Source organism: Elaeis guineensis, chromosome 10, assembly GCF_000442705.2.
Source record: "Elaeis guineensis isolate ETL-2024a chromosome 10, EG11, whole genome shotgun sequence".
Classification (NCBI taxonomy): domain Eukaryota; kingdom Viridiplantae; phylum Streptophyta; class Magnoliopsida; order Arecales; family Arecaceae; genus Elaeis; species Elaeis guineensis.
The window spans coordinates 32,398,129-32,456,963 of NC_026002.2; the positions used below are offsets into that span (position 1 = coordinate 32,398,129).

A 58,835-nucleotide genomic window follows, 5' to 3' on the forward strand; every position below is an offset into this window, starting at 1 on the left:
CAGAATTTAAGGAAAAATATACCGAAAAAAATAAGTTTTAAACTTTAAAATAATGGGCATCATGACATCCTAATTTTGAATTTAAAAAATGCAGCCTACGTGACAAGAGACAAGATCAAATTAACTTCAAGAATGGTAGTTTTCTTAGGATAGATTTGGTTGCTTAGAAAAGGTTTTGCGAAAATAAAAAAAAAAAATTTTTTTTTTTTTCCCTGATAGGAAAGGATAGCCATTTTATTCAAGTGCAGGCAATGTAATGTATAAACAACAGGAGGATATTCATTGATCCAAACTCTCATCTGCTATAAATCTGCTACACTAAATACATGCATTTAGTTTGGTTCTTAATAAAAATATAATGAGAGATAATACACTGGGGAACCAAAAAACAAAAAAGGGGAAATTTCTAACGATGAAATCATAGCCTTCTATATTTCCTTAGATGTGCTGCATGTGCGAGAGCTGGCGTGTGTGATAGCATGGCCCATACGGTCAAACAATTGGGACTCAACTCAGGCTCCTAAAAATGGCGTCAGGTAGGGAGGAAACTGATGCAGCGACCTTGATGGTCTGCCTGCCGCTCTTTCCCACTCTCCTCCATTTTATGCTCTCCCCTTTTTCTGGTTTTTGCTAGTAGTAGAACCATGTCTTGCGGGGTTTGTTCTCTATTCTGGTGCCGAGGGCGGGTGGGCGACGGTTTCAAGTGCAAGGAAGCGCGGCTCCCAGGCGCGGCGGGAGCCACCTCCCGTGGCCTCTTCCCGTTTGTTTGTTGCCGCTCCAGGCACGACGGATGCGAGGCAAAAAAATTGTTTCCTTCTCATTCTCCTCCCATCTCCTTCCCAATTTTGAATCATTTAGTCCAAAAACTGTTATTGTTAATATATATATATATATATATTGATAGATTGTAGGCAAGAAGGATATATTCGTTTCCATTATCTTTTATCTTATATACAAAATTGCAAAGATCGCCAACTTCCCTCTCCTCCTCCTCCTCCTCCTCCTCCTCCTCCTTCTAGTATTGACATCAAGTAAATTGGCTTTAAGGATTATAAGCCAAAGGATTGCAGCTTACGACCCTCCTCTCAAGCCAATCTTCGATGTCAACCCGCTTCGAAGATGGGCTGAAGCTAACCACCATTCCTCCGAGCACCTCCAATCCAGAGAAAAACAAAAGAATTTTAATCTAAGGAGGAGGAGGAGAGCCATGCATCCTGCAATCATCCGTCGTCCCCAGTCCACACCTATATCATTCATTGGTCGCCAATGTTTTCAGGTGAGCAGTGACCTTGACGCTTTGTCCTATATGAGTGTTGCACTCTTGAAATTAATCCTGGTTGAAGTATATTACAAGAATGGGAACCAAAAAATATGTTCATGACTGGAAACTACCATCTGTTGTCCAGGAAGAAAAGGTTTTCGAGCATTCATGGTCGCAGAAGGGATTAGCAGGTCTGGCAGTCAACAATGCATGCGAACAAGAGGGTGACATGCTGCTAAAAGAGGCTTTGAGGGACAAGATTCTCAGCTTCAGGGATGTCCTTAATTTGCCTTCTCAGGATAAGCACACCACATTGCATGAGGTACTAATCATCTATTTCTTGTGTCCATCCACTTGACATCTTTCCTTGCATCCATAAATACTTCTTCATTCAAGGAAAGGTCTTGTGTTGGTCACGTGGATACAACATGAAAATCTTTTATCTACTATAAATAAGCAGATTTAAACCTGATTGGTTACTTTATTTCTTTTGTATTGATCTTTTCGATCAATTGCAAAGATGGCTATCATTATTCAGATAGTTGGCTGAACACTTTGCTTGTATATTTATAAAATCTTTTTCTAAAATTAGACGCTAGAAAGATATGAACTTCAATAAAACCTCGAAGCTTGCTTGCAAATTTATGATCAAGCTATCATCCAAGTTAGAAAACTATAATTTTCTTGAACTTTAGTTATTTTCTATGTTTGTGGGTAGCCTTTTCAATTAAATCCCTGACTATATTTAATATTTTCATTTTATATTATGTCCTCATTATTTTTTTTGTTTATATTTTAAGATTTAATTAAATTACAAATTTAAACAGACTTAGATTTTTTTTTTAAAGTATTATTGTTTAGTTGCTATACTTTATCTATATAATATTTATCACAGCATGTATGATTTATCATTATAATACTAAATATAATTAATAGATCCTTCTAACTATTTTTTTATCTATAATTACTTACATTAAAAGTGACCTCCTTTTACAAGAGTTTTTCTTCTTTTTTTTTTGGTAGTTTATAATGTCTCCCTACTCGGTTATTTTAAGTGTGTCCATTTTTTTCTAAAGAATATCTATAATTAAGTATACAGGCTAGACCAATTCGTAATATGGTAAATTAGAGGTTCTATACAATTTAAAAAAAGGTAGGCTCATTAACATTCAATCAATTGATATACATTATTGATGGTACGTAATTTCTCTATAACAAACCATCCTTATACATAGTGAATAAATGTATGTAATTTTATATTATCCATCTATATTTCTTTTTCATAATTTTCTTTATTAAACTAGTTTTAATAATTTATTATAATTTGAACCATTTAAATTATAGAAAACAGTAATAGTTACATAAAATAATTGATAATATTTCAAATTAATTTGTAAAATAGAAAAGCTAAATTGTTCATCTAAAAGGTTATTTTGTCCTCACATGCAATTGTTGCTTCACTATTTCTAAACAAAATTCAGCTTACTTCACCTGCATCTAAGACAGTAAGTGAAAGTAAAATACGATAGTATCATGTTATAATATGAGCTGCTCATTTTAAAAGATTTACTACCCCAAAAAAAGCAAAGAAAATAGTAAGTCTTTAGCTTATTGTTTTATTACTCCAAGATCCAAAACAATATCATGGGGATGATATTTGAATAATGAAGGAAAAAATTGCTTTAAAAAATTAATGAAATGCTAATATTTACTAATTAATCTTTGTTTACTAACAAAATCTCTTTCTAGCTTGATTTTTAGTTCTAAAAAGCTTGATATAGATATGCTTTTATTTCCTATAGTCTTTTATAAGTATAGCTTAAAAATTCTTTCACAGCTGACCTTTTATTGCTCACATTCACCATGCTTCATTGCTTTGACATTGTTTTGATTACTTACCCATCTCCACTCTTCAAAAGATTGTGGACTAATGTATTCTTTTTTTTTTTCCTTTTTAATTGTAGGTATTGCTGGAAACTTTGGAGGACCTACAGAAATTGTATCCCAAGTGCATGTCATGCATTTGTATCTCTGAAGTTGATCGCGAATCTATAAATCAGGTTTAGTGAAGTGTCAACCTACTGGTTTATCCTATAGCGCATTCAAGTAAGGCTTAAAAGAAACACACATGCATCAATGTTCTTTGCACATAAGAAATTAATTTTTTATAATATATAATTTCTTGCCACATGTATAACCATTTAACTTCATATCTATATATATATATATATATATATATATATATATATATATATATATGCTTGCTGATTTGCAATGTCGCAAGTATTCACGATTAACTGTTTTAATTATTATCAATTAAGTTTGCCCTAGAAGTTTTTTAAGTTGGTGTTTTATTTCTTACAAAATGATAATTAACTTTGAAGCAAAAAATATTACAGATATTACTACATCTCTACAAAGCCCTCAAATTTGCTGGAAATTATTGGTCGGAAAAATACAATCAGTCAGAGAAATTTGGATTCAAGGAGGTAGACCTGAAAAATTTTAGTTTCGAACAACTTGGTATGCAGTTTTTCTATTTAGTTTTAGATGGCTACAGACACGACTAAGTGTTATGAACAAGCACTTTCGCCTTTAATGACAAATCTTATCCTATTATAGGTCAAGAAGTCCTTAAGAGACTGGATTCCATGAGCTCACAAGCAAAAGAAGTGTTTGATCTCATGGAAAAGAGCTCCATTAATATCTCTATGATTGAGGGTGGGCAAGGCAAGTTATACCATTGTAACAATCCAGTCACACCAACGTCAGTGCTCTCCCAACCGTCAATATGCAACTCAAGTCCCAAGGAATTCTCAAACACTGCCTACGTACCACCTCTACTTCGCCCTTTAAGACTTCAAGCACTGACAAAATTGAAGCCATTAGATGTCAAGAATCTTTCCTTCCACATGTTCCCTCTCACATCTGATCAGAGCTCCAAACCTTCACACCAAGCAGAAAAGATAGACAATGACCTTGAACTGGACTCCCCAGAGACACCAATGATTATAAATCCATTTCCTTGTGTTGAGATAGGGGATGATAGTCCTGTTTATGGAGGCAAAACTCCACATTTCACCACACCTGTCTCAACACCAACATCTAAGCATCTGTCAATGAACTTGGGATCAATTTCAAATGACCTTGACAAACACAGCGAGGAAGATGGCAACAAGACTTCTGAAGCTACAATACCAATTCTACAAAACATACCTTTCTTGCATTTGAAAGCTCCACTTCCATCACCAACTCCTACACCACCATCATCACCTATGATCCTAACTGGAGTACCCATGTTCTTTCGATCACATAGCCATCGACAAATGGAATTAGAACCTGTTGCATATGCCATGACCATAGATGATGATGATCAAGCTGATAGCCATAAACCTTCTGAAGCAACCATGTTGATCTCACAACCATCCGCTGCTTCACCACCATCATCCATTGCTTCGACAGAAGAAACCATGTCACCAGCACCAACTATCTTTCTACTAGAAGGCTCTGCACAACCATCATCTACTCCAACTCCATGCAATATATTTGCACCAACTCCTCCACTAGCTTCTCAACCAAAAAGCTTTGCATCATTAACAACCCCGGCACCACCCCCAACTCCCGTTGCATTATCAACTCAACCGCCACCTTTGCCATCTCTAAAAGAATCTGCAACCCCACCACCTCCTCCTTTGAGTGCAACAAAAGTAGGATCCATATGCCCACCATCTCCTCTAGGTATACCAAACGCAGCTGGAGTCACACCCCCACCGCCTCCACCCTTGGGTGCAGCAAAACCAGGATCTGCACCCCCACCACCTCCTTCCCTTGGTGCAGCAAAGGCACTACGTGCCAGAAATGATACCAAATTGAAAAGATCATCTCAAATGGGAAATTTATATAGACTTCTGAAGGGAAAGGTGGAGGGGTCTAGTTTAAATAGTCAAACATCTGATGGAAGGAAGAGTCAAGTTGCAAGTGGCTCTAGTGGTGATCACAAGGCTCAAGGAATGGCCGATGCATTAGCTGAGATGACAAAAAGGTCTGTGTATCCAAGACATAAGTCTTTGGTATAAAAGGAGGGGCATCTTTATTTTAATGATTTGGTTAATGCTTTAATTTGACATCTTATAATGTTGTCTTGTACTATCAGATCAGCTTACTTTCAGCAAATTGAAGAAGATGTTCGAAAGTATGCAACAACAATTATGGAGACAAAATCTGCCATTAATTCTTTTAGAACAAAGGACATGAAAGAGCTATTAAAATTTCATCAGCATATTGAGCAGCATCTTGAAAATTTGACTGATGAAACACAGGTAGTGCAACATGCAAATTAATGTAACATTTGATGAATACTGGCAGTATAGATTCATGGTTTGCCTTGTAAATTCTTCTGGCTTACCTAGTTGATATCTTTGGCTGTTGCAGGTGTTAGCTAGATTTGAAGACTTCCCTTCAAAAAAATTGGAGAACATAAGAATGGCAGCAGCATTATATGTAAAGTTGGATGCAATAGCCACAACACTGAAGGGCTGGAAGTCAACATCTCCTATTGCCCAACAACTTGACAAGGTTGAATCATATTTCAATAAGGTAATTTCATAAAATGCTAATGAATGATACCAATTGATCACGCATCAGTATAATTTTAATATGCTAGTTTACTTGTTTCTTATAGATAAAGAAAGAAGTGGACGTGATAGAACGTACCAAAGATGAAGAATCCAAGCGATTCCAAATCCATAATATCATTTTCGACTTTGGTGTTCTTTTACGGATTAAAGAATCTATGGTTGACTTGTCATCAAATTGCATAGAAATGGCACTTAAGGTATGGTTCAATGCATTCATATCTATATGACTAATATTACTTGTATTTATTAGGACAATTTTTCACCTATATTATTAACCTCCCAGTTCAACGCTTATCAATCAAATTGCTTCCAATATCGAGAATAAAAATTCAACAAGCATGAATATTCTCAATTACAAGAAACAATATTTTTTTGTCTTCTTATCATGGCAAGAGAAGGTTGTGATGTGCTTTAACTAATCTTTAGTGACTTGGGCTGCCATTATAGGAGAGCAGAGAAGCAAAGGAAACCACTAAAGAAGCCAAATCCAAACCAAATGACCTGTCAAAGATGCTGTGGAGGGCCTTTCAATTGGCTTTTCGAGTGTATAACTTTGCTGGTGGACAAGATGATCGAGCAGATAGATTGACAAGTGAATTAGCTAAGGAAATAGAGACTTGTCCTTAATTTTGGTATTTGTGCTCCTTGGAAATAAGCTGGTAAATAGTTTGGATCTTGTTCTACTATACATGCATGCAATGGTGGAAACATCATTCGTAATTATTATTTTGAGCTGGGGAATAAAAAAAAATATCTATATGTGTATGCACTAATATTTTTTGGAATAGTAACTTTATTCCTCAAGAATAATGTACGCATAAAGTGAATAGATTCGTTAAATCTACCTATACTTTGATATTTGGTTTTTATTTGATATATTTGTCGATTATGATTTTCATAAAATATTGATCTTGAAGAAGAGAATATTATGCTTTTTGATATTTGATATTATAAACATTTCTTAGATCTATGAAGCATATACTGTCAAATTGCCTATTTTTCCAAGGGAAGTAATTTAAATTAAGTTATTTCTTAAATCTTAAATAGTCAGATTACTTGGACATGGACATTCTGAGTGGGAACTACATGAGTCAATACTAAACATAACAACAATAGCTTCATGTCTAGCTATATATGTGTAAAACATCTGGTTTGTACTTCTTAAGCCTTCTCTTCTTACAATTAGGACCCACATGCCCCTCCAAAAAAACTCTACATTTTGTGCATTATTTTTTTTTATTTATTTTTTCTCAAGCCATTGTATTACTATGAATTCATTTTACTTTTTATTTTGATATATATTCTGAAATTGAGAATTTGTCATCACAAATAATACGAAAATGGTCTAACTTTTCCTTTTTACTTCTTACCACTCACTAAACCAACACATCTATTTAAGCATCTAGGGTACTTCTTTTCTAATTAAAATAAAAAAAGAACCAAAAAGACAACTAATAAATCTAAAATAATGTGTACACAAAAGCAATAAGTTTATAGTATGCAAAATGTTATAAGCCCTACAAAGCAACCAAATCCTAAGTGAACTCCAACATATCCAAGGGTATCCCATCAATAAGCCAATTGGATACAAGTGTGGCCAGATGCATGCTAATCTACATGAGTAAAATTAAGGTGTAAGTTTATACTTGTTATGGCAAGGTAGTTGGGTACACTTATTCGATGAAATTGGGCACCCTATGGGATAGGTTTGGTTCTACTTAGTTGATTATACTTAATAGACAACTAGGATGAGCTTAAGATAGACCAAAAGATCTCTAAAACTTGCAAATGAGAATAATGAGAGGTAGGAGAATAAGAAATGATACATATTTGTTAGAGATTTGGCAAAGATTATATTTATAGAGCATAGGACAAGATGTTGCATTTAGATAAAGGGGAAAGATAATGATCCAAGAGGGTCACAAGATCTGTCATGGACCAGACTAGCCACTTAGGATAGGTCTAGATCAGGTTTAGGAATGAGATCTGCCATTTTCAAAACTGGATCATGAAGTTTTGGCAAATAACTCATTTATCAAATGGGTTGGATTCTAAGTTGGAGCTTTGGCCTACTCTCAATCCATTCTTAACCATGTTGATTTGAAATGTCCAAGACCCAAACATGAAGCGACACATCATCAACTCTCTTTACTGCACACAAATAAAATTACGTGGTGTCATGTCAACATGTTGGTTAAACACAAAATCAATTAATTGATATTGGTTAATATATTAGTCAATTAGTATCAAATTAGTCATGTTATATGTAGGTTTAAGAATGGGGAATCAAGTCAGCATGTTAATCATACCATCTTCTAAAACAACCAACTTAAGATGCTTATTAAACTAGTTGCATGGTTCTTTATCTATTTCATAAACAAGTCATATAGGCCTGGTTTTAAATTGTTGGCACATTTATTTAGACCAATTGAATTCTATTGGGCACCTATGTTTCAACTTGACGTGAACCTAACAGGCTTGACATACCGCAATTCTTAATTCTAATAACTAAACCTGTGCTTTAAAAACACAAACAACTTCTAAACTCAATAAAATAAGAGCTCGAATAAAAATTTAAATAATATATTATGTCGTTGGGATAGACTCCCGCCAAAATCATTATTGACCGTTACAATAACTATTATGATACTATCGTAACAAAAAAATCATACAAAATAAGAATGTTATTTTCCTTTCACCTTTTAGTAAATTAAAAATAGTATTGTTTTAGATTGTGCAATCACCTTTGGAGGAAATTTTGATCTCAAAACTTCAAAATTTTGAAACTAACATATATCTTGTTCAAAGAATTTACATGCAAAAATAACAATTATAATTTAATTTTATAAAATATAAAATCATATATTATAATGATCATTACTTGTTTTCCCTGGTCGCCAAAACGGTGACTCTAAGATTTGGCTGGAATCATGGAGAAGGCGACACGATTGCAAATGTGCCAGAAATGTTAGAGCTCCGCAAGGTAGATGGTCTCATTTTGAAAGCGGGGGACGACCATGATGGAATTCTCGCTAATCATAACCGAGGAGTGGGGGAATCATACTTGCGCTGAAGGGTATGATGAGGTGATGGATATTTATGTACATATATATTATATATGCGGATACACGTGGAATGATGCTGGGTCGCACGGGCAACGAGAGGGATTTGGACGCACGGGGAATGATGTGGGGCGGGGCGCAACCAGAGGACGATTCGCCGAGGTTGATACGGCTCCCAAACCCACCGATTCTGTACTCCTCTTTCTCCCCAAGCTTTTTAGGCCATCGATGAGGCCAGGACGAGTCCATGATGAACCATGGTAACATGTTCCGCGGGGCACGAACAGGATGTGTCCATATCCCTCCTTAAGGGGACAAGTGTCAGTGGAGCTGATCCTGGCCGCTTTGGGAATGGACGGGTCTTGCGTTAACGGTGCGAGGGAAGGGGTACGAACTAAAGATTCTCGTCCTTCCGGCTTGTTCCTCGCGCTGGTCAACTTGGCTCAAAAGATGTTGATCTTTATTAAAAAATATGAGTTACAAACGAGGTTTCTAGAATTCAGAAAATAAATAGTATGTCATATAATTAGTGTTTAAAAAGTTTTTTAATTCTTCTTTTCAAGAAATCTGGGGTTCCATGCATCAGCGTTGAGATTTTTTTTTTTATCAAAAAATTTATTAAAAATATGAGGAGTGCAAGAAAAAAAAGTATTCGGGTAACATATTGTTTGTCTAGATACTTGGTTCACATCACTTTGCCAACAAAAGAGGGTGTAGAGTTTGTTGGATATTGTTCTGAAAATATTTAGTTATCGATATAATTTTTATTTTTACATATAAATTATATGAGACAATACTTACAGCAAAAGTAGAGAATAGTTGATCTTTTTGAATTATGAGATGTGGTGCGTCTTGATCATGAAAAATATGCTACAATCATATGGTAAGCGATGCATTTTTAAAATACCTAAAAAATCTAAAATTATATTGCATGCTAGTCCGTAATCAAGATTGAGCTAGCTATTCTAAAATTTGTAGATGAGCATAAATATTAAGAAATATCTGTATAATGCAAGCATGACACTGTTTCATTTCTTTTGGACATAATGTGTAACGAATATCGACAAAATCATGGGATATGGTGCACTCAAATCATAAATAACATGCTGCTGTCATGTGATAAAGTGAAAGCATCCTAAAAATATATAGAAAGTATCAAATAATATTGCAGACTGGTTGGCAATCACGAGAGGACTAGCTTTTAACAAATTTATCGACAAGCATAAATACCAAAAAATATTTGGAGAGCACATGCTTATCAATATTTCATTTCTCCTAGGTATGATGTGTCAGAACAGTAAAAAAATCATGAGATATGGTGCACCCAAATCCTACGTAACATGCTACTATAATGTGACAAGTGAAACATTCTTAAATATGCCCGGAAAGCACAAAAGAATATTGCCTTTCAATTGGCAATTATGAGAGGGCTAGCTCTTATAATTTTTATTGACGAGTGTAAATACAAAGAAATATCTGCATAATGCATGCTTGTCACTGTTTTATTTCTCTTAGGTATGATGTGTAAGAATAGTAAAAAAATCATGAGATATGGTGCACCCAAATCATGTGTAACATGCTGCCATAATGTGAGATATTCTTAAAACATGCATTTAGAAAGTACAAAATAATATTGCATACTAGTTGCTAATCACTAGATTGCTACCTCTTATAAAATTCATCAACAAGTATAAATACAAAGGAATATTGGCATAACACATGCTTGTCACTGTTTTGTTTCTCTTGGGTATAATGTGTAAAGGATATTCAGAAAAAAAGATGAGATATTGTGCATCCAAGTCATGCATAACATGTTGCTATCATGTGACAAGTATTCTTAAAACATTTAAAAAGTAAAAAATGATATTGACAATCACAAGAGGACTAGCTCTTGTAAAATTCATGTGTAAACACAAAGAAATATTTTCATAACACATACTTGTTACTATTTCATTTCTCTTAGAATAAATATAAAGGAATATCTATATAATGGATGCTTGTCACTATTTTATCTCTTCGAGATATAATGTATAAAGAATACCAAAAAAATCATAAGATATGCTACATCTAGATGATCATGCGTAACATGCTGCTATCATGTGACGAGTGAAATATCCTTAAAACATATAGAAAGTGCAAAATAAGATTGTATATGAGTTGGTGGTCGTGATTGCGACAAGCATAAATACAAACAACTATATATATGTAACGCATGTTTGTTATTATTTTATTTTTTTGAAGAATAACTTATAAAGAATGTGAAAAACTTAAGTACCAAAGAAAAGGCACAGACAATAGTTAAAACATACTAAGAGCAATCCAATGCTGAGTTAAAAATATTTTTATTTTTATTTTCTTAATAAAAAGCAAGCTTCCTACTCGTTTCTCAAAGTAAAATGCAGCAAAAAAAAGTCGCTAGATTTTTAGATAGCTCCAAGTTGTAGCCCACACTAGAATTTGACCTGCAAGTGTCATGACTCTCCCTATTCAATCACTACTCCCAAGGATGATCGATGCGCGCGTGCACGGACCCGTTCTCCGCGGTGCACCACCCACCCTGGCGCCATAAAGTATACACACCGCCACCCGTCGCCTCCAGGCGTACCGATTCGTACGCCCGAGGCGGTGGTCCCCACGGCGTGTGCTCGGAGAGTCTCATGCGCAGTGCGTTTGTGGGTCCCTCTCCAATGCGCGTGCTGGACGGTATGGCGGCTGAAGGCCTCCCGGTCCCTCGCCATGGTGTCTCGCCCTATGACGAGGGACCCACATGTCGGGCCTAGCCCAAGTAGGGCCCACCAGGTGTCAAGACGCTATGGGGCGAGAAATTATTGCATGCACCAGGTGGGCAAATCCCGGAGCATATGCACGGTGCAGAGCGAATCGGTGAAATACGAGGGTCGCGTGGCATGTTATGCACCGTGGGATTTGCGCGGTCCAATTGCACCAGGTGCATGGGCAAGGCAGGGATGGGTTGGGCCCACCGGAGTTGTCGGGGTATGATGGGATAGGTGGAGCCCCTTCAATTATAACTGGAGCTGAACGGAAACGATAGGAAGTGGGACCAAGCTAGGGTTAGGATGGACACTAGGCAATCTACAGGCTTCCAATTTATGCCTGGTTTTGGTAGCTGGGTCAGCACTAGGGTTCGGCAAAGCCGGGACCTAAGTACAAAAAGACCATGAAAATGAAGCATAACAGAAGCAGGGCTTCCTTGAGTAGAATATGTTAACTATTCATGTTTGCAACAAAAGAATCATGTTCATATATACACATTTGGCGCTCTTTTATATTTTTTTTTCTTTTCTTTCTTTTTTACTGTTGCCGTCGAGATCTCCAACGATGGACGGTAGGGTCAAAAGAGAGATCATTGTCTTTTATAGGATGATGTGAAAGGTGTTGAATATGGTTTACTTGTTTCAATGTGAATTTTCGTATCACATTGTAAATTTTTTTATAGCAATATTTTTTAAAAAATATTTCGAGAAAAATATGGATATCTCATAGAATTAGGAGCTGTTTGGATACTTGAACATGCTATGCATGGATAACTTACCATAAATTAGACTTTATAGAGCAAAATAGCTGAAGAGAAGAAAGGGGTTCACATTGGGGCATATCTTATTCCTATATCTCAAGTTGTCAAGGATAAGGCAAGTCACCATTCTCAATAGATTATATTATCCCCAGAAATCAAGATTCTAGATTCCAGTTGCCTCCCTGATCTCTTGTTTATATGCCTATCTCTTTCCTTTTTATAGTGGAATTTTTATCTAGCAACAAGTTATCACATAGATAAATAAAAACTGCATTCAGATTGGTCCTTTACTAAGCTAATAACTATATTAAAAACTCTCTCTCTTGGTAGCTATCATGTAGGCATTAGTGAGTGGAGCAGTCAAACAGTTATCTACTAATCAAACAAACAAGATTTTCTTATTGGAGCATCTGTTTATTGAAGGCTCTGATTATTCTATGTATTAGAATATCATGAGTTAATTAAGATTTGGTACGTATGAGATGTTCAAATAGGAACTTTTAATCCACGGTACGAAGATAGGGCATCACATCTACCGATTAAGGCTCAACTAGGTTATTTGGCACTAAACTGAAGAAGGAGCCTCTTTTATGTGTATATGATTTTTTGAATGTATAATAGGTGAAATCACTAGATTTGATGCTAGGCAAGACGAAGAAAAAGATAAAATCTAAGATAGAGTATTAGAGAAATTGGATATTGAACATGCACATATTAGGTTAGCCACATGGCTTATGGGACTCATTTACACCATATTCTTAATTTTTGTCTCTTTTCTCCTTTGATAATTAATTAAGGTTTGGCCAATCGACTCTCGGATGGTCCCCTGCTAACCTCCAAGATTAGTAACAGTCAACTTGGTCATTAGTATTGAGACTAGTAGAAGGTTAACCAGTCTTGCCATGACCACGCCCCTATACATGATGGTGTCCAATAGTATTTTGGGGTTTATAAACTAAGTGATCAAAAATAATTTGAAGTATTTGAAGAGACGAATGAGAGTTATAAAGTCAATAAAATAGTCTGAATGGTAACACCAAGACTTGCCAAATATTTGTACTATGTTATTGGCAAAAATACGTACGTCATGTCCACATATATAGCTGGACTGGAAAAAAAAAAAATAAGAGCATGGATTCTCTATGATGCATGGGCCACACTGCAGCAGGGTGCTATAACCTCAGTTGCCTCAGAATGCCGTACGCGGTGTGTGTTATTCGATGGCATCCAAGAGTGCATGCCATGTTATTGTTTGATGATCGTTTATCTCTCAATGACAGTCATCATCGAGGGCTGCACGACATTTTACGATGCAGCGTGCACATCATAGAGGATGATATCGCATGTGTACACCTTTGCAGATGTCCAGCCCATAAACCATTGATTCCTTGACATCTCCACCGCAGTGCCTCGCCTGGTGCTTGGCGTGAGCCACCTGCAGGACAAGCCTGGGCCAAGCCTCATCCCACCTTTTGATTGGTTTCACTCATCGGATGAAAGCCTTAGTACTCATAGAAAAGCTGGCACTCCACCTCCCAATGCACGCACCGCTTTCTAGATATGATCTCTTCACTCCACTGTGGAAGACTCACGTAAATTCTCACCATTGGATCGACACCAAGTCCATCTGATAAGTTCAATCGGATCCATCAAATAGATTCTATGTAGATCTGGGCCTTCATAGTGGTCACCAAAAGATTTTGATCAGATCAGGGTTTCTGACAACACAGTCCGTTCAACACAGGGGTGGTCGTATTCCCACTAGAGGCTATAGATGCATCCACGCTTCTACCTTTTTTTCTTTTTTTTTTTTTTTCCCGTTTTTGGCTGGTGACAGTAGTAAAAATCATTGCCCTTTCTGTCTTCATGAGGTTAAACATAGCAGGGAATGATAAAATTCCAACCCACCGGTTAAAAGCAAAGACTTAAAAAATAAAGGTGACCGTGAGGATAGAATAAAAAGGTCTAAAAAAGAAGAATTAAAGTTATAATGAGAGGCCAACAGCATTTCAGTACATTTCAGCAGATAAGCCATTGTTCATGAGCACTTGTGTAGCAGCAGCTCTAGCAATTACTACATGGCTTTTTGCAGATAGCCTTTCTGTATACTCCGATAACCCAACAGTAGATTAATGAATGGTGGTTAACTGGCTCCAATTGGCAGAGACCAAACTCCACTTTGTGCTTCTCCCAAGAAAGAACTCGACCAAACATGACACTCCAATCTCTCTCTCTCTCTCTCTCTCTTTTGTATAGACTCCAGCCATATTGGATAAAGAGTATATACATGGCATAAATAAAGCATTTTTTGGATTTGGATATGAGCTTCCTCCACTAGATCCTGCGCGTGGGCTGAATTCCCGTTTCCGTTCGCTGGCTCCCTCTTATGAAGATCTCCACCAATATAATCTCTCGCTCGCCTCATTATGCTCGCAATCATTATTCTCGGTTGCCTCGCGCATGCCGTTCCCTCCCCACCTCACTCTCCCGTTCTATAAATTTCCCCCTCCCTCCCCATTCCCCCACCTCCCACGCATCTCACCTTCTTCACCCTCCAGTCTTTCCACTATTCCCACTATTCCCATTTTATTCCAACTATATTCCCACTATTCCTACTCTATTCCTACCACTTCCTACTAGCTCGACATGGCTGTCTCCGGCTTCGAGGGCTTTGAGAAGCGCCTAGAGCTTCACTTCTCTGGAGACAACCCCCTCGGCCTCCGCTACCTATCGATCGATGATCTCCAGCAAGTGCTCGACGCCGTGCAGTGCAGCATCGTCTCCGCCGCCGGTAATCACTCTTTCGATGCCTACGTGCTATCCGAATCCAGCCTCTTCCTCTACCCCCACAAGATCATCCTCAAGACCTGCGGCACCACCCAGCTCCTCCGCTCCATCCCGTCCCTCCTCCACCACGCCGCCGACCTCGGCCTCCGCCTCCACTCCTGCCGCTACTCCCGCGGCAGCTTCATCTTCCCCGCCGCCCAGCCATTCCCCCACACCAGCTTCTCCGACGAGGTCCGCTTCCTCGACGCCCGCCTCCCCCCACCCTTCGCTTCAGAAAAGCCTCGGTGATGCCCTCCGCCACTTCCCCGCATTCTTGGCACGTCTACTCCGCCGCCGACGACGAGTTCTCGGTGCTGCCACCCTGCGGTCCCACGATAGAAGTGTGCATGACGGAGTTGGACCGCTCACTGGCACGGCGGTTTCATCGTCGGAAGGGCGACGACCGCTCGGGCGACGAAGCCGGGGCGGAGATGACCGAGTTGACCGGGATCGGCGGCATCAACCGGCGGGCTCTCGTCTGCGGCTTCGCCTTCGACCCATGCGGTTACTCGATGAACGGCCTCGACCGCGACCGCTACTCGACGATCCACGTCACGCCGGAGGACGGCCACAGCTACGCCAGCTTCGAATGCGTCGGTGGAGGGGATATGATGGATTATTTAAGGAAGGTCGTGAACGTATTCCGGCCAGTTGCGGTGTCGGTGTCGGTCTCCGGCGGCGGCGGCGACGAGGGCGGGGTGTGTTCGGCGGTGGCGAATGCGTTGGAACCGCTCGGGCTGAGCTGCAGGAACCGAGCGGCCGAGGATTTTCCCGGGGCGGGGACGGTCACGTACCAGACGTTTACGGCTCGCCGGAAGTAATCAAATTGTGGAGGTGGTCAAACGCAAGGAAGTGGTTGTTGAGAAATTGTTGCTATTTGCCAGCCTTAGAGGAAACAAGAGGGAGAGTTTTGCTCCATGGGGAGTTGGAGGCTTTTTCTTGTGGGGGATGATGATGGAATGCAACAAGAGAGTGTAGCTGACACTGGAAAGGAGGGTGGGAGGAAAAGGTTTTAATTAAGGGTTGGATGGATGGGAGCAGTATAATATAGTACTCCACTTTAGAGTGTCACGCCTGATGGATACTTGGGACATTGTAGTGGGTGGGGGAAGGAAGTAGAATTGAGGCTTAGTACTGCTGAGGGAATTGTCCACCACCTTTCTTCTTATCTCTTTTTGTTGTGTCTAAGATGAGAAAGTACACCTTTTCTGTTTACTTGAAACTTTTGTTATGTTGTTCCTGGAACCTGGATTATTGCTCTCTCCTCTTCCTTTTTTTTTTTTTTTTTTTTTTGTTCATTGGATTCTTCTCTCCTTTCGAAAACATCATTAACTTTGAGAACCCAGAACCACCATTATCGATGCGCTTATCTGTCCATGATGATCGAGTGTTAAGATTAATAGAAGTGATTATAAGCCGATGGCTGCGTTATTTGTGAGATCTGGCGACAAGTTAATGACAATCACTGTCAGCGAAAGTGTTTTTATTTGAGTATTGTCGATGGGCCGCCATGATGGACATCATGTGCATTTTTCTACGAACGAAATGAGATCAATTCACGGCACGGTTGTTGAGGGAATCTTAGGTGGCTGCAATAAGTGGGTGCTAACTCTATCATGTTACTTTGATTCAAAGTGCCTCAAAGAATGGTGTTTAATGGAGCAATGCTAACTTGTGAACAATTCTTACACCTAACATACTTGAAAATTGCGTATTCTCGTTCGAAGTTTTTGCCTCTAAGTGGCTGCCACTTGGGCTGATGTGGCTTTACCGTGTACTGCGGTTAATCAAAGGCTAGTTGCATTTCTCCGGGGTAATGATCCACGAGGGTTGTTCATTGTTAGCATTTCTCACGACAACTCTACTCTTTATCAAACATTATATATATATATATATATATATATGAAGCGTATCAAATCAGAGGAATGACTTAATGTGAGAAGTGAGAAGACATAATAATAACTTTTGGATCCACATCAACTGTGATGAGGTTGCGGTTGTCCAAACTATCCAAATATTCTTAAGATTTATCTATTCTTTTTTATTTTAATTTTTTTAACACGCATGTATGAACGCGTGGCACTCATCTGAACCATTGATGCAGATTCAAAGATTATTATTATATCCTCTCATCTCTCACATTAAGCCACTCTTCTCACTTAATACGCTATATATATATAGTTATCATTTTTTTTTGTAAAAATATTGATTTTAATTAATCTATATTTGATTTTTATGGTACATTCACAAGCCACTGATATATTAATGAAGGGCTTTCCAAGCTTGGTCTTATTTCCAGAAAATTTTCCACGGGATCACACTTAATTTGATGTGGTTGAGAAGGGCTGAAAAGATGTGCAAATATATTTGTGGGAGTTTGTGGATGGTCAGTGAATAGAAACTTGATCAAGTTACGTCACCGTTCTAGGACAGACTTCAACAAGTTTTCAAATTGAGGTACTAAATTTTAAGTTGGATTGAGGGACTAAAAATTATTTGCAAAACATAAAGGAATTATAATCTAAATGCTCTAAATCAAGCAATCCCCGAGCTGAATCGCTGGGTTGTAATTTATATAGTTTAATTTCTTGAAGAATAGGGGCTTGCAACTTCTGTACTGGGAGTTGTTTATGTGCTTCTTGTAATGAATATTAGTTTAAAAAAAGGAACTCTGATTTATACTAGAATCCCACATTGCCAATCCCCTTGTGTCACTTGGCGTAAATGTTTTTATTTTTGAAAAATGCTTCAGAGCCCAAATCTAGCACCAAGAAAAGCTTCAATGCTCCATGACACAAGGAGATAGGGGCTTCCACCAAGATTGCCCTATATATTTATTTCTCAAGGGATTACCGAGTTGCAAAATGTTTGTACTTGGTACCGGGTTTGAACCCATAGCATTACTCAGTTGCCCTATAGCATTACCCATGTTGCAAGCTTTGAGAAGTCTTTATTTAAAAAGCATAACATTTTGAAAAATGAACAGTAGGCTCAAATTAACTTGCATCAGCATTATTACATCAACACATCATCTGCATTACATCAGCCAATTATCTGCCTCCTTGCCTCATAAGCATGCATACATGTTTATATGCATGTCATGTGATAGTGGCAATAGAATGCATCCTAACCTATATATTATTACACCACCACATCATGGTATAAGAAAGGTGGGTCCGGGAGATTCATCATCTCATTTGCTCCACTTTATGGTGCCTTGACATTGTCAGGCACGGATACGAGCATATGGAGGCCATCATGTCCCCTCTGCCCCGGACTCTCTATTAAGCATGGATTATTTTTGTTTAAAGGGAACCTTTCCCCTCTCAAGCCTCCCTCTAGGCTTGGTAAGACTTTTAGCTACAAAACCCCAAGAAGAGGGACTACCCTCATTATAAAACGCCCCCAACAGCATCCAGGTTGCCTAACCTAGTATAACCAGATTTCCTGGCCTTTTTCTCTAGGGAAAGGCAACAAGGAGGTTGCATTGCCAACATCATGGAACTACCATCACGGGGGGCCTTAAATAAAGTGCTTAAGGCCAATCCAAAGGATGATCAAAAAGATATAGACAGCTTTTTAATTTGGGACCATTGGGTTCCACACGTCTGAGTGGGTCACAAGACAAGGCTTTGCACATGTGTTCACATGTATTGATGGATGCATGGCCGTAGATGTGCGCGGAGGATGACATGTATGGTAGCTTATGTGCCATTAATTTTCATGCAAGTGTGCATGTCTTCATACACTTGTCATCTTGTGTGGAAAGCTCAGTGGACCTGTGAGACAATGAGGGGGACCATACATGGTGCACCACAGGTTTCTGTATTCTCTGTCAGCCAAGAAATTTGGAGATCTTGGTTTTACCTCAATGTCTATGCTCTTTCAAGATAATTGAAATGCCTTGTTTTAAGAACCTTGACTAACATCGAAATCTGGGTGGTCTAAAAAAATATCGGGCGAATTGGGCTTTGGGCAAAAATTTCCCAAATTTGAGTTCAGTTTTTTCTAAAGAGCAATTTTTTGTGCACCGCGTGCAGTGCCATAAAATTGATGTAGAGCGAACCATCTAATTACATTGGAGCATGTAGAATACTTAATGATAGGTAGACATTTAACTTCGCTCAGTTTTTTCTTTCTCTAATTTTCAGTAACAATAATAATCTTTCTTTCGTAAAAATAAAAAAAAATATTATTATTATTTTTTGATATCTTATATGACTTTCTGTGAATATATATAATATTCTAAATAATATATATGACTTTCTATATCTTTATAACTTCTCAAATAATATATATGATTTTTTGATATTTTATATGAGTTTCTGTGAATATATATGGCATCCTGAATAATATATATAACTTTTTTATGAATATATATGTCATTCTGAACAATATATATAGCTTCCTAATGCCTTATATGATTTTTTATCAATATATATATGACATCTTAAATAATATATATGACTTCCTATGAATATATATGATATCGTGAACAATATATATGACTTCCTAATACTTTATATGACTTCTTAATATCTTATATGATTTTCTATCAATATATATGACATCTTGAATAATATATATGCTTTCTATAAATATATATGGCATCCTGAACAATGTAATAAACAGTAAATCATATAAGGCATCAAAAAATTATATATATTATTCAAGATGTTATATATATTGACATAAAGTTATATAAAGCACCAGGAAGCTATATATATTGTTAAAAATATCATATATATTTACAGAAAATCATATAAAGTATTAAAAAACTATATATATATTATTCAAGATATCATATATATTCACAAAAATCATATATATTGTTCAAGATGTTATGTTTATATATTATTAAAGATGTAATATATATTCACAGAAAGTCATATATATTATTCAGAATATCATATATATTTATGAAAAGTCATATAAAGTATTAGAAAGCCATATATATTATTTAAGATATCATATATATTGATGGAAAGTTATATATACTATTCAGGATGTCATATATATTCACATGAAGTCATACAAGGCATAAGGAAATCATATATATTGTTCAAGATATTATAAAGATATAAAAAATTATATATATTATTCAAAACATCATATATATTCACAAAAATTATACAAGACATCAAGAAGTCATAATACTATTTTTTCTTTGTTCTGCAAAGAAAAGGATATTTTCGTCACTAAAAATTGGAGAAAGAAAAAGTTGAATGGCATTAAATATCTATCCCATCATTAAGTATGCCATCTAATGTGATTGGGTAGTGTGCTTCATGTCAATTTATTACACTACATGTGATGCAAAGACTTTTTCTCTTTCTAATACAGACCTATATGTGGGTCCACATGAGGTTAACATTATGAGTTTTGTGTCCAATGAATGGGCCATTAAATACGTTGATGCGGCCCAGTCTGAAATAGGGCTTTCAACCGAAACGAATGGCTCGATCTTGGATCGGGCTCGCTCTGGAACGGGCCCGGTTTGAAGCTAAATAGACCGAGCCTGAGCCTGAGCCTGAGCCTGAGCTGGCGACTGGGGCTCTCTCCCGGATTCTCCCCGCTTCCAGTTCCTTCCTAGACTCCCAGCCTTCTCCTCTTCTCGCCGGGCCCAGCTGCTACAGACTCTCCGGTCTCTCCGCCGGCTTCCGCTACCTCGACAACCTCCCCTCTTCTCTCCGTCCTCTGTCTCATTTCCACGACCTCCTATGACCGCCATACCATCCCCACCGCGGCGTCCAACATCACGGTATCCGGTGAGCCTCTCTCTCTCTCTCTCTCTCTCTCTTTAATATTTTGTTGATTCTTTGACCCTGGGTCTCTCTCTTTAATATTTTGTTGATTCTTTGACCCTGGGCCTCTCTTATCTAATACCCTAATTTGTACCAAGTTTCCACCACATTCTGAGCTCACCACCACCTCTGAGGCCAGGTCGGCTTTGGTTTCCCTGGATATCTGAAGCGAAGATTGGTTATTTTTTATCAGAAATTGCTTCTAGCTTTAGAATTCTCGTTTTGGATTAGTTTGATTAATGCAAAATCTCTTCTTTCTGTTGTTGAATGCATTTGGTTTCCTCTTCTTCTGCTACGATGTTACAATTATATCATAACCATTCACCAAATACTAGTTTATGTTTTCTATGATGAAACAATGACTAGAAGACAATGATGATTAATTACTTTCCCGTTCCTCTTGCAGTCTTGCGGAGTCGCGTAAAACCCGCATTCCAGAAGTCATCAAGCAGCAAAATGAGCGGTCCTGCACATGCCAGCTACGTTCTTCCCTTACTCTTCCTCTTCTCTGCACTGGGAGCAGCCGATGCCTCCTCTCGCTGCTCTAATAACCAAGGTCCCTCGGCACTCTCTGTTCATTCCCTGACCGCTATCTTATCGCTGATTTTGTTGTACACAATTTCTGATGCTCCTCGCATACGGTTTCGTAATTGTCCACTTCGTTCTGCAGTAATTCTGGGTTTTATTAGTATCGGTGCTGGTCGAACTTGTGTTTCTGTAACATTCCTAATGAGCTTTGTTCGATTCCTTTTCTGTATTCGATATATGTCGAATGGAGAAACTTCTGAAGTTGGATATTGGAAGCGTAGGCCAAAATCATGTCTCTGGAAGCTTCTTGACATGAAATTGATGACCAGAATCACGAATTGAGGAATGGCTTGAAATTGAAATACTCTTCAGTAATGTTAATCCATACATTGATGGAATTGTTTCTTATCATGCCATTACAAAAAACAAAAAAAAAAACAAAAAAACAGAATCTTAGATCTAATATGGTTGATCAATTAAGACTCGTTAGTTATGTTCACATCTGCATTTAGGCATGTATCTGATAATTTATGTGGTTTTTTATGTGCATAGCATGTCCCCTTGGTCAATACTTAAAAAACTGGGTGATGCCTGGCATGGCATGCATTGGTCAGTGGTTCAGATGTAAAAGGAACCTAGGTTGGTGCCCGTTGTAGCACTAACTTGCATAGGTTTATGAAAGTGCTTTTGAACCTCATCGAATTATCTTTTCATCTTCGATATGTGGTTGATGTTTTCTTTTATTTTTTTTCATTTTCTGTAACCAGATATCCAAGATATTAAAAATAACTGCTTTTCATTATTTTTTGGTTACTGCTATTGACTGGTACCTCAATTTCCTTGTGGTGTCTAAATTTGCTTTCCTTACATACAATTACAGCTGAACCATATTTTGGACTCTCCAAAACTTAATTCTATTGTCTTCTTTTAGTGTTGTATTCACAAATGATATTGTCTCACTAAATTACATAATGCAAAGAACGAAAACTAAGAAATCCACTATATCATCTAGTGACTCTTTTACAAGAAGTGTGAAAATCTTGGGATAGAGCCAAAACTACAGCCACACCCATCTTACCTCAATTACTTGAACTAGCAGCCCTTTCCTCATATTGCTTGAATATAATTATAAATCTTTAATTTGCCCCCATTTGTATACTCCTTTTAATAGTACTAGAGTTTTATCTAAACTGATAGGACTCTCTCCTCTTTGGATCTCTGTGTAATGCATAGATGCAAAAGGGCATCAGTTATCGAACTTAATGGCTTAATCCAATTAATACTAGAATGTTCCTTGCCAAATTATATTCATTCTAGAGTTGAATAAAATTTGATTTTGTTGTCCATTATTATTATTATTATTGTTTGTCTTTAATGTGGATTGCTCCCTATTTTTCCTATGCTAGGTTCCTCATTGGTCAGAAATATAGGTGATATGCCTCAAAGTAACTTTGGGAGAGGGGGTTTGGCACACATAACCATTGCAGGTGCTCTTTCACATGGAATGAAAGAGGTAAACTGTGGAGTTCAATGGTCAACTTCATTATTCAATCTTGTTGTTAAATTTCTCGATGAGTTGTTGTTATTAACCTATTTTAGTGATGAAACACCTGTTGCCTGTTGCTAGTAATCATTTTTCTTGTCTTTCTTAATGGTTAAGTTTGGCAAAACATGTTGCAAAGAACATGCAGTATTTGTCTGATACAATCTTCTAGATGCTCAAGTTGAGGTTCAGGAGATTGATTATAGATTAAAGTGTTGCAAATTCCTTGTAGAATTTTGTTTTCAAGATTGTAGCAGATTATTTAATTACATTGCATAGGCAAAGTGCAATTATAGGGCAAATTGAAATATTTAAAAGGTGAAATAGTAATCTCTTGATCTGCCTATGACAAAGGCTCTTTATGTATGGCTATCACAACTTATAAGATAGGTTTTGAACCATCATTTGGACATCATAAGATATTCCTAAAATAGGATAACCATAAGCATAATGAACTCTCCTTGTCCTATCTATTTTTTTGCTCTATTTGTCCTACTTCTCTATCTGTCTGTCTAAGTATAGAATTCTGGGGTACAAAGTTAACTAGATGATTTATTTTTGCCAACAATTTTTTTTTGAGATGCGATCATGATTCTACTTTAATATATAAAGCTTTTGCATCTTCTGCTTTAAAATATGAAATATATAAAATATTTAGGTTCATTCCCCATGATATTTATGTTCTTTCCAGGTGGAGATTTGGCTTCAGACTTTTGCTCCAGGCACACGGACACCAATCCACAGACACTCCTGTGAAGAGGTATTTGTTATCTTAAAAGGGAGAGGCACTCTTTTGCTTGGCTCAAGCTCTCTTAACTATCCAGGAAAGCCTCAGGAGTTTGCTATCTATTCAAATAGCACATTCTCTATACCCATGAATGATCCGCATCAGGTATTGCAGTCCATGATCTACAATTGTACTAGTCTGATCAGTTTAAACCTAATTGTGTATAGCATATCTCTTGTTTATGTAAATAAAATATAACTTGAAGTGTTTAATCATACAAATAGATTGGTTTGTTGTAACTTAAAGTGTTTAATCATATAAATAGATTGGTTAGTTTCAGTAATTTATGTGTCACACTTCTTGGTTTATGAAGTTTAATGCAATACTTTCCGGAAAGTTCTTGGAACCGCTTGTCTACCATAGAATGCTTGACCAGAAATTTAGTGTGGACTCGAGGCTACTGATACAACCATTTCATCTCAATTGCAGGCCATATGGAACTCATAAAATATGCCCTTACCTCCATTTCTTTTATTGTATTGCCTGAATGCTTTCCCAGTATCTTTCAAGCCAATTGAAAAAGTTAATGGTTGCCTGCAAAAAAATTCATGTGGATGGGCTCTTCAAACAAGATAGGCGAAATTCCAAGAAGCTTGGTAAAATCCATCTGTGAAGGCTGTTTTCGTGAACTATCCAAACAACAAAAAAAGGTAGAAGCCTATTTGATATGTGCAAATGCATAATGAAGATGCGTAGATGCTTTGGTTGAATGATGGGTTGAATGATGGTTCCATGATGACCAGATGTTTTCCAATCTTCAGTGGTATTGAAGGGCAAAACCAATAGATCTATTACTGTCTGGAGAATGTGATTTTTAACCATATTTATGTCAAAGCCAAAAATCTGAGGCTTTATGGTTTCACCTGATTTAGGTGATATTTGTGAAATTGAGATGCTGATCAGATAATAAGAATTGTAAAGTGCAACATCCACTTATGGGAATATTAGATATGTATATGATCAAAAGGTGGTAAGTTAAAATGTAATGGTAGGCATCTGACAGAACAATGAGTATGCATCATGCAGAATAAACAGATCATTTATGGTGCATTGGTCAATGCACACTTAGCAATGATGTTAGATTAATTTCTGCAAGCTTTTCATATTATACCCTTAGAGGCACCAATTAGATGGCTTTAAATCTCATAATTATGTATATTACCTAGATAGGGCATTTTGGCTAAGTCTATATACCACATTCAAAGATTGAATGCTACATGTTTTGTCTGGTTTTCTTTATGTGAGAGATTGCTCTTTTTTTCTCCCTTTTACCTCAGCCACAGCCAACACATTTTGCTATACTTTTTGAATTATGACCAAGGATGCAAGGCATGCCAAGTGGGCCCATATTTCTCTGAATTGATTATCCTAGATAGACTACATGGCATTGATATGTTCACATAGAACATATGTTGCAATGCATTTTTTTTCTGCATTTTTTTAGTGAATTTTACAAGTAAAGACCTAAAGGCAATACAGATGGAGGTTATGAGAAGACAACATGGAAAATCTCAAAATAACATCCTAGATGGCCATCGATATGAATCGTTGGTGAACAAGGATCTATATAGCTGACTACAGATGGTAGGGATAAGCCAGGATAGTTATCGTTATGGTTATGCTGGTAAGACTTATACCTGAAAGGTTGTTTCTGGTTGTAGTAACAGAGGGGCGCTCTACGGAAAGGAAAAAGAAAGTTTATAAATGGTAAAACTGCAAATACATTATCATGTCTGTTTATTTATTTTGTCCAAGAAAGTATTTTAAATGGTGTGTCTTCACATATTTGACATCATATCTACTCTCTTAGTGCAAGATATTAAGTTCCTGGATAATGTGTCATGCACTTAAATATTGTCGATGGTCAATACAGCTTAGATATTATGGCTGTTGTAATATGGGAGCAAGTTGTGTGTGAATAAGAAACTCTAGAAACTCTACTTTGTTTTCTATATATCTTTCTAGTGAATAAGAAAGCAAAAGCATTTTCATAGCTAAGAGTTGTTTGGGGGCTTATACCATGTTTGAAACTCTAAGAGTCCAGATATAAAGGGGTGTCATTATATGAAAAGGTTGGATATAAACTTCTCCAAGTTCTCTTCTATTATCTTGTCTAAGAAAATCTTTAAATCAAATGGCTAAAATCTCCACATTGATAATAACTACTCATACCAAAATTTATGCATCGTATTTTCTATCCCTTTAAGGTGCAACTCTCTTGTTGGTAATTTGTAATGCAAGCAATGATGTAAGAATTCTGATCGCTTGTACAAATAAAATATCAAATTCATTTTTCTTTTTCATTTTTTTCCAAGATACTTTACATTTTAATGGTTGTTCTTGAGTTAAGATCTATTATAACATGCAGGTTTGGAATACTGATGAGAATGAAGATTTGCAGATGCTAGTTGTAATATCACGTCCACCTGTCAAAGTGTTAGTACTTAAGCTCATATTTTTATTCTATTGAATAGATTTATTGTGCATGACCTTGAAAATTATAATATGATGTTTTGCAGACTGCATCATATGGTTGAATATTTCACAATGGTCATTTATCAGCTTTAGGGAACAAAGGTCAATTTCTACACATACTTGCATGGATGGAAGAAAGTCTTTAAAGGCCTAGATGATCTCATAATTTTTGACAGGGCAAACCAACATCCTTAACATATCAATCCTTTTGTAGCAAGGTTTCAAGAACCAGTACCGGTTCTCGTATCAGTTTCTGACCGGTACAGTATAGTATCGGGTATCGTACCTACCGAGTGTCAGTACGATATGGTGTTCTGATTGCATACCGGCACGTAATTTTTTTTATTTTTTCAGATTTTTTTATTTCACTATTTTTTATTAATTTTTAAACTACTTTAGATCCAAATTAATGTTTATATATATTACATAATAATTCTAACATCCTAAAATAAAATAAAAGAAGTCTAACATCCGGAAATAAAATAAAGGAAGTCTAAAATTATTTTAATAATGATTTTAAATCTCAATAATGCAGAAAAATGTGTTATGTATTCCAAATAATACTTTTGAATTAGCTAAAATATATTACTAATTTTATATTTTTTTTAAATTAATTACATATTTTTATTATTTAAGTAATCAAAAAATATTTTTTAATTTTGAAATTTTTAAAAAATTATTTGAGCTTAGATCCAAGTAGAAACATGTCACGGATGCTATATATATTTTTCTAAGCCTATTAACATGGGTTAGGTACTATCTAATTTTTTATTTTATTCAAAAGTAAGTCTAGATTACTATACACATCATGCATCAAAATCTTCACAATCGAACATAAAATTTATACTGAAAGTAGCTTGAATCGTTCTAATCAATATTATGATTTTACAGTTTTTTGAATTTTACTTTTTTAATGATTTTTATTCCAAATAGATATATTTTTTAAATATATATATAATTAATAAAAATTAATGATTTTAGCGTTATCATGTAGATTATCCAAAGATGTACTATATATAATGAAATCATACCAAAATCATAAATTTTGGCATAATTTTCTCTTATTTTTTTACTTTTTGCCGTTCTTCGATCAAAAAAATATGAAAAAAAATATTTAGCGAGAGAATGGAGGATTATCTTACTTTCGGTTAAAATATGTCTGAGTCACGGTTCGTTGTCGTCGTCATCGTAGGGCTAGAGAATGATTTTTTTTTCAATTGATGTTCGTCATCAGAGTCAGAAAGAAGAAAACTTCTCTATGACTCATGAGGCTCTGCCTTTCAAGGCGGAGCTACAGACTACTGACGTGCCTACCTCACACCCCACCCACCCAACACACCCACATGAAAACCAGTACAGCTCCGTTCGGATCCGAACCCAGCCAAACCACTTCGTACCACCCAGTTTTGGACGGTTCGGACTTGAACTGTACCGAACCAACCGATTCAGTGCAGTTCGGACTATTTTTTGAAAATCTAGTCTGAACTGGATCGGTTTCCTGCTGGTATGATTCGGTATGGAGGGTACCGGCCGGTTCAGACTGGTACGGATTACCGTGTTTTGTAGTGCTTTTAACGAAAACCTGCCTATCTTGTTGTTAATGATACATGTGACGAGCAAAAGTGAATGACTGTTTTTACCACTTTTTGTGTGAAAGATGGTGTTGGCTGTTATTCAGTGGCTAGTTCTATTTTCTTTAGATCTGGCATTTTTCTACTAAAGTTTCATTCAGGTTGCAGTCAACATTGGTATGCCTGAATTCTTGGACCTTGCGAGTTGAATTTCAGTTTTTATTTTTGTTCTATAAAATCTTCACTCATGATCATCTTGATATTTTTTACAAGGTGCCCCACAGTAGTGTTAAAGTTAGAAAGCCATCCATGCAGAAGATATTTATAGCTGCAACTCTGTTAGAGGTTCATAATGAGCCTAGGCTGGCTTGATGACTGTAGTGCCTACTGTCAAATTTTTTGGGCTTGGCCTGATCAATTTTGGCTTGGGGACTGGATGGTTTGAAAATGTTAGGCTCAGATCACATGCTAGCCAGCTTCAGCAAAACTGGAAGGCTGATTAAAACATATTTATTTGTACAAGAATTATTCCTATGTCCATAAATTCCGAGATCCTTTTCCTCTTTCTGTTTTTTTTTCTCGTTTTCTTCTCCTTTTACTCCTCCCTTCCCCATGTTTTCTCCTTCCTCATCATGCTTTTCTCAGTTTCCACCAAACATTTTTCTGGCTTCTTTGACTTTTGTTGTTCTGTCCTCCCTAGATGACTGGTATTGCTTCAGGCTTCCGCCTTGTCTTGGTCTCTTCGATCTCTGCCGTTCCACTCCCAACCATGATGAAATGGCCTTCCTGATTGTTGTGGGCCCACTCAATGCCCTAGGTCCATATGAACTTGCCTTACTAGTCCTGTGCCCGTCCTTAAACCTAAGACCGATTGGCTCATCCCAGGCTCAAGTTTTAATAGCATAAAGCTAGGCCAGACCCCAAAAAATCAATCTGAACCTGGCCTTGGCAGAGGGATGGCCTGATTGATTCTGCTCTGGTCAGGCATGGGCTTAGGAGTGGTTTGGGTCAGCTTGTTATCAGTTAGTGCTTTAGTCTTGCTTTGGCTCCTTGAAAAGGACCATCCAGCAAAATCCGATTGAATTCATCAGTCTTTCATGGATGCACAAGAGTAGCTCACTCTTTTGCATTACCCTCAGTTCTTTATGTTCAAAGTTCCTATGTCATACATGCCCTCAGGCATGGAACTTTCTTTTACACATGTAGCTAGACAATGCGTAATTGTTATGGGGTTTGTGGCTTTAGATTCTGTTAAATTTCTTAATATATCTCAAATCACTTCTCTTTTATGTAAGGCATTGCAATAACTTATTAATGCACTCCAACTGTCTTTGAAGCTGACAAAAAGATGTAAATTCAATCCACAATAAGATTCAATGTACTCAACTTATATCCCTTCTTTTTTCTGGTTGTGTTAGCCAAATTTTCCCTGGACTCATCAACCCAATTACCACAATGGATATGGTTCAGAACTTTGGATCTTCCAAACGGATTACCTCATGCAGCTAATTTATGCTTGGCATTAGTTTTGTCCTTTGCAGTGTTAATAGACCATCTAAAATGCTCCTTACAAAAAACTCTTGAAATGAAGTTTTGTAGACATATTGGTGAGTAGGAATAACTATAAGCGCATTCTTCACCATGCCTTCTACAATTTATTAAGCAAGATTTAATCAAATGCAAACAACAGATCTATTTTTTTGCCCTTTTCTCTTTGAATAAATTGTGTGTATATGGAAGCAACTTATGCTGTTTCTATAATTTAAAAGAATAGGGCAATCCCTAGGCATCACAGCTGATGCTCTTTTGCCATTTCAATCTCCTTTTATAATTTTTCTTTTTAAAAGACATTAGAAATGTTGGCAACATAAATTGCAAACAATATAGACGAAAGAAACTTCATATTGAACTTGTAGGAGAAAAAGGATAATTTTTTTCCTTTTTTCCACCCTTTAAGTGTTCTTAATTCTTTTAAATGTTGATCGTTATAGTTCAGGCGAGGATACACTTAAGTTATGTTGGAATATGTATTAGGATCAAGTTTTTAATAATTTTTCTTTGTGCAGGTTCATCTACAATGACTGGAGCATGCCCCATACTGCAGCCAAATTGAAATTTCCTTACTATTGGGATGAGGAATGTTTTTATGAACCCAAGGATGAGCTGTGATTTCCACGCATGATGTCCTTTCTTGCAGTCACCTTGGTCTACTTGTTTGGTTCTCGACCTTTCACTTCTGTATGATGGTGTAATGATTTCAATAAAATTGATTACATGTGATCATTTTGGGCTTGAAACAATGGTTGTAACAGATTTACCTAACAGATTTCAGGTTATAAGGTGGTCCTTCTATGGCATATTTCTGCTTTGTCTCATTATGATCATATCTAATTGAATGATCGTCCTCATCATAAGGTTTCTAACAATGATGAACAAAAACTGTGTTTCTTACAAGCAATCGTTTCCCAATTTAAGTCCATGAACGACCGTCCGATCCTCACATGGATGCAAGGTTTTTTTTTTGGTGGGGGGTATATATAATTAGTAATTGCGAATGGAACGTGAGAGGTGTTTCAAAGTGAACCATTCTTTTCATGCATAGATGGAGTAATTTCAGTAGCAGCCAGCGTAGAACAAATTATTATATTGACGTAGTTACTAATTGATCCACTTACTGTTTTTGTACGTATGTATCAGGCTACTTCATGTATCATTTGCTGCTGCATCTCTTTTTCTCAATGACAAGACACCGTAATTTCGGTTACCATGCTAAGCGTGGAAAATGCGAGGTTACGCATAACCAGTATCATGCATCTACCTCCCATGACTTGCACATTACCGTTTCTGGATCAGCTTTGATCACCAAAATCCATACCAGCAAAATTCAAAAAGGCCAGCTTTCATTCGCTCAAATTATGTGTCAGTGATCAGCAATGACATGGTTGGAGGGAGTGGGGGCTGGAATGCCTAATCTCGCAAAAACCCAATCTCAACTCTTCCCCAAAAATTTAAATCTCCATTCCAGCTCCAATTCCGATCACAAACCAAATAGTTTGAGAAATATAGCTATTCCAATTCTCATTTTAATCCATTCTCATTCCAATTCGGATCCCAAACCAAACACCTCCCAATAGTATTCGGATTTCAAAAGCATCATCATCCACAGACAATATAGCTAGAGCAAGAGAACCATGGAGAAAATTGTTGAAGTTTTCCATTTCAAATGTTCACTGTGATTGGATTTTCTACACTTCCTTCCGATCCCTTACCCTGAAAATATTTCTGATCTGGAAGGAAATTCGAGGATACAAGTGGAAAAATATTAAATACATGCCAAGAGGTATCAATCGGCCAGCAACCAAAACGCATGGTCTCGTCAGCATCCTGCCCTTCTTTAATATTATAGAATTTCTATGCTGCACCTTTCCTGTCAGTGCAAGCATAAGAATTATACCAAAAATGAGTCTGATTTTGTTTCATTAGATGAAGTTCTGCAAGATATATTTTACTCGAGGATGCCATCTGGCTGAGAAGGATGGTGTCAGTAACGATGACAGACATGAAGGACTAAACTAAATCTAACTTTGTGCTATTGGGTGATCTTCACTCATGAGGTTGAAAAAGGGAGAAATCACGAAGAATGTGTGCAGCAATCAAATGACAAATGCAGCATCTACTATCAAGAAATGACATAAACACAACCATAGAATTGGCTCAGAATTGTTTAATTTCCACAATAGCTGTTGGACATTGCCAATAGACAACACTTGCATCACAATTGTTAGTACACAACATAACCTTGTGTGTCCGAGAGATGGTTATATAAATATTTTGCTCCACACAATCTCTGATAGAGCATATACCAATGCATTTTCTTTTGAAGGAAATCAAGAGAAAAAACAAAGTGTTTCTGTAAGAATTAAACGTTGTACGTTATGCATAGATGATAAATAATTCCTTCTCGTTACTTTTAGATCCTGAAATGTCCAAGGAACCGTCTACCACCCCCCAGGCAATAATAACCTGCAGCAGCTGACCATTAAATTTAGCTGTAAGACTTTTCTCACCCTCTGAAAATTCAACAAGTACATTTCACCAAAACAGGTTAAAATGCTAGCGATGAAAACTTATGGAACCAGTTCTTCCCATATTTTCAAAATATCAACAGTTTTTTCTTATAAAGTCAAAAGCTAACATTTTCCATTGAATAAATTTTAGGAGACGTGCCAATCAAAGGACAGAAGACATGCTGCAAGAAAGGCTGTTTTTCGTCTGGATTAGTCATATCACTAACTAAAGAAACATAGAAAGATTAATCAAAAACAGGAAATAATACAAAAGATTTTCAAATTTTGTTGGCAAAACAATTGTTTTTTTCCCATAACCTTGTGAAATTTTACTGTGGTTTGATCCTTTGTGAATGACTGGTAGAGTTGATGATGGCTCCACATCCAGAATAGAATTGAGAATCATATTTAATTGTGTTCTGGGTTATCCAGGAGACAAGGGACTAATGTAACTCGGTCATTACCGCAAGCTTCTAAGTAACACAAGAAAGAATGAAATCACCGAGTAAATTAGCCCTTACAATTTGTATCAGATGCTAAAGAAGATTTGTAAACAAAAAAAAATGATAGTCCCAAGTCAATATCTCAACCAAAATGCTCTCTACTCGAAACTTTGGTCTTAAACCATGCAACAGCAAATTGTTTGGTGGTTGGTTACCTCAGTAGAAATGCTTTGTCAAGTTAGATAGATGCTATCCAAGACTGCAAAACCAGCAGCAACCCCACCTTCATTTGATGAAGAAACCTTGGTCCGCATCAGGTAACCACATTGATCATTCATGATCGCCTTATCTTTGTTTCTATTAATTGAAAGCCAGAGTGTCTAACAGTATGTTCTTCAGCATCAAATAGTAAACAACATGGAATTGTATACAGAGATGTTAAGATGTCCATTACCGTAAATAGGCACCGTATATTCCAAGTTCTGATATGGCATGGTCCTGACGACAAATACCTTTCCGGACCAGATAAGCAAGAGAAGCTTTTGGAAAGATCCTTTGCATCAGAATATATGCAGCAGCTTGTTCACTCCCATCCTGCTGCAGCCTAATCAGTGTTTCCCTTATATTGTCACCATAAATGTTGTTCCCTGGAGATGAATGATATCATAAACCACAATGTCAGGACAATCAGGTAATAGGAACAGGAAGATGACTGGAAAAGATTGCTGAAACTTGAAAAACTAAACCTCCGCCTTCTCGTTGGGGTTTGAGCACAAAGAACTCAGGTCTTTCCATAGCAGACTTCACAGCATCTGCATTTTCCAAATTCCACAACCCTGCAAAACATTTCCGCAGTTTTGCAATATCATCTTCATTCTCAAGAAACCTGCAAGGCAAGAAGAATAACAATGAACAAATGCAAGATTATAATTTAAATAGAGATGATACCTAAACAAAAGCAAGTGATCCATCCAACAGTATCAGAATAAAAAAATTTTAACTGTAAAAAAGCTTTATATGTTCACCAGGAGACAAAACTCTAGTCCATTACATTAAGGTGCAGCTTGTTATGGTAAAGCTCTAGCACTATCCAAAATTAAGTTCAGAAACCACAACATAATTTCGCAGCACAACATTCCCCATTCTGGATGTGAGTTCATTTTGACAAAGCAATATTCCATAGCAAATTATTCTTTAGCTTGCCTCAAACAACATAATGAATATAAGCAATATTTGACATTATAAGACTAGAATTATGTAAATCAAAGGCTAGTCATGATTTTGATTTTCATCATAAGAAACAATAACTGATTCTGAAGATCGTCTTACTTTTTGCAGAAGATACTCAAATCAGGTCCGCTATCTTCTTATCTCACATTTCAGAGTGTTCTTGCATCATAGTGATGAAGGCAGATATAGATTATGATAAAACCAACATTATCAGATACCTAAAGTTGGTCGATATTAAGGAACACATTTATATGGACTCTGTTTTTCTTGGTTATCAGCATCAAAAGCAAACAATAAGCCTGACTAGGCTAGCTTGATCTTAACTTTTACAAAGAGATCAAAAATATGATGTTTCAGATCTTAAGTTCTTAGTAGGGTGAAAGAGCTAAGCAAAATTATTACATCTTTCAAAAAATAGCTTGAAAGTCCAAAAGAATTACAAATGAGAAAGAACAATGGGCATCTCTCATTCTGCTAATCTAAAAACACTACACTGAGAAGAAGATTAAAAAAAAGAGAAAGCGAAGGAACTTGATAATCGCACAAAAAAATGGTGCTCTAATAGCAACAGTTATGCTTTAATAAATTTAAAGTAAAAGTTCCTCTTAAAATTTGATAATTCAAATGGACCATTTATGCTGGTGCTTTAATAAATTTATAGTAAATGTTCCTCTTAAAATTTGATAATTCAAATGTACCACTTTATGCCTTAAAAACACTAAAAGAAAAAAACATTCTCGTGATGCTAAAAGCTCCAAGTAGTTTAGGAATTCCATCATATAAAAGCACAGGAAATATGTAGGCACACGGAAAAATAGTTGGTAGATGAAACCTTTGTCTTAAGCATAAAATTCTATTTGAACACAAAATGTTGATATGTATGGGTAGATGAAACAAATGTGAATGTACAGATGGATTTCTTTCTTTTCAAAAAACAAACATAAGATAACCAGTGAAATTTTACACTATGTAAGCCATTAAATGTGCAATAACAATCACTACAAATTTTTTTCTTAGAGGAAGAATAATTTATTCAAAGTAGCAATGACTGCCTTGAAAGTCAATATAAATTCATGTATTGTGATCAGAAAAATGTTACCATGTTATAGAACAAAATAATTATAAACATTCTTTCTCCAGTGCATTTAAATCTCGAACTCTCTGCTTGCACTTATGCTTTCATATATGCTAGGCTCCGACATGCCTAATCAAGTCTGTACTAGGACATGTTCAACTTACTTCTCACTGAAGTTTGATTTATTATTTGCTTACACTACAAAGTTCATGACACCTATAATGAAGAATGACAAGAACCTTGTGCCTTGCCATGATTGGTTCAAACTCCATATTGGATTGGGTTTCGGCCAGGCCTGATGAGTTTCAGTTTTGGCAATTTTCACAATTTATGTGGTTGCAAAGTCCATTTTCATCAGATTTAGCCAAAATTAAAAATCCAAAAATTATCAATAAAATATGTAAAGAACAAATAAGGTGTGAAAAAACATTATGTATGATGCACTGTATTGTTTGAGACATTTCAATGCACTATTTTCATAGTTTACCAATGACTTGAGAATATAAAATATAAGCTTGATTAGAAATCATCTCAAAACTTGCAGAATCCAAGTACTATTTATAAATATGCTTTTTGAGATTCAAACAAATCAAGAAAATATATAAAAATTAGCACAAATTGTCAATATCTACATTTTCTTTTTTTTTTTGCCAATTTAGTAAGTTTTGTCCACAACTGTGAAACTGGCCATGGTTTCTGATTGGTTCCAACTGACACTGAAAAAACTTAGTTTTCGTTTCAAGGCCTTGATTGAAACTTAAAATGATCATAATCAATATCAAGACTTGAGAGATATGATATAATTTATACATCAAGATTATGCAAAGCTGCTACTAGTCTTTTTAAAAATCCCATATACACTAACAATCAAAATAGTCCCATACGATGTTATATCAGCCACTGAGATGTACTGCTGTTTGAGCAACTGACACAGGACTCACACTATAGCTCAACCATGATATGAAGGGAAACTAAGAAGCTAGGGAAGAAATTTGAGTTCACTGAAAGTGCTGCAGTCACCACCACCAGATAAACTCAATGAGACTCTCTATTTTGATTGGAGGTCAACTCCTAAAATCAGATACAATGCTATGCTTAAGAGGTGCCCACTGTGCATTATCATGTGAGAGTTCATATTGTTTCGAGAGGCAGAAGCTATCTAAGAGAACCAAATTTCTCTAAGAGTTCAGAGCATCCTCCAGCTCTACTTTAAATAGAAAAGCGAAGCCCCCAGAGTATTGGGCAATGCCACACAATAATTGAAGCTCATCTTTAAAGAGAAGTTTTTAAATGGCTAAATCCTAGCTGATAACTTATTTATTTGTTTATTTATTTCTCTCGTTCTCTAGATCTAGAGGCTATACACCCATTTTGGTCAACTGTCTACAGCCTTTCCTTTGTTTTCCTCAATTTGAGAATACAAACTCCTTTTTTAAAAAATAATCACACTAAAAGTTTATACCATATGAGCAATCAATACATCATATATAAAGATTCCATCAGTAAACAATAAACTCGCATGACACCAAAGACCATTAAATAATATAGCCAATAAGATTTCAATAGAAGTAAAAATAATGAAGTCACCTTTCAAGCACATTTGGTTTTGCCAGTTCTTGTTGGATCTTCTTGGTCCCCACCAAATGGTAGGATATTGATGGGCACTTAATGGCATTAGATTGTTCCATCAAAAGCCTTGCTCTCCATTCCTGGATATAAGAAATTAAGCATGGCCAATGTGACAGAGATATAAATATATAATTATCTATGAAAAAGTCCAAGAGAATTATTGCTAAATATATTCATAAACTGCATGTTGACCTTCATTAGTTGTTGCATGGTATACCAAATAGAGGGTTATAATCAGAAATGACAAAATGATATTTCTTACTGATTGCGAAGGATAATCATTCGGTGAATAGCCAGCCCTGAAATAGACCACAGCAACTGTTTGGCCACCTCTGCATTTATAGACCGCTGAATTTAAACAGTTGAAATTGAAATCCCAAAAATTCAGAAGATCATAATGCAAATGAAATATGCCCTCCATTTCTAACTTCCAGAAATGAGAGTGAATTTTGGGAGGAAGTGCCATACACAAGGAGATTTCCATCAGGTAGAACCTGCCCTTCTGCATCTATTTCTGCCAAAGTTTTGCGAACACTAGCCACACCATGAGTGTTAGAAAGTTAAGAAAATAACTTTGGTGAGTATGCCATGATTATATTGATAAGAAAAATGATCCAGTGATTCCAAGGACCCACAAAGATTTTACAATGATAAGCCAGTTGCTCGTTAAAAAGTGATTAAACAATCGAACATGATCTGAAGAAGCAAGAAACCAAACTGATGAAGCAGCCCTGTTTGGTAGAATAAATATGTAAAAAATAAAAGATGGATGATCTGATAACTTCAGTTTAATCCAATAGAACAGGCCCATTAGATTATTGAAGATGGTCTATTTTTTTATCTGATATCAAAAGATTGCCCTCACAAAAAGGTTAGTGCAGAGTTTTTTTTTTTTTTTTTCAGCCAACAAATGTATAGACTGGTTGAGTATCATGTTCTTTGGCCTCAAAAATCACAGGATTGTGTACAAGATTTGCTGAAAAAGGTTCTGCAAGATTCTGATGTCTGGTAATGCTCTCATTTGAGGAAACAAAAATCTAGCAGTACAAGATGTAAGGATATATCTCCCTCAACAGCGTGCAGAGCCAATGTTGGTCATACATATTGTGCTCTTCAGTTTGAACGACAACCATTACTACAGCACTGGACAGCAACAAAAGTTTGAAAGGGTTAGTGAATATTCATCAGGTCTTCTCTAGATCTAAACAAAAACTTATGCATACACACGTGACCTGCTATTGTTATACTCATTCCATGCTTTAGCTAATGCCTCTGCATATCGACTAACGGCTGTATTTCCAGGAACTCTTCTTGAATCTAATTCTAGGTCTTTCCCATAGTGGTTAATTAAATTCCTGCAAGACAGCAGATTATGATTAATTTTATGTACATCAGAGATGCAAGCACACCATAAAATTCTGCATGCAAATGGAAAATATTAAGACATGGTAGAGCTTTACAACCTTGTACAGAGGGAGTTAGAGGAGGGAGTCTCTAGTAAGTAACAATACTAAGAGAAAAAATTCTGTAAGAAGCATGTTCTGCTATTTCTTCAATTAGATACATTTATCTATACGTATTTATTCATGCCTTATGTGTGTTTTCTATATTATGGCCCTCGTAACAATCAAGAAGTTAAGGCATTCATCCTTTAAATATCATGTTAAGGATAATCTGTTGCCTTTAAATTTACCTCAGAGACCTGACAAATCTATAATGATGGCTCATTTCCACAAACTGATAGGAAGCTTCAAGCATGCACTTCCCTAAATCTAATCACCACTAACACTCCTCTCCATGATAGCCAGAAAATTTTACTAAAGGTGGCATACCCACTTTGAAACTTGTCCCTACACCCGTTTCCTAAGCATTTCCTTGTTCAAATTTTTTTCAAGAGATTGCTTCCCCATGCCCACACCCAAATCAACACCTGCACATGCTCCCACTTCCAGCAACTAAGCTCCTTCCCATGGAGGTATTTGTTAGTCTTTGAACCAACAATGAGATCATTGCTCAAATAGTGATGATTGATTGATGCAGTTATCTGTAAATTAGGTTCAAAATCTTAGTTTTGCTGTCAGTTTGAGCTGTTCTGAATGAGTTTCAACTTTCGTAGACAGTTTCCCAAGTTTTGAATGAAAAAAAGGCTAGAACTAAAAAAGATATTTAAAATCTAAAAAGTATCAAAAAGGATAAACAAAATTAGCAGAAAAGCAAATATATCATGTTGTTAACAGTGTACAGTTTTGGTATGTTTATGTTGCAACCATCTAAACATCATGATTTTGTTTGGATTCTGGTAATTACCAGTACAGGGCATACCATTTAGGATGTACTGCTCATACCAACCACCAAAAAAGATTTTTTTTTTTAAATAATGAAAAAAGAGAGAACAAATAAACCATCTAAGAAATTAATTACACTACTTGACCTGTGAAGCTCGCTTACTAAGCAACTAAGACCAGGAAATGAGGATGAAATGGTATTTAGCTCTATTTGAAAAAGTAGGTTAGCTTCGGCATCCAGCATATAATCTGACCGGTGCAATCCCAAACGAATGTCCTGATAATTTCATTGAAATGCAATTAATAGAAAGAAACAATAATAAAAGAAAAGAAAAAATATAGCCAGCAATATTTCATTCTGTCCAAATATATTCACAAACTTCTTTTCCTACATTACTGGGTAGAACCTAAAGAACAGGTATACAACAAACTAAAGGTCAAGTTTAGAGAAATACCTCTGTTTTATTTGTTTCAAGAATCTTTGAATGGATATCTAAGAGTCTACTAGTAAAGGCATCCACCTCCTTTGTTCTGCAATATCAGTATGACAAAGAATGAGTTATTGAAATTAGAGGCACTCTCTAATCCATGCAATAGCCAAAATAGCATACTGAAGGTCACCAGTAATTATACCATGGATTCGCATCCTAATGCTCCTCACACATCCCACTGATACTGTATCATTTCAACAAGACTCCAGACAACATCGAGACATTGGTTTACTCATAACCGAGATGTCCCAACCATCCTGGTTGGTACTAGCCGAGACTGATCGGGATGGTTGTGTCCCAACACCAGGAACAACATTTTTTTTATATTTTTTCTCTTCATTCTTGTTGTTAATGGTTGTTTTGGTCCATCCCAATTTGTCCCAACCTTGCTCGATACCTTACCAACCTAAGAGAATAACAAGATAGGTATCCGCACCGAGACTGTAATAGTTGAATTATACATTACACTATCATGATTAAATTTATAAATATGAGAATATGTTCCTAAAACATGAGTTTTTAATTGCTGAAATCACACAATCTCATGCCAAACATGATAAACTTCTAAGAACCAAAAAAAAGGAAGGCTTAATATCTTAGAGAGACATTACAGTTTATCATGCATGCACAATATATTAATGCATCATTGTTTAGAGCATAAAGAATATGAAAATCTTCCTAACAAAACATCAAACAAATTCATAATATCTGGAGATGATGAATAATTAAATCAGCCTTGACATCTCCTCCAGGATCAAGTCAAAATCCCCACGGTCTAGCAACCAGCTAAAAAAATAGATGCCAAAATACTGGCAATCATCCAACGAAGAAGCCAATTTGATGGGTACCAAAAAAAGTCAGCTAGATAGTACTATCAAATTGTGGAGGTTGATGCAATGAGCACAGGAATTGGTAAGTTGAGAAATTGGTTATGATCTTCAACATATGAAATGTATTATACAGTTGTTAGGTGGATGTGCACAGCATGATACATACATCGACATATGAACAAAGCACGACCAAAACAACTAACAAGCTCTAATGGATGTCTTTGGAACACCATATTCTAAATGCATATGTTACATTGGGTGCATGATGTAACTCATCTGAAACTGTCAGCATCTTTGCCACTAGAAAAGAGATAGTACCATCACTATTACTAAAATTTAATATTCCATATAATATCTCGAGTGAAAAGAACAAATAAGAAATCATTGAGCAATATGTATGAAAAAAAAACAAATGAGTTATGAAGAAAATTGTATACTATGCCAGATGTGTTGATCAAACACTGAGTCATTAAAACATGTTAAAGATCACCAAATATGAAATTACCACCATCTATAACTAAACCAGTATATCATCTAACTCATGAGTTAAATAAAGGTCTGATCATCATGAGATTAGGAACAACCTTGATAAAGAATCTTGCAAAAATTTTCCATCCAAGCTCACACGATCTACAAGCTCATTGAAAATGGGAGCTAACTCACATGCTTGCCTCCAGTGACCTTTTGGAAATGGCATGGGCAATAGGGCAAATGGGGCATGAACCAGACCAATGCCAGGATCTGTTCCTGATCTCTGCAAGTTCCATGCTTAATTTAATTTGCGCATTCGACAATTGCTAGCATAAGGCCATGCAATTTGTGGCAGGTGAATATATCTACATTATAATTCTATTTCCTATATCAGCAAGAGGCATTTGAAGCATGTAAGACAAAAAAAAATGATGCACATTTATAATGTTAAAGCAGTCCAAATCGAAAATCTTTGTTTACAGCATCTACTAGTCAAAAGAATCAACAGAACAAGACTTTTCATTCTATTAACGAATCTGAGAGAGAACTTTTGTGGGTAAATTATTTGATGCCATAGGCAAGATTAACTGAAACCGCACCTGAAACTATAATTTTATGATCATGCTCTATGCCAAAAGGAAAAGAACAAGGTAAACATCTTTAAATCTTTTGAAATCTGTCACAACTGCCATATGATCATCCCCACATTGACATGTTATCTTGCCTTTTTCAGTGAAAGGCTCCCACTCTGACAGTTAGATGCACAAAACGATCATAGTTCGTAAGTGGGTCATATAGATATCATGGAACTAGAAGCATAGAAAATTACAAGCACTTCATGAAGCATTCATCGCAATTTCAGAAGCTTTTCTTTTATTTTAATATGCATATATTTGCTAGCAAATCTTTTGAATTTGCAGATGGAGAAGAAATATCTTTATCAGCCCAGCATCTTCAAGGACAAAACCAAGAGTAATTCTCTACATTGTTCTTTTGTGGAAGACTTCATCACTATATATATCTCCATTGATGCTTTGATATCAAACCAACTCTCCCGGAAAAAAGTTTCAACCACATTGAGTAAGATATCTTCAGCCATAGCATTGTTATTAATGCAACACTTACCAATGCACTCATGCTTTTGATTCTTCTTTGGAACGTGTTCCCTTATCAAACATTCAAAAACCTATCGGCATGAGATCATACCAATCACATCAAATTAGCTTTATAGTAGAAGCTAAACATTACATGTATGATCAAAACCCAAAAAAAAAAAGAAAAAAATAGAATTCCCTCTAGGCCAGAATGCTACCAGTTCTAGGCCACATAGCTGTGCTTAAGTTGCCAATTTTTACAGGTTTATACTAAGTGAAAAGGCATGATTGTTGTTACATATAAACCTCTCCATGTAACCCTCCATGTAGAAATGCACCCCTTTTACATAGAGCCCATAAAGTGGCTAATTTCTACTTTAACTTGAATACGACTTGTTTAAGCAACAATTGCAAAAATCTTGAAGATTAACAACAGAAGCTGGTAAGTATACTTTCGTTCATGCCTTTGAGCTTTTGGTTATATATTATCTGACAAATTCCCACCTATGACTGTAGTCATGCTTGTTAGAGACAAATTCAATGACTTGCTCATAAAGCCTAAGAAAACTTCGAAACTTGTTTGCGTTTTCCTAACCAGGAACTGGGCAAGTCTTTGAACAAGTTTGCAATGCGAATAGATGTAGGCCAAAGAACAAATTTTGTCAGAGAAGCCCATGGTTCATGAGTCCAGTGCTTTCCTAACCAAAATAAAGGTCCAGTTAGAGCCTCATTTCCAGCATCATGTTCCTGAACTTCGATGAATCAGATATGGGGTTATGCTAGGTGTATGAGATGGTAATGCAATTATCCAGAGATTGTATTGTAGGTTTTGACTTGAGAACTTAGTAAGACAAAGGTCAGCAGAACAACCTAGAACTGAAAGCTCATACACTTGGTCCAATAGTCTGTTCAAGAAAACTTAGGTTTGATGAAATAAGCTTAAAAAAACAAGTAGGTATCATTAACCCAAGCTCCGCAATCTTCAACCTTACTGTTGTGATCCAGGTGGTGTGCCCAAGGCCCAGGGGACCAAGGCTAAGGCCAAGGTCCATCATTCATGAGGGCTTCATGGAGGCTCTAGGGCTAGTTAGGCCCTAGGTTGAAAGGCTGTGGACCTTTCGGGTTCTTGAGGTCTAGGTTATGTGGGCCTCAAGGGACCAACTCTTTATGGGCCAGATCTGAGCCCAGGATAGGTGAGATTAGGTCGAGTCATGGATGTACATGGGCTTGGGTTAACCTAATCTCCCATAGAGTTGGTCAAGGGAGTTTTGGGTTTGGGTCACTTGACCCTGTGTTTATATATACATGCACTGTATAGGTTTGATTAAGCCAAAGAATACAAAACTCTTTCTCCCAAGTCTCTCTCTCTCTCTTCTCCCTCTCTCTCCAGCTACTCTCCACACCCCAGGAGCAAGAAACCCTAGGGTTTCTTGCCGCCAGGTCCCAAAAAGGCAGGAGAAGCAAGGGGAGGCGCTAGCCCCTCCCCCTTTGTGCCGCCATCCCTTTTGTCTCTCCCTCTCTTGCAGCCGCCCAAACATCAGGTCCAGGACCTGAAATCTCTTGCGAAGAGGTTGGTACAAGTTCCTCTCAGATCTGGAGTTGATCTGAGGTCGTTTGAGGCACGGATGAGATCTCCATCAACAGATCTACAGGAAAGGCTGCAGCAGGACAGATCTGCAAGGTCTGGTTCTATCTACCTTCTTCCCTATTTAGAACGCCCCGATTCGAGATCTACGAATTGGAAGACCTCGATCCAGGCCTGATCTGGTTGGGTACCAGATCTTGGATTTTTTAGAGGTGATCTTAGAGGCGTTCTTCATCTGGAACGAAAGGCTGACGAAGAAGACAGCAACCAGGCTGATTTCGTCAAGGGCCTTCGATCGAGTCCAGAAGTCTCCAGATTTGTTCGTTGCTGGTTCCGCTGCACCCAAGGTCCGTGGGAGGAGCCGGGATCGTGCTCCAACAGTTGGTATCAGAGCCACGGTGGTGAGGAAGCGGTTCCAAGTGCGAGAAGTTGAAGATCCCAAGTGCTGAAAATTTTCAGCAAGGTACCATCAAGATATATTCTACATTTCTTGATTTTATATTGCTTGTTTGGCTTGGATCCAGTCCTGGGCAGCAATATGAAGGTCGATTTCGAGAAGTTTGATGGCAAAGAAAATTTTTTCATGTGGAAAATCCGAATGGAGGATCTTCTGGTGCAAGCAGATCTGGATCAGGCTTTGGATGAGAAGCCTGAGGGAATGACAGATAGACAGTGGGCATCATTGGAGAAGAAAGCATGCTCGGTGATCAGAGGATGTTTGGCGGATGCGGCGTTGTATTCGGTGCTGGAAGAAAAGACCCCGAAGGGCCTTTGGTCGAAGTTGCACACCATATATATGGGGAAGAATATGTGCAACAAGCTAATGCTGAAGAAGAGGTTGTACAGTCTTCGGATGCAGGAGGGATCTGATGTGATTGGCCACATTCAGAGGTTCGACCAGTTGTGCACGGAGTTGATGAATATCGGGGTGAAGCTGGATGAGGAGGACAAGTCCCTGTTGCTTTTGTGTTCGCTGCCAGGATCATATGACTCTTTGGTGACTACACTGCTCTACGGCAAGGAGACTGTGGAATATGAGGACATGATCTCGATGCTGAGGACTAATGAGCAAAGGAAAAAGTTGACCAGAGATTGAGCTCCCCAGGAGGGTTTGGCAGTAGGGGAGAGGACAGGTAGAGGCAGAGGCAGAAGCAAGTCCAAGGGGCGGTCCAAGTCCAGGAAGGGAAAGAAAGAGATGAAATGCTTCAAGTGCAACGAGTTCGAGCACTTCAAGTGAGAATGTCCACTATGGAAGAGCAAGAAGGGAGAAAGAAGTGGCTCAGAATCAGTGAGTGCAGTTGCTGGGCAGCAGGTGGAGGATGATCTACTTGTGGTATCAGATGGTCACAGGCATTACACAAAGGAGTGGACACTAGACTCTGCGTGCTCACATCACTACACACCACACAGGTCTTAGTTTGCGACATACACCAAGATAGATGAGGGATCAGTGACTCTAGGCGACAATCATCCTTGCAAGGTGGCTGGGATAGGGACAGTCAAGGTGAGGATGTTTGATAGGATTGTGAGGACATTGACAAATGTAAAGCACGTCCCGGAGCTGGAAAAGAATCTGATGTCACTAGGCTACTTGGAGCGCAGTGGATACAGCTTTAGCAGTAGGGCTAGAAGCAGAGTACTGAACATCTCCAATGGAGCTATGATAATGATGAGAGGCAGGAGGTTGGACAATAACCTGTATCGCATGGAGGGATCTATGGTGACCGGAGAGTCTGATGCAGCAGCTGCAACACAGGACCAGCAGGAGGCTTACAGGATGTGGCACTACCGCCTAGGCCACATGGGTGACAAGGGGCTGAGGGAGTTGAGCAGGAGAGGACTCATCTCTGATCTGGAGGATGGTGCTATAAGGGAGATCTGTGAGCCTTGCCAGATGGAAAAGCAGAGGAGAGTTCAGTTCAACATCAGTACAGCCCGCAGTGCAGCCCCTCTGGAGTTAGTACACACGGATGTGTGGGGACCAGTCCCAGTTTCAGCTAGGAATGGGGCCAGATACTTCATGACCCTGATTGATGATTTCTCAAGAAAACTCTGGATTTACTTCATGAGAGAGAAGTCTGAGGTCTTCACCAAGTTCAAAATCTGGAGAGCTGAAGTGGAGAAGGAGCAGGGGAGAAGCATGAAGTGTCTGAGGTCAGACAATGGCGGGGAGTACACCAGCAGAAAGTTCCAGGACTACTGTGAGGAGTGTGGGATCAGGAGACACTTCTCAGTTAAGGAGACTCCGCAGCAGAATGGGGTGGCCGAGAGGATGAACAGAACACTTCTGGAAAAGGCACGATGCATGAGGCTGCAGGCAGGGCTTCCAAAGGCGTTCTGGGTTGACACAGTTGACACAGCGGGTTACTTGGTCAATCGGTCACCTCACACCAGGTTGGATGGCAGGCTTCCAGAGGAGGTGTGGTCTGGGAGGACAGTTGGGCTGGGCCATCTACGGGTATTTGGGTGCACGGCCTATGTGCACATTGGAGCTGGTGAGCGGAGCAAGCTAAACGTCAGATCATGCAAGACGGTGTTTCTAGGCTATCCACGAGGAGTTAAGGAATACAGGCTGTGGGATCCCTTGGAAAAGAAGGTCATCATTAGTCGGGATGTGACTTTTGATGAGGAGTCAGTCCTACGGAGGCGAACAGGCATGGAGGAGCAGCAGGAGCAGGAGGAGGTCCAGCAGGACGCTGCTGGACAGCTTACCTCTTTGATTTTGCCTCTTGCAGGTACTACGGAAGGACATGACATTCAGGTGGAGAACCTACCTAAGATGTCTCCACAGGTGGAGAGGACTCGGACGGATGATCGAGGCGGAGAGGTCCAGCAAGAGCGAGCTGGACCGAGGACTGATATCAGTGTTGCCCTACACAAGCCCAAGAGGACCATCAGGCAACCGGACCGATATGGCTTCGAGGAGACGCTATCATATGCCCTAGTGACAGCGAATGGAGACCCATATACGTATCAGGAGACTATTGAGAGCCAGGACAGAGAGCGGTGGATCCAGACGATGTCCGAGGAGATGCAGTCTCTCCACCAGAACCAGACGTGGCGATTGGTACAGTTGCCACAGGGGAAGAGGCCCATTGGCTGCAAATGGGTCTACAGTCGCAAGGAAGGGCCTTCAGAGCAGGGAGGTATCAGATTCAAGGCGAGGTTAGTGGCCAAGGGATACTCTCAGAAGGAAGGCATCGACTTCAGCGAGGTCTTTTCTCCCGTCGTCAGACATACTTCCATCAGAGTGTTGCTGAGCATTGTAGCAGCTCAGGATTTAGAGCTGGAGCAGATGGATGTCAAGACGGCGTTCCTCCATGGGCATTTGGAGGAGAGGATTTACATGGAGCAGCCATCCAGTTTCAGGGATCCAGGATCAGAGGGAAAGGTTTGTTTGTTGCAGAAATCGCTGTACAGACTGAAACAGTCGTCGAGGCAATGGTACAAGCAGTTCGACTCCTATGTGCGCAACATTGGACTTTCCAGGTGCGAGTTTGATCCCTGTGTTTATGTTCAGTCTCTTAAGGATGGTTCTGGGGTGTTCCTACTCTTGTATGTGGATGACATACTTATAGCATACAAGAGTAGGAAGGTTGTGCAGGATCTGAAGGCATCCTAATCTCGGGAGTTTGAGATGAAGGATTTGAGCCCTGCAAGGAAGATCCTAGGCATGGAGATTTTCAGAGACCGAGCCCGGAGGGTGCTGCATCTATCTCAGGGAGGCTACATACAGAAGGTCTTAGAGAGGTTCGGGATGAAGGGAGCAAAGCCAGCGAAGCTGCCACTTGCCGGTCACTTCAGACTCTCGAAGACCATGGCGCCACAGACTGAGGTGGAGGCTCAGGAGATGGAGACGGTCCCTTATGCTTCAGGAGTTGGGAGCTTGATGTATGCGATGGTCTGTTGTAGGCCAGACATCGCTTATGCAGTGAGTCAGCTTAGCAGGTTCATGGTGCAGCCTGGCAGGGAGCACTGGAGAGCTCTGAAGTGGATATTCAGATACCTGACGGGTTCAGTTGGAGTTGGCATCTGCTACGGATAGCAAGGAGGTGCAGTGGGATACTCTGACATGTCCAGGGAAGCTCAGGGGCTGATTGACGGTTATGTAGATGCAGACTTCGGTGGAGATGTGGATACCCGGAGGTCTACGACAGGCTTCATCTTTAGCCTGTATGGAGGTCCTATTTCTTGGAGATCGAGTCTGCAGCCTATCACGGCTCTATCCACTACAGAGGCGGAATACATCAGGCTGACAGAAGCAGCTAAGGAGGCAATTTAGCTGAAGGATTTGTTGACGGAGATGGACCTTACTTAGGAAGCCATTAGAGTGCACTGTGACAGCCAGAGTGCACTTCTATTAGCACAGAACTCAGTCTATCATGCAAGGACAAAGCACATCGACATTCGGTATCATCGGATCAGGGAGCTTGTGGAGGATGGTGAGGTGGAGCTGGTAAAGGTACACACCAAGGAGAACCCAGCTGATGCACTTACGAAGGTACTTCCACGGGACAGCTCTCAGAGATGTGTTGAGCTGATTCGGCTGATGGACAGAGTGGAGCTGGTTGAGGCCTTGGGACACCAAGGTGGAGATTGTTGTGATCCAGGTGGTGTACCCAAAGCCCAGGGGACCAAGGCTAAGGCCAAGGTCCATCATTCATGAGGGCTTCATGGAAGCTCTAGGACTAGTTGGGCCCTAGGTTGAAAGGCTGTGGGCCTTTCGGGTTCTTGAGGTCTAGGTTATGTGGGTCTCAAGGGACCAACTCTTTATGGGCCAGGTCTGGGCCCAGGATAGGTGAGATTAGGTCGAGTCATTGGTGTACATGGACTTGGGTTAACCTAATCTCCCATAGAGTTGGTCAAGGGAGTTTTGGGTTTGGGGCACTTGACCCTGTGTTTATATATACATGCACTGTATAGGTTTGATTAAGCCAAGGAATACAAAACTCTTTCTCCCAAGTCTCTCTCTCTTCTCCCTCTCTCTCTAGCTACTCTCCACACCCCAGAAGCAAGAAACCCTAGGGTTTCTTGCCGCTAGGTCCCAAAAAGGCAGGAGAAGCAAGGGGAGGCACTAGCCCCTCCCCCTTTGTGCCGCCATCTCTTTTGTCTCTCCCTCTCTTGCAGCCGCCCAAACATCAAGTCCATGACCTGGAATCTCTTGCGAAGAGGTTGGTACAAATTCCTCTCAGATCTGGAGTTGATCTGAGGTCGTTTGAGGTGCGGGTGAGATCTCCATCAACAGATCTACAGGAAAGGCTGCAACAGGACAGATCTGCAAGGTCTGATTCTATCTACCTTCTTTCCTATCTAGAACGTCCCGATTCGAGATCTACGAATTGAAAGACCTCGATCCAGACCTGATCTGGTTGGATACCAGATCTTGAATTTTTTAGAGATGATCTTAGAGATGTTCTTCATCTGGAACGAAAGGCTGTCAAAGAAGACAGCAACCAGACTGATTTCGTCAAGAGCCTTCGATCGAGTCCAAAAGTCTCCAGATTTGTTCGTTGCTGGTTCCGCTGCACCCAAGGTCCGTGGGAGGAGCTGGGATCGTGCTCCAACACTTATCACACATCAAAACAATGTAGTAGTTTTCAGAAAATTCTTAAGCAAAACACAATCGCTACGTTCTGACATTAGTCCCTTTCTTTTGCTTACAATGTTCAATCCGGTCAGTTCATCTTTGCTTACAATGTTATGCACCTAACGATTGTCTTCATCTGTCATATATGGCCTCGGATCATCGTTTTCCACTTCTCGTACAGGCACTATCTTAATGAAAACCTTCTAAAGAGCCAATTTTTAAGGAGGAAAATTTAACTACTCGCACAGATCATCACAAGAACAAGAAAGGAACAAAAGTGCCACTGGAGACTGGAGTCAAGATACCTGGACGCCCTTGTCCCCGACGACAAGCCCATGGAGAGAGCACCAAACCAGAGCATCATAGACCAGCTTCTCCAGCAATCCCGAAGGAATGTTGCGAGAGACGGACCGAGGCCCCGGCGCTGTCTCATCATGAGCCTCTTCAAGCTCATCGGATTTCCCACATCTCTGGGGAAGCAACGAAGAAGAGGGCACGGGAGAAGAAGAGGTGTCAAGGTCCATGCTACTATGAGGTGTTCGAAGGTTGGTGCGAGAGAAAAATATCCTATCGGGAGCGAAGGCTCGAGGGGAGAAATCCGGGCCTTATAGTCGGAGCTCGGAGGATAAGTATTGGAGACACCGATGGTTCTGGGAAGACGAGGCCCGGACGGGTCGAAGTGACGGGTTCTTTTGTGCGCGTGGGCCCCAACCTGAGGCCCAATCGAGGTGTGACACGGGGGAAGGCACCAAGGGCGAGAGTACGGGGAATCCGCAAATTCCCTTTTTTTTTTTTTTTTTTTTTTTGATTGCTGGGGCCCACCACTCAGCAGCCAAAGGCCCAAAGTGGAGCCATATACGTAATCTTAGTGGATGGAGATGGCATTTCCATGGGTTTGTATGTTATGCCGGTCTTGCTCACGGAGCAAATCAAGTTACTCTTTGCCTGCCAGACCAGACCAGGGAACAAAATTGGAATCTAAGCTCTTCTTAAGTTGGCTTTTTCATGATAGTGATTCTAAAAGAACTTATCATGCCATTTATGTCCAAAAGAAAAAAAAAAAAAAAGAGAGACTTATAATGCTATTGATATATAGCCTTTTAAAGGCCTCCTTATTTCCCAAAAAAAAAGGAAAAAGTTTTTTAGGTTTTAATTAATTATGTGTTGAGGGGGTGCCAACTTATTGAGTTTGTAAAGACGGGAGTTGGATTTTGATGAGTTAGGTTTGATCCCACCCTCACCTTGAGTTTGGTCAGATTTCCTCCTGTTTCAATTTTGAGAAATAACAAAAGAAAAAAGAGAGGCTGGCAAATTTTACACTAACTAATTTGCACAGATTTTTTTTTTTTTTATTTTTACAATAAACTTTGTGATTCTGGCAAGATGTGATTATAAAAGGATAAAAACCTATTTCCTATTTGGAACTATCACTTTGCCAAGCCATCATCGAGCATGTCATGGTACATAAGGAGAGTGGTTCTACCACTTGGATTCTTTCTCCATGCTTTATGAAGAGGATTTGGCATTGATCAAAACTGTACAACAGTTGATTAGACTATCATGAGCATAAATATATTAATGAAAAGTCCAACACCTATCAAAATCATGCTGACTGTTGGGGAATACCCATCGACCGACCGATCGATGGCCGGAGGAACCGACCGACCGACGGCCCGACCGACCGACCAACGGCCGGACCGACCGATTGGCGGTCGGAGCGACCGACCGACGGACGCCATCACCGGCTAATTATCGGCTCGCGACCGACTGAGGATATGTCAGACGCACCTCTTCCGACCGACTGGACCCAGAGGTCTGATGGTCGACTCATGTAAGACTCCCCGACTAACGGAGGGGTCCGACGCCACTCAGCTGGCCACCGACTCAGGGTCGGTCGACTCCTCCAATCGCCGTACAGCCGCCAGACCTTGTCAGTTCTGACAGCAACATGCGGCACGGCTATCTAAGGGCATTGTCCCACCGAGGGCATTGTCAACCCTGGTGATTTGACAGCCCCACGGCGACTTGACACTTTCACGGCGACTCTGACAATCTACAGTGAGTTGACAATTCCTCACTTGTCTACGCCATTAATGACGGCGCCATGCCGTGCTCCACTATATAAACCGGGGAAGGCAACAGTGCAAGGGATCCGGTCCGCTCCCCCACTTCTCGACTCCAAAAACACAGGCTCGCTCCTCTCCCTCTCTCCCCCTCTCGATCGAGCTCTCTATCTTCATTTCACTGTTGCCCAGTCACCTCTCTGACTTGACCGTCGGAGGGTCCCCGCCGGAGCCGCCTCCGGTCAGTGTGGACTTCTCGCTTTTGCAGGTGCACGCTCCCCGACGATCGGACGACGAGGCGATTGGCCGCAACAGATTGGCGCGCCAGGTAGGGGGGTCAGCATGACAAAGACAAGAGCACAACGATCGAGAATCACCGGATCGGCAATGCGCTCTTCCCGCCGGAAAGAGGCCTCCCTGCCACCGCCGGCGGCGGAGCCCAGCTCTCCGCACCCCGCGGTAACCACGGAGGCGCAGATCGCGGCCATCGTACGGCAGATGACTGTACTGACGGACGCAGTCAAGAGCCTCCAGCAACAACCGACGGCCCGTCCGATGCCCTCCAGGAGCAGCCGCCGACGACCGCGCCGATCTCCGTCGCCTCCGCGCGAGCGCCCTCAACTGCGCTCCCACGGAGAAGAGGAGGAACGGCCCTGGCATGACGACCGACGGTCCCAGCAGCCCTCCCTTTCCCCGCTAGAATGGGCAAGGAAGGAGAAACGACTGCGCACGCCGTCGGCCTCCCTCTCAGAATCTTCCGGAGACTCCACTCCCGGGGTCTCCCAGCATCGACGAGCGGACGACTACGAGCGCCGGTTCGAGGAAATCGACCGCCGACTCGCCCAGTTGCAGATGGACGGCCAGAAGTCTTCGAACGACGTCGACTTCCAGACCGTCCAACCTCTCTCCCGACTGGTCCTCGACGAGCCGATTCCCAGTCGGTTCAAAATGCCGCACGTGGAGCCATACAACGGCTCCACCGACCCAGTCGACCACCTCGAGGGCTATAAAGCTCTCATGACGATTCAAAGGGCAACCGACGCTCTTTTTTGCATCGGCTTCCCCGCAACGCTCCGCAAAGCTGCCAGGGCCTGGTACTCCGGCCTCCGGTTGGGAAGTATCCACTCCTTCGGGCAGCTCGAGCACTCGTTCGTGGCCCATTTCAGCACCAGCCGAAAGCCGCCGCGAACGTCGGACAGCCTTTTCTCCCTCAAGCAGGGGGAAAATGAGACACTCCGATACTTCGTGGCGCGATTCAACACGGCCACGCTTGAGGTCCGGGACCTCAACGAAGACATGGCTGTCTCAGCCATGAAGCGGGGCCTGAGGGCGTCCCGATTCACCTACTCTCTGGACAAGACCCTCCCCCGGACATACGCCGAGCTACTAGAGCGCGCGTACAAGTATATGCGCGCGGACGAAGGAGCGTCCGACCGACGCTTGACCGAGCCCAGAGGTCCGAAAGAAAAGCGGAGGAAAGGTCGGGAGCCCGCCGAACCCAGCAGGCCCCCGACCGACAGTCGGGCCTCGCCACCCCGATGAATCCAAACGTCACCCCGGCAACAGACTCCGAGGCCGGCACGCCCCAGGTATGACTCCTACACTCCCCTCTCCGCTCCTCGTGCGTAGATCCTAATGGAGATCGAGGGGGAAGAATACCTGCGACGGCCTCCGCCTCTGAAGGCAAAAGGCCTCGACCGTCGGAAGTACTGTCGATTTCACCGAAGTCACGGCCATGACACCGAGCGGTGCATCCAGCTGAAGGATGAGATTGAAGCTCTCATCCGCCGGCGGTACCTCGACAAATTTCGGAAGGATCCGCCGACCCAACCAGTTGCCGATCGACGACCCCAGCCGACCGAAGAAGCGGCGAACAATCGGTCGACGGTCGGAGTCATCAATATGATCTCCAAGCGGCTGGGCCCGGGGACATCTGCGGGAGGGGAGCCGACGAAAAGGCCGCGCCCGGACGACGTAATCACCTTCACGGAGGACGACGTTCGGGGCATCCAGACTCCCCACGACGATGCTGTTGTTGTGTCGGCGACAATAGCAAATTATGATGTAAAACGAATTTTTGTTGATAATGGAAGTTCGACAAATATTTTGTTTTACTCGACCTTCTCCCGGATGCGACTGTCAACTGATCGACTCAAGAGGGTCTCCATGCCCTTGATCGGCTTTGCCGGAGACGCCGTCACGACAGAGGGAGAAATCACCCTGCCCGTGATGGTCGGCACCGAACCATGGCAAAGCACGGTCCACCTAACTTTCGCGGTCGTCCAAGTTCCTTCGGCTTACAACGCTATACTTGGACGATCCGGATTGAACGCCCTTAAGGCGATCGTCTCGACGTACCACCTCCTTGTTCGGTTTCTGACCAAAAACGGAATCGGAGAGATGCACGGAGATCAACAACTCGCCCGACGATGTTTTCAAATCTCTGCTCAAAACGACGAGTCGAAGGGCTCCCTGACAATCGACAAGCTAGACCAGCGGGAGGAGGAAGAGCGAGGTTCGCTGGCCGAGCAGCTCGAGGCGATCCCGATAGAAGAAAATCCCGACAGGAAAGTTTGGGTCGGGTCTCAATTGCCCGATACCGAACGACGCCGACTGACGGAGCTGTTGACGGCCAATGCCGACATATTTGCTTGGTCGGCAGCAGATATGTCGGGCATCCCCCCAGAAACAATAACCCACCGACTCAACATCGATCCGACGATGAGGCCGGTGAGGCAAAAGAAAAGGTCCTTCGCCCCAGAGAGGCAGAAGGCCATCGACGAAGAAGTGGACAAGCTACTCGAGGCAGGCTTCATCCGAGAATCCACGTATCCCGATTGGCTCGCCAATGTTGTCATGGTCAAAAAAGCCAACGGAAAGTGGAGGATCTGCATCGACTACACCGACCTCAACCGAGCCTGCCCAAAGGATAGCTTCCCACTTCCCAAGATCGACCAGCTGGTAGACGCGACGTCTGGATTCCGACTGCTCAGCTTCATGGACGCCTTCGCCAGATACAATCAGATCCGGATGGTGCCTGAAGACGAGGAGCACACCGCGTTCGTGACTCCCAAGGGCCTCTACTGTTATCGGGTGATGCCCTTCGGACTGAAGAACGCCGGCGCCACCTACCAGCGACTTGTCAATAAGGTCTTCAAAGATCAGATCGGGCGCAATATGGAGGTGTACGTGGACGACATGCTGGTGAAAAGTGCGCAGATCCCGGACCATGTTCAGGACCTCGAGGAGACCTTCTGCACCCTTCGACGGCACCGAATGAAGCTCAACCCGACCAAGTGCGCTTTCGGGGTGACCTCAGGGAAGTTCCTTGGATTCCTCGTTTCATAGAGGGGGATTGAGGCCAACCCTGAGAAGATAAAAGCAATCCTCGACATGCGTCATCCGAACACCAAGAAGGAGGTCCAACAGCTGAACGAAAAAATTGTCGCTCTTAGCCGATTCATTTCTCGATCAGCTGAAAGGTGCCTCCCATTTTTCAAAACTTTGCGTCACGCAAATGGGTTTTCTTGGTCGGATGAGTGCCAACAGGCCTTCGAAGACCTGAAAAGGTACTTGGCTTCCCCGCCGCTGCTCGTAAAGCCGCAGGTCGGAGAAACCTTGTATCTCTACTTGGCCACATCTTCTGAGGCGATCGGTTCGGTGCTCGCCCGAGAAAATGAGTGCCGAACCCATCAGCCCATCTACTACACCAGCAAGGTGCTCCACGACGCAGAGGCCAGATACTCGGAGATGGAAAAGATGGTTTTCGTCCTGACCTTCTCCGCGCAATGACTCCATCCTTACTTTCAGGCCCACGCCATAGTGGTGCTCACCAACCAGCCTCTGAGGGCGATACTGAGCCGACCCGACACATCTGGACGACTCGCGAAGTGGGCGATGAAGCTCAGCGAGTTCGACATTCAATACCGACCAAGGCCTGCCCTGAAAGCTCAGGTCTTGACCGACTTCATCGCCGAATGCCCGACGACCGACCTTGGGTCGGGAGCTGAAGACCCGGGACGAGATACGGTCCCTGAGCCAGACCCGATCTCCACCTGGGTATTCCACATCGACGGAGCCTCGAACGCTCAGGGAAGCGGGGCCGGGCTCCTGTTCACGAATTCGGAGGGAGTGGTGACCGAGTACGCCCTCCGGTTCGACTTCAAGGCCTCCAACAACCAAGCCGAATACGAGGCACTCCTCGCCGGCTTGAGGATGGCAAGGAAGCTGGGCGTCGACAGCCTCCGGGCATTCTCCGACTCTCAGCTGATCGTGGGACAGGTCAAGGGCGAATTCGAGGCGCGAGATCCGACCATGGTCAAGTACCTTCAGAAAGTGAAGGACCTCGTGGCACGCCTCAAGTATTTTGAAATTTCCCACATCCCTAGGTCGGAGAACGCGCGTGCCGACGCACTCTCCAGACTGGCGACTTCGGCCTTCGACTCCTTGGGTCGGACGTTCGTGGAGAACCTCGAGCACCCGAGCATCGATCGGGTCGATGAGGTACTGCAGCTGACATCCGAACCAAGTTGGATGGACCCGATCGTTCGGTATCTGACCGATGGGATCAGTCCCGAAGATCCCACGGAGGCCAAGCGACTCCGATGGTCGGCCTCTCAATATGTCATCATGGATGGCCGACTCTACAAGAGGTCGTTCTCCCTTCCCCTGCTTAGGTGTTTGGGACCGACCGACGCCGACTACGCTCTCCGAGAGGTTCACGAAGAAATTTGCGAGAATCACTTGGCGGGCAAGTCCCTGGCCTACAAAGTCCTGCGACAAGGTTATTACTGGCCTACCATGAAGAGGGATGCAGCCGAGTTGGTCCGGAGGTGCGAGCCATGTCAAAAGTATGCCAATATTCAACACCAACCGGCCAGCCAAATTGCCCCTATTGTCGCTCCGTGGCCCTTCGCCCAGTGGGGGGTCGACATTCTCGGTCCTTTTCCACCAGCGTCAGGCCAGAGGAAGTTCATCGTTGTCGCCATCAACTACTTCACCAAGTGGGTGGAGGCCGAACCATTGGCGCAGATCACCGAGCGGAAGATGGAGGACTTTATCCAGAAATCCATCATCTTCAGGTTCGGATTGCCGCACACCATCATCACCGACAACGGACGGTAATTCGACAACCAGAACTTCAGAGACTTCTGCGCCAGGTTCCACATCAGGCACCGACTGACTTCAGTCGGGCACCCCCAGTCAACGGTGAGGTCGAGGTGGCCAACCGAACCTTGCTCCACGGACTCAAGACCCGACTAAACGAAGCCAAAGGTCTCTGGGTCGACGAGCTGGGCTCCATTCTGTGGGCTTACCGAACGACCCCCCGCGTTCCAACCGGGGAGTCGCCTTTCAGTTTGGCCTATGGAACGGAGGCCATGATCCCGCTTGAGATTGGCCTGCCATCTTTAAGGGTCGAGCGGTATCAAGAGCCGGACAACTCCGAGAGTCGGAGGGCCGACCTAGACCTCCTCCCCGAACTACGGGACGAGGCCCAAATTCGCATGGCTTCGTACCGACAGAGGGTCGCTCGGTATTACAACGCCAAGGTCAGACCAAAGCTTTTCAGGCCTGGTGACTTGTTCTTGAGGAAGGCAGAAGTGTCGAAGCCCTTGGACCAAGGGAAGTTGGCTCCAAAATGGGAAGGGCCCTACAAGGTAGCCGACACTTATGGTCCGACAGCTTACCGACTGGAGACCCTTGAGGGGAAATCCATTCTCCGAACTTGGAACGCCGACAACTTGAAGCTGTATTACCAATGAACTTTGTAATTCGATAGTCGGAGTACAAATTCAGTTTGAAAGTTCGGAGTTTTAACTCTTCGACTAATGATCGGTGTTCATCAAGGTCAAGCCCCGACATGCCAAGGTGGACTTAGTATCCTCCTGGAACCAACGGCCTTATCGTCGGTGATCCATCGGACTCTTGCGAGGACCGACTCATCTACATGGACGGGAGTCGACACTCCTTCGATGATCGATGGTCGACGATGCATCGGACCCTTACAAGGACCGATGAACCCTTATTGATGGGAGTTGGCACTCCTTCGACGATCGACGGTACGTCGGACCCTTACAAGGACCGATGCACCCTTACGAACGGGAGTTAACACTCCTTCTACGGTCGAACTTTCGGGCCAAACCATCGGCTGACAAGCCGATCGGGCCCCAACCAAAGAGAGGCGAAAAGCCCATGCGACTGTCGTCGCGACTCCCGATCAGGCTACGGTCGGTCGAAGGATGTTCGGCTTACCACCGTCTATCGCACGACGCGACCTTAGTCGCATCCACGACTTGCCGACCGACCCACGGCCGGCCGGACGATATTCGGCTTACCACCGTATATCGAGAGATACAGAATGAATACCCGACGCAAGAGCATGGGGATCTGACTTATTGTCGTTCCCCCGACACTGCGCCGGACGACATTCGACTGAACGCATCTATGGAAGCCCGACTACCGAACCTTTACCAGGTTCGGTCGGCTCCTGACTCAACAAGACGCGCCCGACTGATGAGCTCGACTATCAGAAACCGACCCAAAGTCGGGACTTACCCTTCCTTCGCAGCGGCACGAGTTGCCAAATGTCCTACCGACTTATGTGAGTTAGCGACTCACACAAGTTAATGACTCACTAAGGTATTCAACTATGCATTCGGAAGAAGGAGACAAAGGGAAAGCAGAAAAAATTTTCATTCAAAATTTTCATTCAAAGTGTACAAAGTCGGGTCGAAGCCCGATTACATGTATTTCAAAAAACAGAAAAGCAAAGAAAAATCGGCATGGCCCGATCACCCATCTGAGTCGATCTCCTCGACCGACGGGAGATCGGGGATGACTGGTGTGTCGGCCACGAGTGGAGCCGGGTCGACGGCTGAAGCTGGTCCTTCGGTCGGCAGGGGACTGGCAGTCGGCGCCTCTTCCTCCAGGATGACTTCCTCCGCAGCAGCTACTCCTCCCGACGGCTGGTCGGCCATCTCCTCGGTGGCTTCCTCCTCGGCCCCCGGTGGGACAATGCTGCTAAGGTCAAGCTCCGGATACAAGGCCCGGACTGCCTCCCGACCGTCCTCGTACCCCACCCGGTACGAGGCGAAACCCGACTCGAGCATCTCCTCCCGATATTGGTCGGAGACCCGGAAGTCTTCCACCGCCCGGTCGACCGACTCCTTGGCCGACCTCGCCTCTTCCTCCGCCCGGCCGAGCGACTCCCTCGCCGACTCTGCCTCCGCCTTTGCTATGTCGGCGTCGGCCTGGGCGATCGAAAGCTCCTCCTCGGCCTTAGCGAGCTTCTCCAGGCTCACCCGGAGCTGCTCGCGCTCGCCTTGGAGTTCAGCGACAGCGCCGTCCCGTTCGTGCCGAAGACGACGCACGGCCCGACCCTTATGTCTGGCCTCCTTCTTGGCCGACCTAAGCTCGGACCCAAGCCGGGAGACCTCGTCTACTAACTTGGCCTCCCAGTCGGCCGATTGTTGAAGATGGTCGACCAACATCGCCTTCTCGACTTCGGCCGCCGCCGACCTCTCCTTATAAGCGGCCCGGACGTTACCGAACCTCCGGTACCCGACCTCCAGTTCCGACATTGTGTAGATCAGCTGCCGATTGCAAATGCTTCGTCAGGATCACATAATGAGAAAAATCTTTAAGGAAAAGAAAAGGTGATGCGAAGCTTACCTCGACCATAGTCGGGTAGAACCTGGACAGCATCTCGGTTACCTGCCGAGATCTCAGCGACTCCACGTCGGCCGGAAGGAGGATCCCCTGGCACAACCTTCTCACCAGGTTATGGTCGGCCAACGCCGACGCACCCTCGGGGAACTGTGCGCTGGGCGGCACAGATCGGCTCCCCGACCTTGTCTCGTCCGCGGGGTCCATCGGGGCTTTCCCTCGATCGGCCGCCCCGACCGATGGAACCAGCAGCGAGGGGATGCTCGAAGCAGAACCAGCACCCCCCGCTGC

General features: G+C 41.2%; 4 protein-coding genes across 9 annotated transcripts; 3 read left to right on the forward strand and 1 right to left on the reverse strand.

The window, feature by feature from the left end:
* The first annotated feature begins 396 nt into the window (after positions 1 to 396).
* Positions 397 to 6,685, forward strand: LOC105052791 (uncharacterized). Its single transcript, XM_029267132.2, has 9 exons — positions 397 to 1,276; positions 1,407 to 1,583; positions 3,226 to 3,321; positions 3,661 to 3,784; positions 3,884 to 5,303; positions 5,415 to 5,580; positions 5,693 to 5,857; positions 5,943 to 6,095; positions 6,346 to 6,685. The coding sequence occupies exons 1-9, from the start codon at positions 1,208 to 1,210 to the stop codon at positions 6,523 to 6,525; spliced, it is 2,550 nt and encodes an 849-aa protein (XP_029122965.1). The 5' UTR covers positions 397 to 1,207; the 3' UTR covers positions 6,526 to 6,685.
* An 8,348-nt stretch (positions 6,686 to 15,033) lies between these two features.
* Positions 15,034 to 16,566, forward strand: LOC105052707 (S-adenosylmethionine decarboxylase proenzyme 4-like). The gene is given in 2 exon segments (XM_010933625.4): positions 15,034 to 15,538; positions 15,541 to 16,566. Coding segments are annotated over 2 exon segments (999 nt in total). The 5' UTR covers positions 15,034 to 15,141; the 3' UTR covers positions 16,143 to 16,566.
* A 4,268-nt stretch (positions 16,567 to 20,834) lies between these two features.
* On the forward strand, positions 20,835 to 30,386 carry LOC105052708 (auxin-binding protein 4). Of its 3 annotated transcripts, none has more exons than XM_010933626.4 (6): positions 20,835 to 21,089; positions 21,532 to 21,681; positions 23,060 to 23,166; positions 23,888 to 24,088; positions 26,352 to 26,419; positions 30,096 to 30,386. In XM_010933626.4, exons 2-6 carry the CDS (start codon positions 21,582 to 21,584, stop codon positions 30,196 to 30,198), a joined length of 579 nt encoding a protein of 192 aa, XP_010931928.1. In that variant the 5' UTR covers positions 20,835 to 21,089; positions 21,532 to 21,581; the 3' UTR covers positions 30,199 to 30,386. The 3 variants fall into 3 exon arrangements, with proteins under 3 accessions (XP_010931928.1, XP_010931930.1, XP_010931929.1); XM_010933628.3 differs by lacking the exon at positions 20,835 to 21,089 and adding an exon at positions 21,169 to 21,264; XM_010933627.3 differs by lacking the exon at positions 20,835 to 21,089 and adding an exon at positions 21,170 to 21,303.
* An 835-nt stretch (positions 30,387 to 31,221) lies between these two features.
* Positions 31,222 to 49,452, reverse strand: LOC105052710 (glutathione synthetase, chloroplastic). Of its 4 annotated transcripts, none has more exons than XM_073244159.1 (13): positions 49,122 to 49,452; positions 40,664 to 40,833; positions 39,214 to 39,289; positions 38,905 to 39,035; positions 37,706 to 37,828; positions 37,536 to 37,616; positions 36,942 to 37,022; positions 36,736 to 36,805; positions 36,432 to 36,553; positions 33,286 to 33,425; positions 32,994 to 33,186; positions 32,755 to 32,896; positions 31,222 to 31,456 (listed from the first exon to the last, which is right to left on the reverse strand). In XM_073244159.1, exons 1-12 carry the CDS (start codon positions 49,338 to 49,340, stop codon positions 32,773 to 32,775), a joined length of 1,530 nt encoding a protein of 509 aa, XP_073100260.1. In that variant the 5' UTR covers positions 49,341 to 49,452; the 3' UTR covers positions 31,222 to 31,456; positions 32,755 to 32,772. The 4 variants fall into 4 exon arrangements, with proteins under 4 accessions (XP_073100260.1, XP_073100261.1, XP_073100259.1 ...); XM_073244160.1 differs by lacking the exon at positions 31,222 to 31,456 and adding an exon at positions 31,717 to 32,052; XM_073244158.1 differs by lacking the exon at positions 31,222 to 31,456 and adding an exon at positions 31,717 to 32,061.
* Positions 49,453 to 58,835: the final 9,383 nt, after the last annotated feature.

Excerpts from the sequence above, each read along its gene's own strand:
- LOC105052791 (XM_029267132.2), top strand. The coding sequence starts at position 1,208 with ATGCATCCTGCAATCATCCGTCGTCCCCAGTCCACACCTATATCATTC. Across the intron at positions 1,277-1,406 it reads TTGGTCGCCAATGTTTTCAG|GAAGAAAAGGTTTTCGAGCA; the intron begins GTGAGCAGTGAC and ends TCTGTTGTCCAG. Across the intron at positions 5,581-5,692 it reads ATTTGACTGATGAAACACAG|GTGTTAGCTAGATTTGAAGA; the intron begins GTAGTGCAACAT and ends TGGCTGTTGCAG.
- LOC105052708 (XM_010933626.4), top strand. The coding sequence starts at position 21,582 with ATGAGCGGTCCTGCACATGCCAGCTACGTTCTTCCCTTACTCTTCCTC. Across the intron at positions 23,167-23,887 it reads TTTCACATGGAATGAAAGAG|GTGGAGATTTGGCTTCAGAC; the intron begins GTAAACTGTGGA and ends TGTTCTTTCCAG. Across the intron at positions 24,089-26,351 it reads CCATGAATGATCCGCATCAG|GTTTGGAATACTGATGAGAA; the intron begins GTATTGCAGTCC and ends TATAACATGCAG.
- LOC105052710 (XM_073244159.1), bottom strand. The coding sequence starts at position 49,340 with ATGGACCTTGACACCTCTTCTTCTCCCGTGCCCTCTTCTTCGTTGCTT. Across the intron at positions 39,036-39,213 it reads TTGAAACAAATAAAACAGAG|GACATTCGTTTGGGATTGCA; the intron begins GTATTTCTCTAA and ends TGAAATTATCAG. Across the intron at positions 36,554-36,735 it reads ATGATTATCCTTCGCAATCA|GAATGGAGAGCAAGGCTTTT; the intron begins GTAAGAAATATC and ends TCTTATATCCAG.